The sequence below is a fragment of the Cervus canadensis genome, chromosome 28 (assembly GCF_019320065.1).
Source record: "Cervus canadensis isolate Bull #8, Minnesota chromosome 28, ASM1932006v1, whole genome shotgun sequence".
NCBI lineage: Eukaryota > Metazoa > Chordata > Mammalia > Artiodactyla > Cervidae > Cervus > Cervus canadensis.
Window position 1 is genome coordinate 39,407,783 of NC_057413.1, and position 68,809 is coordinate 39,476,591.

The 68,809-nt window shown below is 56.2% G+C and overlaps 2 protein-coding genes across 2 annotated transcripts; both read right to left on the minus strand.

Annotated features, from left to right (window-relative positions):
• Positions 1-254: 254 nt before the first annotated feature.
• Positions 255-24,326, minus strand: IP6K3 (inositol hexakisphosphate kinase 3). The gene is made up of 6 exons (XM_043450966.1): positions 24,085-24,326; positions 13,933-14,305; positions 6,930-7,137; positions 5,763-5,938; positions 4,327-4,502; positions 255-1,655 (listed from the first exon to the last, which is right to left on the minus strand). Exons 2-6 carry the CDS (start codon positions 14,117-14,119, stop codon positions 1,236-1,238), a joined length of 1,167 nt encoding a protein of 388 aa, XP_043306901.1. The 5' UTR covers positions 14,120-14,305; positions 24,085-24,326; the 3' UTR covers positions 255-1,235.
• Positions 24,327-45,411: 21,085 nt separating this feature from the next.
• Positions 45,412-61,983, minus strand: LEMD2 (LEM domain nuclear envelope protein 2). Its single transcript, XM_043449931.1, has 9 exons — positions 61,232-61,983; positions 59,544-59,584; positions 56,361-56,436; positions 53,120-53,196; positions 52,118-52,197; positions 50,329-50,474; positions 49,262-49,363; positions 49,082-49,184; positions 45,412-46,726 (listed from the first exon to the last, which is right to left on the minus strand). Exons 1-9 carry the CDS (start codon positions 61,941-61,943, stop codon positions 46,576-46,578), a joined length of 1,488 nt encoding a protein of 495 aa, XP_043305866.1. The 5' UTR covers positions 61,944-61,983; the 3' UTR covers positions 45,412-46,575.
• Positions 61,984-68,809: the final 6,826 nt, after the last annotated feature.

Sequence of the window (68,809 nt, forward strand, 5' to 3'; positions counted from 1 at the left end):
CGTGTCCGATTCTTTTCGGCCCATGAACTGTAGTCCATGGAATTCTCCAGGCCAGAACACTGTAGTGGGTAGCTGTTCCCTTCTCCAGGGGACCCTCCCAACGCAGGGATTGAAGCCAGGTCTCCCGCATTCCAGGAGGAAATCAGTGAACTGTTCTTGTGGTGGTATACTCTAGGTACTCATAAATTGAAGATGCCATACAGTATGAGGATAAGAATCAACAAACAGAAGGAGTAATAAGGCATACCAAATAATCACTGGTGACCTCAGCAATTTTATTAACAAATTTATTTCTCTAATTGGGTAACGTATCTCAGTGCTTGACTCGAGGGCATTGTAATAGGTTTCTACACTGCAGGAGAAGGAATTAATTAGAACCGTTTGCTCTCGGTTCTGTATTTATACTGTCCACCTGTCTTGTAAACATTGAACCTGGTTTCCTGGGTCCTCCAGGGGCCTCTCTTCTAACTCCCCCACCCCACCCCCACCCTCAATAAATAAATAGAAAGCGAAGAGTGTAAGTTCACATCTCTCTTCTGTGCAGTCCACCCCCACCGGAAGCTGCATTTCATGGTCAGAATCTGGCAGAATCATCACTTCCCATAGAACCTGCCCTTCCATAGGCAAAAACTGGGAAGCTGGAGTCTCGGTTTGCCAGTGCTGTGTCTGGGATTGTCCTTGTCCATTTGGTACCTGGGGTCAGAGCTGGTGAGATGGAAGCTCTGTCTCACGTCTCCCTGCCCCACCTACCACTCTGAGGAAGGTAAGAGACATTATTAGCCTCTGTCTGCCCCAGGAGCCAGCAGCCCATGCGAGCAGAAAAACCACAAACTTGGGAACACATTCTTCTAGGCTTCTTCAAGGAAGGTTTTTTTTCCCCTCACAGCTTGTGAGAGCGCAGCATGACAACAAGAAAGCGTCCTTCAGTGCAAGTGCTGCAGAATCTCGCTGTGACGCTGGCCCCTAACTCCTCTGCAGCTTTCCTTACTCCAGAAAGACACCGTTTCATCCTCACGTGCAGCCTGTGAGGGCCAGCATGAGCGCAAGATGCCAGGGTACGTGCACTACCTCCAGAGCTGGTGTCCTTAGCAGCTGTTAGTATAGCCTGTCATGTGGAGAGATGGCTTTTGAACATAGATAGAATTATTACAGACACATCTCAGGGGGGTCTAGACTACCAATAGGTCCCCTTGGAGAGTTCTTGTCTGGAAAAGTCCAGATGGGCCCAACAAGTCTCATTGTCCCTCATGAATACCTTGCAGGATCTGGATGAGGTTTTCCAGGCCAAAGATATAGCCTGGATCTGGTCCATCGTAGGTGGTGTGTTCATTCCAGGAGCCTTTGTATGTTGTGTGAGCAAAGTCGATCATCCGGACGTCAACTTTGATGACGTTGCTGCCGTGGGGCGTCTGTAGAGTCTCCTGCCCATCATAGATGATGAGAAGGGAGCTAGAGTAGAACCGGTATGAACTCTGGCTCCTAATGACCGAGAGGAGGGCCTGGAGCTGGCGCTGGATGGGCTCCAGCAGCTCCGTCCGGAAGCGGGTCCCATCGTGCAGGAACTGGTAAAGTGCTTGCCTGAAGCCCGCCACTGAGAGCTTTCTTCCATAGTACTTGTCTTTGCAGAGAAAGTGCTTCTTATCGCTTTGATAAACCTTACATTAAAAAGAAGATAGAAAAAAAAAAAGAAGATAGAAAATGTTAAGAATTGCAAACTTAAAAAAAATCACATCTGCTACAGAGGCGTCTCAAGCAAACTTAATACAGAAACACATTTCTAGAGATGCCGAGCAGGAATGGCTGCAGTGACTGGCAAGACAATCTTTCACCAAGCACCAGTGTAAATTTTACACTTAAAAATGTTTTCTGTGCAAGCCGTTAATAGAAATCCAAGGTCCAAAGATCGTTCATCCTACAGAGGTGACCCTCTGCCCATGAGGAAAAGGTTTGGATCTCCTTTCTTGTGAATTTCCAATGTCAACTGCCAAATCATGATTTAAGTCCTGGCTTCTGGCCCTCTTCAAACATTAGCAAACCCAAGCCAGAAAGCTTTAGTGGGAATCTGAAATCATAGCCAATGGCCTTGGGAAGCCAAGTAAATTAAAATTTCCCCCAACAAAGTTTATGAAGTCCTTTCTCTGCAGATTCTGAGGAAACTGTAATGGCTCCAGGGGTGGAGTGGGGTGAATTGTTTGAAGATGGAAAGAGGCTAGATCAGGTGTGCCTGGAGTTTTCAGGCGGTGGGTGATGTTGAGGGGAGACTGGATGTTGAGGGGAGCGGGCTTTGTGGGCTGGTGGCGCCTCTCCTTGGCACCAGCTCTTCCCCAGTCCTCTGTCACGTCTTGGCCACCAGAACGAAGCAGATGGAGGAGAGATGCTGATGGGGGAACAGTGGCAGCCGCCCTCATTTCATTCAGATGGCAGAGGCAGGCAGAGGCTGAACGGAGGCCAGTGGCTGGCACGGCCAGAGGGGGGACTTGGCACCGCTCCGCCTGGCACACCTGGGGAGGGCTGCCTGTACCTGGCCATGACAGTTTCCCAGGTCTTCCCTGCCTTCAGATGACATGGTATCTTTACAGAAAACACGAGTGGGAAAAAAATCAGAAAGATACTATAGACTTGGTGTTGCCTTTGGAGGGCTGAAGATCAGCTGCTAAATTGGCCCGTCCTAAACACAGGATAGGCCTCAATTTCCAAATAAATCAGACCAATTTCAGAAGGTTTGGGGTCCAGAGAGAAATTCCACTTACACCACAATGCATCACACTCCATCCTCTCTGAGAACTACATTCCAAGCTTTCCTAGGGACATCTGTGCCTCAAATTTATAGACTCGACTTCCAGTTTCAAGGGGTGGCAGTTTCAATTAAGGAAAGCGATAGTGTTTACCATCAAATCCGTGTCTGGTTTTGCTTTGAGTAGATAGATTCTAAGAGGGAACCAGTAGAGAAAGTTTATTTCCTCCTGTTCTCCTGTAGTCCCAGCCATAAGCCACATCAGAGCAGCAAAAATGAAGCGTGGAGTCCGGGCAATAAGAAGTTAGCCATTCCTTTGCTGGGCTTTGCACCTTATGACCTTACCACTTTGTTAGCTAGAACAGGTAGTAAGAAGCAGCAGAAAAGGCAGAGTAAGAAGAGAGAATGGCTAATATGGATTTGAAAAGCTGACTGCCTCCCAGCATCTGAGAAGGAGAGGGTTCAGCTTCATCATTCAAGAGAATGAGGACCCCATGGAGCACACAAGGAAGTTTTCCCTCAGTTCTCTCCCAGCCCTGCTCACACACTGTCATCAAAGGTCTGCTCTCAACATAGGTAGGACCTACATGGCCAGGCTGGAAAGTTCCAGCTACCAGAGACCCTGAGATGAGTTTAACGCTGGTGGTTTTTTAATTTTTTTAGATTAAATATTTAAAAAATTAAAAATTTATTTTTAAAATTTTTATTTGAAAAGTTATTGATCTCTTCTATATAGCAAAGTGATTCAGTTATAGATATAGATTCTTTTTCCTATTCTTTTCCCATTATGGTTTATCATAGGATGTTGAATATGCAATACAGTAGGACCTTGTTGTTTATCATCCTATATATAACAGCTTGCATCTGCTAATCCCAAACTCACAATCCTTTCTTTTCCCACTCCTACCCACCTTGGGAATCACAAGTCTGTTCTCTGTGTGAGTCCATTTCTGTTTCATAAAAGTTCACTTGTGTCATATTTTAGATTCCACATATAAGTGATATTACATAATATTCGTCTTTCTCTGTCTGACTTACTTTGCTTAGTATGATAATCTCTAGGTCCACTCATACATCTGCAAATGGCATTATTTCATTCTTTTTTATGGCTCAGTAGCATTGCATCGTATATATGTTCCACATCTTCCTTATCCATTTATCTGTCAATGGACATTTAAGTTGTTTTCATATCTTGGCTATTGTAAATAATGCTGCTAGGAACATAGCGGTGCATGCATCTTTTCAAATTACAGTTTTGTCTGGGTGCACCCCCAGGAGTGGGATTGCTGGATCATATGGCAGCTCTAGTTTTAGTTTTTGAGGAACCTCTGTACCATTTTCCATCGTGGCTACTCCAATTTACATTCCTCCCCAAACGGTGGGATTTTGACACCACTGTCCTGAACAGTGCTCTGTAAAAAAACCCAGCATGTCCTGGATCAGGATATGTGTTTCCTTGGGGAAAGAGGTGCCTGGCCACTGCCTCTGTTGCTCCCACAAAGTGAAGGCAACAGTGTCTGGTTGGGGGACACTCTTGCCTCCAGCGGACCTCCCGGGATGCCCAGTCCTGCGGTTGTCCCGCCCCCACCTACCTGCATGCCGCAGATGCGCATGCCCAGATGGGCCGAGGTGCTCTGCGCACACTTCCGCATGTGGCGGGCCTTCTTCTCCTCTGAGGCGTCGTCCCCGTGCTGCCGGGTCCCCATCTTCAGGTCTAAGATGCAGGGATGCTTGTACTGTGACACTACATTTTCCAGCAACAGGAACCCTGGTCGCGAGGCATTAAGGAAGGCTTCCTGGGACACAAAGGCCACTTCCCCGCAGGAGGTGGTCAGGGGCCTCTGAAGCCGGCTGGAGACTCCCCCCGCTGAACCCCAGCCCTTCATCCCCATTTCTTTAACTACAGATCAGCCTGTTGTCGCTGTAAAGAATTCAAGGCATTGACTTTGCAGGCTGCTCTCATAAGTCCATTTTTTAGAGAGAGTTTATTAGGATGTGAGCTTCTTTTCCTTTCCCTTTTTGCTCTGAGGTAGAAATTTAAATGCAGGCTTGAAATCCCCAGCAGGCCATGCCCAATTTACATTTTATGGCATAAAATCAGAAGGCTAAAACCTCAAGTCACTGAATGGGCCAGTACATTTTGGGAGAAGTGCCTTGATGTTAGCTTTAGAGATGAGTTGCAGGAATATTAATTTCAGCCGAATAATTATCCTGCAAAAAACTTCTTAGGGATGCAGATTGCAGATGTCTTAGTAAGTACCGCAAAACCAGCCACCAGTTCGTGGGAAGGAGCCCAGTGGTGACAAAGGGGGCCTTCCAGGCCTGAATACGCCCCCTGAGTTTGTGGCAGGCCGAGGGGGACAGGGGAGTACCTCTCCTAAGGGGCTACCCCGCAGGTCCCTCCCTAAGAGAGGGGCCGTGCTACATTCTCACCCATCGGCTCCATGATGGCTGTGGGGACGATTGGGAGCATGAAAAGGAGGTTGAGTTATGGGGACCCACCCACTCACTGAGTCCCCCTGGCCCCCCCTCAGTGCGGCAATCATGTTTCCTAACTGCCCACAGAGACCCCAGCTCTGCCCATCCTCACTGCCCAGGTGGCAGAGACATGACCAGTGACCCAACAGGGGCACTCCCTCCCCCCGCCCCATCTGCCTTCCCCAGCCTCTGACTTCTCTTTGCTTTCCTGGTGGCTCTGCAGGTCAAGAGTCTGCCTGCAATGCAGAAGACACAGGAGATGCAGGTTTGATCCCAGGGTCAGGAAGATACCCTGGAGGAGGATATATCCGTGCCTGAAAAATCCCCTGGACAGAGGAGCCTGGTGGGCTACGACCCAAAGGGTCAGGAAGAGCTGGTCACGACTGGGCAACCGCACACAGCACAGGTCTCCTCCAGGGCCCAGCCTGGGGCCCACTCTCCCTGCCATCCCTGTCTCTCCCCCGACCTGCCTCAACACGTTTGTCTCGGCCACCCCTCCTTGCCCCCGGCCTTCCCCGCAGCGCCGTGCATGGTGGGCGGGCCAGGATACGATGCCGCTGGTTCTCCGGGTACTCGGCACACAGGCGATGCAGGTGGGCCCGGTGGCAGTGGAGGCCCCACGGGTTAAAGCTGCCCTTCTCCATCAGGTTCCCGTTCGCGTCTTCCACCAGCGAGGGGACTTGGGCCTTCAGGTGGAGCTCGGACCTCAGGAGCGCCGTGGCCGGGCTGTGGGCGAGGGGCGCGCACGGCGGTCAGGACCCCGGTGGCTGGCAGGGCTCTCTCGGCTGGACCAGGCCATGGACTGCCCCTGGCTACCCTCCAGGATGCCCCCGAGGACCTTGGTGCCCCCCTGCCCCGCTCAGGCCCCAGGCCAGGCCAGGCTGCCGGCCTCAGGGGGTCTCTCTAAAGTCCATAATAACTCACGCAGCATAGAGGGGGCGACCCTGCCTGGGATCAGAAGGCTGGGGGTTAGGCTGCTCCTGTGGCCTCATCGGGGGTGAGAACCACAGACCCACGGTCCACCCTCTCTCCTGCCCTCTACATCTCGGCTCCCCGGGTCTGTAGCAGGGAGATAATACACACGGCTTCCTGATGCCAAGCCAGGAGGCTTAATTAAGATCCGCTGCGCTCCTTGGGGAAGGGAGGTACTTTCGTTGTATTAGCTCCCTTTTGTTTCCCATAAATGTTTAAAATTCCCCAGGGATGCTTTTCTTTTCAGAAAGGTCACCATCGGAGGTTCTGGAGACCTCTCCGAGGACCTCAGGTGCCCTGAGCTGCCTGCGTCTCCAGGGCCGCACTGGCACTCAGCCGCTAAGGAAGAGGATTTCTAGAGGCATTAGCCACACTTTTCCTTTATGCCAACTGTTCTGGGGCTTCTGCTCTGCACATCTCCCCCCTCCAGATGCACTCCATGGTCTCAGTGAAATAGATAATTAAACAAACACACACTGAATGCCTTCTCTGTATAGGACTCCGCACGCACATCCACTTTCGAGAGGAAACGCATTGAAATGCTCCCTCCGGAAGTGGCACCAAAGAAGATGCATTCCTTTCTTTGGTCACATGGGTTCTGCTCGACAGAGCCCTCATCTGAATTGCTCACTTTCTCGGCTCTGGTCCCAAAGGGGAGCCGTTGGCCTTGGCACGGGCGTGAACAGTGCTGGTCCCGGTTAGGGACGCGCGGCCTGGCTTCTGGCATCCTGCCACGTGGCCTCACCTCTCCGTGAGCGAGTGTACCAGCTGGGGGTGCTGCCACTGGGCGAGGGGGAGGGCGCCACCGCCAGGGCTCTGCTGGAGGGTCTGCCATATGGCCACCGCTGCCGACTCCGTGGAGACCGTGAAGGGCCCCCGGTTCTCAGTCAGGGGGCTGGCAACCAGGCTGAGACGGCCGCGGCTGTCCTTCCGGAGGTGCACGGTGATGGTGCCTGCAGAGGGGGAGGGGTGGACACGGTGCGCTGTCCTTTCGAACCACAGTTTAATGGCAGTGGTCAACCTGCCCCCTTCCCCAGCTCCTCTCTCTAGAGAGCGCTCCGGGGACTGGCCTGACACAGATCCTGCTCCAGAATGAGCCAGAGCCGTGGGGCCTGCCGGAAACGGCCTTGGGCTGATGCTGGCACGGTCCCTGCTTCGTGGCCTCTCCCTGCCCCTTCACGCTTGAAACAGGGCAGCTGCGTGCATTTATTTCATCCTCGCATTCCTGCACCTCTGGACACAGCCCACATCGCCCAGGCACCCCGTGGCACCCCATTTGGGCCCAGCCTTGGGGCATCTGAGTTGGTCCTCTGCAGAGAAGAGCCCCACCCCTAAGTGGCAGTGAGGGAAGTTGGGGTGGGGGGGGCATCTCATTCTGTCTCGTTCATCACCCTTGCCTTCCCCTCCACATAATCGTTATCTGAGCAGCTTCTTCCAGGAAGCCTTCCTCTAACAGCCTCCTGCCGCCTGGGCTGCCCCTTAACTCAGCCTTCCCACGTCCCTGGCTTTCACACTGAGACACGTGATGCACAGCCCATGAGGATTATGGACAGAATGTGGTTCTTTGATAGAAAATAGAAGGCATGTGAGATTTTTGCCAACGGTACCTCCTAACCACCAGTGTGTGTTTGTCTTTGTTTTGGCCATGTCACAAGGCCTGTGGAACCTCAGCCCCCCAATCAAGGATTTAACCTGCAGTTCCAAGTACTGGACCGCCACAGAACTCCCTAACCCCTGGGGTTTATACTCCAAGCGTGACCTCCTCCTCTGGATGCTGGCTGTGATATCAAAGGATGTGCGTACCCCCCGGGAACCCGTGCGCTAGCCGGGCTTCTCCTCTGGGACGTTGGCTAGGCCAGGTCCTAGGCTCTGGCCCCACATTGATGGCTCTGTGGTCATCCCCTGTGGACTTCTTGCTCTGATGGCAGGGTCCACGCCTCCCTCCGTGGGGCTTGGCATCCGGTGGGTGCCCAGCCTTGCCAGAGTCCTGGTGAAGATGGAAGGTACACATGGTCCTGGCCCAGGAGACTGCCACACGAGTGGTTTTATGAAAACTGGCTCTCTGTAAAGTCCTTGCTGCCCCCCTTCTCCCTGCAGCTGGTGCTCTGAGGACCCCTCTTAGCTTTCTCACCTACCAACCTGCCCTCCGTCTCTCTCCACCCTGTTTTGTGCCCGAGGGGCTGACTCTGGCATGTACCCGTGGCTTCCTTGCCTGCCAGTCAGGCCAGTGAGGGTCACCGGTGACAGATGGGGGAGAGGAGGAGAAAGGTTGGGACCTTCATCCCTCGGGTTCCCTCCCTGCTGCCCCATGGCTCACCCTGTTTCTCTGCGGCCTCCTTCTTGCCAGGTCAGCTCTACCATGCCCTCGCTTGACCTTTCAGGCCCAGGGGTGGTTGTAGCTTTCCCGTCCCGCTGGTCCCTGGCTGCCTCACCATCCCTAGTTGTTCCTCTTCACCTCTTTTTTGTTGGCCACGTGGCATGCGGGATCTTATTTCCCCAACCAGGAGCTGAACCTGTGGCCCTTGCTGTGGAAGCACAGTCTTAACAATTGGGCCATCAGGAAAGTCCCCCCAGTCGCTCCCTTCATCCTGTGTGCAGTTCTGCCGATAGATCCTTGAAGAATTCTCTTCATTTAACCCCCTGGCACGTGCCACTCATTTTCTGCTGGGACCCTGACAGGTGGGAGGGTTGCCTGCGATTGCATCCTCCCAGGTGTTTATTACCTCCCCCAGGCACTGGGTCACCTTCCCGGCCTCTAAGTGGTCATTTCTGCTGAGCCAGCCACCGAGGTGGCTGCTTTCCGCGCGCGTGGCCCTGCCTGCCCTCCTGGGCTGCTCAGCATAGACACTCCTTTTTAGGGCTGCCCTGTCATTCTGCACGTCGCTCTCCAGGCCCATCTGCGCTACTGGCTCAGCGGTCTCCCTGGGCCTGGCCTGTCATCTCGGGCTCCCAGAGCCCTGATTCTGCGGCCTGACGGTGACCTTCGTTTCCCTCCAGTTCCTTAAAAGTTCTGTTCTTCCTTAGCTCATCCCAGGCCCCAGTATCCTGTGGAGCAATCGCGATGCTAACGGTCACAGCGCCCCTGAGCGCGGCATTCTGTCCTTCACCTGGATTGCAGCCTGCCTCCCTGGATGGAGCCCACCCGTGCTGTTCTTGCTCGTGAGAGCAGGGGGCTGGTGGCGGCTGGGACACAGCACAGGAGTGATAATCGCTGCTGGGTCTTTTACACCTACTATGTGCCAGCATTATGTGCGTTTTGTTTACTGCTAACTTAGTGTCTATCGCTAAGCCTGCAAGGCGTTGACTGTGGTCGCTGAGGCTCAGAGAGACTGAATAACTTGCCTCAGGTCACCTGGTCGGTAAGGGGTGATGGCTCTGCCAGCCATGCCAGCCGTGACTGTGGGAGGAGGAACAGGCTGCCACACGAAGCCCAGGATCTCTCGGGAGAGTGGGGGTTGTCACGCTGTGTTTACCCGAGTGTGGTTGATGAGGACACTCCTGCTGTGTCCCCAATCACCTTTGGCTGGTCATTCTGTTCCGCGGGGGCAGACAGAGTGGCCACAGAGCCACCACCTCAGAAGAGGCGATCAGTGTCAAGCCCGGAAGCACCGAGAAGCCCAGGACACGGGGCTTCGTTTCCAGCCTTGAGCTTGCTGTGCTGGTCCCAGGAAGGAGGGCTGACCTGGGAACCACACACCCCGCCAGGCCCCAGAGCCCACCCTCCAGGTGCCAGGAGAGGGGGAGCCCCACGGCCTCTTTGCTGGTTCTTGGGGAGCTTGGAGCCTCCTGGCCGCTCGGGGAGGCAGGAAGGTGTGCCGGCCAAAGGCAAGGCCCTTTTGGATCTCACAAAGTTCAAGTTACCGTCTGGCGGACCCCCGGCCTTGCACATTTGTGAGGCTGAGGTGACAGGCCTGCCAGAAACCAAGTTCCTGGGGAGCCCTGGGCCCAGGGGGCCTCCCTGGAGGGACAAGAAATGTGACCTTCGCCTGCTTCTCCGGACTCTAGCTCTGGCCTGATCTCATCTGGTCTGAGTGTCAAAATAGCTGGAGGTGAGCAGAGGTGCAAATAATGCCAAACCAGTGAAACCCAAAAGTCATTTCTATTTGTCATGTCGTCGGCGCGACCCAGCCAGACTCCTGTCTCGCCTTCTCGCTCCGTCTCCCTGCGCGCCTCTACCTGGCTCCCTGCCTCTCTCTTCCTTCCCTCTCTCAGCTCAGCCCAGCCCTTCCCTCTGAAACCTGGGACCATTGCACAGAGTGTCGTCCTAGTGGCTCAGTCATGTCCAACTCTGTGCGACCCCATGGACTGTATAGCCCACCAGGCTCCTCTGTCCAAGGGATTTCCCAGGCAAGAAAACTGGAGTGGGTTGCCATACCCTTCTCCAGGGGATCTTTCCAAACCAGGGATCGAACCCAGGTCCGCTGCACTGCAGGCGGATTCTTTACCATTTAAGCCACCAGGGGAGCCCCATAGCTCATGTGACCTTGCAAACAATCTCGAGTTGCCTGTCCTTGACAAGAGCAGCCACTCAGTGGGATTCAGACTCCCTGAGGTTTGGATCGTTCCTTTGTCAAGAGCCTTGTTGGCCCCAGCCTGGCCTCCAGCTCGCCTTGGCTGTCTCAGATGCCCACAGGCTCCCAATACACTGCTGCCCCTGCCCAACCAGGTGGGTGGGAGACCCCAGCCCCATCTGCTTGCTCACCAGCACCCCCAAGCACCTCGACTGTGACCACGTCAGCCGGGCAGACGGGAGCGCTCCCTGACACACCCAGAGCATCTCAGCAATTCTGATTTGGCCGAGCAGCTTCCGTGAGTATTCTGTCATGTATTTATTTTTAAGCTCATGAGGACATTAATTCGCCGACGTCTGTAATATGAATCTGGCTCATCCATTAACCAGCTGGACCTAGGAGCGTGTCCTCGCTTGCCCGAAGCTGAGGGGAGGAGGGACAGAGTTTCAAGATGCTCTCATGTCCGAGGAGTCCAGGCACGCTCTGGGCCCAGGGAGGCTGCCCTGGGGAACGCAGTGCCTGCCCAGCACCCCAAAGCCATCAGCGTGCAGGCGTGAGATGGAAGAGAGTGGGCTCCGGGGCATGTGGCGGCCGCGTCAGCAATGGCCCCTCTTTCCAGGCTGGTCCCATCAGGATGAGAAGGGAGACCCCTGCAGCGGCCTGTGGGCACTCAACTCACTAGCTAAGTGACCCTGGGCAAGTCACTTCCCCTCCCTTGTTGGGCTGGATGGCTCCGAGCACTGGCGTCTGGGGAGTTGTCTCTGCAGGGATGGTCACTGCATCAGGGCCGGGGGCTGAGAGGCCATACTCAGGAGCCAGACTTGAATCCTGGCTCTGTTCTGCAGGCTGTGTGGCCCGAGGCAAGTTGGGTGACCTCTCTGGGCCTGTTTCTTCCTCCATAAAGTGGGGACAATGGGAGTACCTTTCCTAGAGTGTTGTCACGGTTAAACAAGTCAATCAAAGAAACAACTTCTAGGGTGTTCGGCACTGAGTCAATGCTAAAAGGTTGACCAGTAGTACTTTTCTTGATTTTTTTTTTTTTTTTTGGTGGGGGGGCTGCACTGAGCTGTCTTTGGGATCTTGGTCCCCAACTAGGGATTGAAACCGTGCCCCCTTGCAGTGGAAGTGCGGCATCTTAACCACTGGACTGCCAGGGAAGCCTTGGCATTACTTTTCCTATCGGGGAAGAACCCTGCACAGCCCCAGGCCCTTCAAGGGACCCTTTCCCATGCCCAGACCCGACCTTCTTCCCTCCTGCCCCGGGGGTCCGAGGGCACGCAGGCCCCACTTCTGGGCCTTTTTCTAGTGTCTCCTCACATGTGTGTTTCCTCGGGTGGCGCCTGCACCCTGGCACCCGGCGGCCCGTGGTATGGCAGATGAGGGGATCAGCGTTCCTCATCGTCCAAGCCTCGCGTTTGGGCATCAGGCCAGCCCGTGGGCTCCGCCTCACCCTCACCCGCAGCTGGGCTGCGTGGTCTCCCCTGATGGATGTCCTGGGCCTCCCTGATCCGACCCCTCTTGACTTGTTTGCAACCATCGTCTCCAAGTGAGGACTCAAATTAATCTACGGAGTTAGTGGGGCTCCGAGGCAGGGCGTCGGGGGCGAATACCAGGAGGGGCCCAAGCTTAGAGGGACACAAGGCAGAGGATGGGTCTGGAGAGCTGACCAGTGCCCGAGGCTCCCCAGAGTGGGGCCGTCCACGCCAACCCGGGAAGACGGGGAGCAGGGAGGGCCCTGGGGTGTGGTTGCTCTTCCACTTCCATGCTCTGCCTGGGGTGGCCCTGGGAGCCGGTCTCGGCTCCAGAGCTGTGTGGGGCCAGCAGGGAATGCTGCGGGCAGCGGGGCCCCCGTCCTGAGATCCAGCCGCCCCTTTGCTGGCCTGAGTTCGCTTGTGAAGGGACAGATGTTAACTCCAGAGGGTGCTCTGACAAGGTGGGCGGTGGCCAGCACTGGTCAGTGGCCCCAGAGGGCCCCTGAGAAGCTGTACACCAGCCTCCCACCCCATCTCTCGTGTGTCTCATCTCAGACTCTCGGGAGGTCCTGGCTGTCCACGACTGAAGCAGTGCCCAGGGCTCAAGGCCTTGGGCCCCTCTCAGTGGGTCTGAATCTGGATGCTGAATACAGATTCCTGGGCTCTGACCCAGGGATTCCGATTCACAGGTCAGGAATGGGGCCTGGGAGCCTACCTTTACACACACACACACACACACACCAGTGATTCTGGTAAAGCTGTTTGACCCCAGATCATACGTATGAGAAACACCAATGTATTGGGTTGCCCAAAGTATTCGTTTGGGTTCTTCCATAAGATGATATGGAAAAACCAGGATGACTTTTTTGGCAAACCAATAGGTGGGTCCCCTTCTTCCCAGTTTTCTCCATCTTTGAAATACAGGTAAGTTTTTAAGTGACTTGTCTGAATGTTATCATCGCTTTCACTACAGATACTTGCACAACGAGGGCAGAAGCTTGAGGTCACAGGTCTAAAATCCTTTAAAGGAGGTCTTTTCTCTGAGCATTCTTTATTTCGTGGGGTTGGCGACTGGCAGAGTCATGCCCTGAGCCCTGCAAGCCACTTTTACCAAAGGCTGGGGGTGGACAAGACAGCCTGCCCCATGGATGCCAGCGGCCGCCCGGAGTGCCCCCCGTGGAGGCCAGCAAACAGCAGCCCTGCCCACGCAGCCTTCTCTCCCCAGACCTTGTGCCCAAATCTGAAACACACACTGGGGGAGCAGCCTGCACCCTGGCCTTGCCCCTGGAGGACAGTGGGGATTCTGGTTTCCCAAACCCACTGTGAACCGGCTCCTCCATAACCTGTCCCAGACCCAAGGCTCCCACCATCCACTTGGGTCACCCAAGGAAGTGTCCTGTGTTTACCCGTCCTGTGTTTACCAACCACAGTCGCAGGACCCGGGCACGGCACACCTAAAGCACAGACCAGAATGCCCCATCAAGGTGGGGTGGGGCTGGGGAATCACCTTATCCTGTTCTCAATCCCGCAAAGACTGGTGGCTTGAGCTAATTTACAGGGGATGCCAAGTAGCATTACACTCCAGACCTGGGGGCTGGAAGAGTTCAGAGAACCTGGGGCGGTGAGGGCCAGCCGCTGTGCAGAGGGGCAGGTCTCCATGGCAACCCTACAACACACCACGGCGCTTGAGGAGGTGGTGGGGGCTTGCAGAGAGGCCGGGCCCCTTGGGGGGGCACCACCTGCAGGGGACTGCTCGGACACCCACCTTTGTACTGCGGGGTGAAGCGCTTCATGGCCAGCGGCAGGGACTCGTAGAACCTCTGTTCCTGGGAGATGAGGGGCTTGCACACCGTGTGCTCATCATACTTCATCACGCTCAGGTGCCCCCCGACCTGGTGCAGGAAGGGCTCCAGCGGCACGCCGGGGGTGTCCACGCTGTCCTGTACCACCATGCTCCAGTGTGGGAGGGCGGGGTGGCTCCCTGCAGTCCACAAGAGGAGGGGGCGTCTAGGGCTGAGGTCGCAGCTTCCGGACAGAAGGTGGGCTGTTAGCAGTCCTCAACTTTCCTTTTCTTGGCGTTTCCTGTTGGCTAGAGCACAAGAGTCTTCCTGGCTGAGGGCTCTCGGCAGTGCCGGTCCCTGGAAAACAGAGGAGAAAGGGAAGGGATATGAGGGAGACCGTGTGTGGGAGGAGGGCACCTGAAGTCCCCAGCCACACCCCCAGGTGTTAGACAAGACCGTACACAGGCGTCGATTTCTTCTGGAATCGTCTGTTACAAGCAACTGCTAACAGTTTCCACCTCGGGGGAGCAGGGCTGAGAGGGAGACTTTTCACTAAATACTTTTTACAAGTGCCTCGAAAATATTTGAATTTAAATATTAAAACATTCAAAAAACAAAAACTCCAAAAGACAGTCCCTAAGATTATAAGCTTGCCGAGTGTAGTGAGCATGTCTGAACTGCTCATGTTCCATGACTGGCCTTTCCCTTTGGGAACTTTGATCCCAGCCCCAATGAGAAGAAAGTCCTTGCTGGTGGGGACTCACTATTCTGCAGGGGCTGGAGGGGTGCAGGAATGCTTCATTTTGATATAGCATATGCATACGCTGGGCACCATCTGGGCCCCACAACATCATTGCTGTGTGACCTGGGGAAGTTACTAAACCTCTCTGGGCCTCAGTTTCCCCATCTATAGAATAAGGTAACAATGATACCCGCCTCATGGAGGTAGGGGCAGAATTGAGATATAAAGGCTACGAAAATGTTAGCCCAGTACCTGGAGCTAGGTGCTCAATAAATGTGATCTATCATGATTATTTCTAGCATTATTGCCCAGGGGATCAGATTTTCTTACCAGCCTTGGGAGGGCCAGCTTTATCATGGATGTTTGCAAATGAGAAAAGCGAAGCCTGTGATGGCTTGCTGAGCCTGCCTCAGGCCAGGAAGAGGCAGAAGTTAGGCAGGGGCTCCTGATTGGGTCCCCCACCATCTGCTTGCCCTTCACCCTCTCTGAGGTCCGGCCTGCCAGAAGACCTCAGGCAAATGCTGGAAACTCTGGCTGGAAACTTGGCCCCTAAAGACATCCTGACTTTGGGACTTTGCTGGTGATCCAAGCAATTAGGACTCTGAGCTCGCAGTGCAGGGGACCCCGGGTTCGACCCCTGGTCAGGGAACTAGATCCCACATGCTGCAACAGAGTTCACACGCTGCAACTGAAGACCCCACATGCTGCATCTAAGAGACCCAGTGCAGCCAAATAAATATATTTTAAAAATATAAAGATATCCTGACTTTGTCTCAGCAGAGAGCCAAGGAGACACTGCCAGGGGAGGCTCTTGTGGCCGCATTTGTCATGTTCGAGAGGACAGTCCCGCGGTGGCGCCGTCACCATGGAGTTATTAATACTCTCCTCTGCTGGACTCCTGGCCGAGGATGCAACCAGGCCGGGCAGTGCTGGGCATGAGCAACTCTCTAACTGACCTTCAGTCCAGACCATGGGCATGGCTGGCTGCCTCCACGCGCAGCGGTACCTGTCACTTTGTTCAACCCCCCGGCTCAGAGAAGGCCCACCATCCACTTGGACCTCCAGTGCTGGGAGGCATTGAAAGCCTCAGCCTGGCCTGTTCACGCCCCTCCACGACGATGTTCCTGAATTGGTCACTTCTTGGCAGGCCACAGAGTTCCCCTCGGAAGGGAAAGGGGGTGTCTTCTGCCTGTTCTGTGCAAATTGCTATGCCGGATGCAAGACTAAATCACAACTAGGGAGTCTGGGGGTGCTGGGGCAAGGCCTTGGGGTGGGGAGGACTGGGGCCTGATGGTGAAGGCTTTCCCCAGCCCTGCTCTGAGACCCACACCCTGCCCACCACCGCTCGAGGTGAGTCCTCCTTGGGATCTGCCCCAAGAGCTGAGAGAAGTTGGGAGGCATGTAAAGGTGAGGAGAATCAGGGATGGGTTGATACTTTCAGTCTGGTTATCGGATAAGACATCACAGTTGCTTGGCAAACCTAATCCTCCCTGCAAATTCGGCCGAGGCAGGAAGGAGGAAGGAAGAGAAAAACCAAGGCAGCCCAGTGCCTCCTCTCTCACTGGGCTCACTTGGGTGCCAGCCTTTGCCAGCTGACCTGTCCCCAGGTCAGGGAGGCAGAGGCGCTGCGGGGAGGCACAGGGACAGCCGGCTCGTGAAGTTCATTTATATCCTCTGTGGGAGCCGAGGCCCCGGCCTGCACAGTCTCCCCGGGGCCCATCGCTGGCCAGGCGCGCACTCACCTCTGCGAGCCCAGCTCTGCCGGGGGAACCCAGGTGGCGTCCCCAGCAGGCCCTTGTGCAGCCACCCAGGGCGGCCCCTCACCCTTCTCTCCCCTCACCCCCTGTCTCCTGAGGAGCCCTAAGGACACAGATGTTACCTTGCAGTGTGGTGTGGGAGGAGATGATAAGGATAAATGTAACAATAATGGTAACAGTAAATGGCAACAAACACAACACAGGCAATGTTCAGGTGTTTTAGGTGCCTTCACCCATGTGAGCCTCACAACTGCCTGATGAGGGAATTAGTAGTATCAGCCTTTCATAGGTGAGGAAAATGAGGCCCGGAGAGGTTCAGTAACTTGCCTGTGTGCACCCAGCTACTAGGGGGAGACCAGGGATTTGAACCCAGGCAACTAGCCCAGAGCATGCTCACCTGCTGTCCTGCGGAGATGCTGGGGGCTGCTGTTTCTCTACATCGAGAGTCAGGAAATTGAGTCCTAAGGAGGCTGGGACTTGGCCAAGGTCACTCACAAGTCAGGCTGTGATGACAGAGGCACTCGGGTTTTCTTGTCCCCAGGCCTGGTTTCTCCTACCCTGATACCCTCTGGCCAGCCCTCCCCCCACCTGCTACAGTGAGTGCGTGTCCCAGGGGTGTCTGGGGTCCACACGTCTGCAGAAACCAGCATGAGGGGTCAGCTGAGGCCCCCTGGAGCTGGGCCTTGGTACTGGCCTGCGTGGGGCTTTCCCGCTGAGGGGGCATCAGCTGGGTCTGAGAGGCACTGTGTTCCCAGAGCCTCCATCCGGTCACTGCCACCCCCACGGTCAGACGTTCTCAGAGGGCCTGGCCAAACTGTCTCAGGGAGCCCGGATCAGCCAGAAGTCCCTCCAAGATGGTCCACACACAGCAATGCAAACCCTCCTGCCCCCAGGCTTGGCAGCAGCTTTTTAAAAACGCTGGACTTGAAGCTGGGGGAAACTGAGGCCCTTCTGCTTAAGGGTCACCTTAGGGTGTGGCTTGGGGGAAATATGAGGGTCCTCGGGCTCCTGACGCACGCAGATTGTGGGAAGGGGCGCAGGGAGAATGGAGGAGCGTTGGGGGGGTACAGAGGGACGCCAGGGTTTCGGCGGGGGGCAGGGGGGACGGAGGGGGCGGGGGACGGAGGGGCGCCGGGGGGGACCGAGGGGCGTGGGGAGGATGGAGGGGCATGGGGAGGACGGACGGATGGACGGCAGGCACAGGGAGGACGGAGGGGAAGTGGCTTAGTCCCCCGGGCTCCTGCCTGAGCTGGACAAGTGGGTTTGCTGCCGCTCAGGGAGCCACTCTTTGGCTTCCCCCAGGCGCTGACTCTGACCTTGGATTCCCAAGGAGGCTGAGGTTTCCATCCGTTGCTGTGGGACTGAGCTAGCGAAGGCCTCCATTTCCCCCATCCCTCCTGCCAAGTCCAGGATGAATAATTCAGGCTGACAGAGTTTTCTCAGCCCAGACCTGCCTTTCGCCACCGGCAGGCACTTGAGTCAGTGGCCAGAGCCTCGGCCCTGAGCAGTGCCTCTGGGCCGGGGAGCGTGGGGCAGCAGTCCAGTGCCCGGGTCTGCTCCAGGCCCCCTACCAGCTAGCTGAGACCCCTGGGGTGAACCGAGCCTTGGTTTACCGCCCACTGCCACGACCTTCGCAGGGCGCGGATGCCGGAGCGCACAGCCCCCTTAGGAAAGCCCGTTTCCCGGGCATCCTCAGCGCTCGGGCTTTGCCGGCGCGTGGGTGGTGCCCAGGACTGACCTCTGTGACTCGGCCTAGGTGCTGGGAGGGCGGGCGAGGTGCTCGCCCGGGCAGGACCTCACAGCCCCTCTGACACCCGCCGGGCTCCCTTTAGTGCTTTGAGGGGAGACGCAGGGCCCTCTCCCCAGCCCAGGCCTCCTCGCAGACCACAGCCCAGGCCTCCGGCCCAGAGTCAGTCCTGAGTGCTCCCTGGGGAGGGGGCAGCTGAGGGAAGATGGAGGAGGGCGAGGCGCCCCGCCCTGGGAACAGCGGACAGACGGCCTCAGATCCCTGTGTCCTCCTGCCCCGTCGCTGGGTCACATCCTGAATGAAATGACTCCAGGACTCACTCCAGGAGGACTCAAGGGGTTAACTTCTCTAGTGGGGCCCGGCCATGGAGCTGGGTGTCAAACGAGGCCCTGGACCAGCTGTGGCGCTACAGAGGCCTGAGCGGCGGCCAGCCCGTGCTGGGTGGCTAGACGCTTCCTGGTCTGGAAGGAGGGTCACGGACAGCATTTGGCTCCCAGGGTGGGGACAGAGGACAGCAGCGGTGAAGCCAGGCACAAGGACAGAGGCCACCCATCGAGCTGAGGTGGAAGAGGGCGTCGTGGCTCAGGGCTCGTCACCACAGGTCAGCACATGTCAGTTCCTCTTCCTGGGAGCCTTGGTGGGTATCTGAGTTTCCCCACAGCCTTCCCAGGTGGCGCTAGTGGTAAGGAACCCGCCTGCCAAGGCAAGAGACATGAGAGACGTGGGTTTGATCCCTGGGTCGGAAAGAACCCCTGGAGGAGGGCATGGCAACCCACTCCAGGATTCTTGCCTGGAGAATCCCATGGACAGAGGAGCCTGGCGGGCTACAGTCCACGGGGTCACAAAGAGTCAGACACGACTGAAGTGACTTAGCGCACACGCACACAACCTCTCCCCATAGGCTGAACTGGAGTTCATTAAAAATTACAGAAGGTACACCTCGCTGAAAACTTGTCTCTCCCTTTTTAGGGAAGATGGCAGGTGAAACCACAAACTAAACTTGTAAGGGTTCAACTTGGATTAAATGAGTCACGAACTCTGTCTTTTCAGAGGCTGTCAGCTCCTTGTATCTGGAAACTAGTTGGTTGACTGTGGTTATTGTCCAAACTGTTTACACATATCCTGTTTTTTCTTTTTTTTTCCCCCTGCAGGAACGCGGTATGACTGCACTTCCCTTGTCTTCTGAAGGTACGTCGGCTAAAGCATGATGTGGATGGGAGTGACGGATGCCACTTCCGGGAGGAGCATTTAGAGTAAGCAGTGCCCCGCATATTCTTTGCCTGGCCAGGGTGATTTGGGAAGCAGAGTCACTTCCTGAGTGACTGTTCATGACAGAGAAAGCAATCCAGGTTATATTAGGCACTGAGGTTTGGGGGTGTTTTTGCCACTCAGCACAACCTAGTCCATCCTGACTAATTCACCAACTCACAGCCAGATACCCAGTATGGAGCAACCTCAGGCTTGAATACATCCTCTGTGTTGTAGCCACTCCTGTGAAGCATCCATGGCAGACCAATGGCCTTACAACGTCCCCCTCTGCTTCTCAGAATAATTTTCAGATGGAGACAAGTAGAAGAGCTTTCCCAGGGTCCAGAGAGTGAGCACCGGTGCTGGAATTCAGCCACAGTGAATCTGCCTCCTTCCAAAGCTGATGGCCTTCTGCCCCACCGTGTGGTCTCCCTTCTAAGGGAGGGGGACCATCCTGGCTTCCTCTGAGAGTCCTGAGACCTGGGTGGGGCCCAGGCTCCTATCCAAGACCATCTCTGTGCTGTGAGCCTCAGCTGCCCACATCAGCAGTGGGAGCCTGCTGGGAGTTCGCACTTGGCAGGGTGGTGGGGGTGCCATCCCCAGGGGCAGGGTTCCACGAGGAGCTGGGCAGTGTGGATTCACAGTGCCACGGGTGGAGGACTCCCATCCGTGGGCCACTCAAGCCCTGACCCAAAGCCACACCATCAGCGCCAGCAGCATGATCTGCAGACTAGAAAAGCAATATCCACAGCTTGTGATCATTTCTCAAATGTATCTAAATGCTTCAGTGTTTACCAAAATACAAATTCATTTAAAGGCATTATTAAGTTCCTAGTAGTTTTTATCATTGTCTATTTTCTCAATCAACAGATACTGAAAGTCTAATGAATATCTCAGAGGGACTCCTAGGGAACAAATTAGGTTGAAAAATGAGTCCTAGTTAGAAAGGTTAGAAGAGTTACTGCTGAGGGACCCGGGCAGGAGTGTGAGACCAGGGAGATGGAGTCTGGGCCTGGGGGAGCTTGAGGAAGGCCTGTTTCAGGGCGTGTGTGTGCAGGGAGCAGCAAGGAGGGGAAGGACAGGCAGCGAGATGGGACCAGAGGGAGGGCTGAGCGGGGAGGCAGAGGTGGGTGCTACTGGGGTCTGAGCAGAGGAGGTGTGACCCCCCATCAATCTAGGCAGGAGGGGGTTGCCTGAGAGCGCCAAGGTATGAATGCTTTCAGGACTGCGTCTCAGTAGATCCAAGGGGGAGATGTGTGTTCTGGGGAGAAGATAATTAAGAAACAGCTTGCAGCAAAAGTAGACTGCAAAATAAAACGTGTCGGCCAGCAGACTCAGAAGCAGCATGGTTTATGGCCTGCCCTCTCACCTCTGAAGCTCTAAGGTACATTTCACAGGCCCCTCAGAGCCAGAGGTTTGGTACAAGTACCACTCAATGTCTCTGTGATGCCCAAGGGAGCATTTTTTAATCTATTAGAGATGAGAGGACCAGAAAACCATTTAAAACCACTTAGCTTGGAATGGGCAGGAGAATTTTGGAGTTGCTCACAAGGCAGAGGGCTGTGTATCATCTGGGGCCATCCAGGCTTGGAAGGCACAAAATTATTTTCTGGGATGAAAAAGAAATCAAGTTTTTAAATCCATCCTAGAAACGACTCAAGGGCTGTGGGATGGCAAGCCCCATGTTCCGCATGGTCCTAGTCCGGTGGGATCAATACCGAATGCTGGGGACGTCACACATCACCTTCTCAGTTGTGGCTGAAAGATGTGGCTTTGGAGAGCATCTATTTCCCGGGGAAGGCTTGATTTCCAGAGTCACAGAGCAATACTTCATTTTCCTGACTTATTTCTGAGCCGATGTTATCCTTTGAGGGAAGATATTCTTCCCCATCTCCTTTTCTCTTAACATTTAAAATCTCCCAACGTTCCTCCAGCTTGAGGACCTAATGCGATTTTAATACAGCTATTATTAGTTTAGAAGCCCTTCAGCCCCTAACAAATGTCCGTAGCAGCAGCGACGATGTTCTGAGCTTGCTGTCAGGGCGGGAGACACATGGGGCAAAGATGACTCAAGAGCCCAGCGCTCCTGGAAGGGCTGCTGGGGCCAGCGGGGGTGGGGAGGGGTGGGGTGGGGAGGGGCAGGAGGGTTTCTGTCTTTCCAGCCGCAGTGGAGCCGGACCTCATGACAGCACCTTGGGACCTCGGCCCCTCCATTCCCGGGCACGCTGGGCACCTTGCCTACAGCCCCTCCCAGGCAGGCTTGTCTCCTGGGGACCTCTCTCCCTGGAAGCTTGGATATTGGACCCTCCTCCCAGGGTCTTGGATATTACTAGACATCAAGACCACATTTTCCAGCCTCTGACACCCTTCCCCACACCTTCCTCTAAGTCACATGACCAGCCACCTGCTTTACGAACCAGAGATAGACGGTCTTGTTGGTGGTTACTATGGAATCTTTAGGACTCTAACAAGAGATACGTTTTTTAAGGTCAAAACACAACAGTGGGGGTGGAACAAGCCAATGGTATGTGCGTGTGTGGTCACTGTCCTTCAGGCTGTGGAGCTGAGCTGGGCGAGTGTGAAGGGTGAGGCTTTGCCCAGCAGAGGGCAGCAGCAGACGGGCCAGAACCACCCAGAGAGGAGGCACTCGGACCAGCAAGCTCCTTGGCCCAGCGACTAGGGGCCCTTCTCCAACGGCTCAGAGCTGGGACAGTGGCTGAAAGGCCAGTGAGGCGCACTGCTGAGGAACGGGGTGCCCAGCTCAATTCACAGGGGAAGGACCTCAAAACCAGAAACGGGGGCCAGCTGAGGAGGTCGGGTGGGGGTGCTGGAGGGTCTAGCTGAGCAGAGTGGAAGCGTCTTCAGCATCTACACCCCACTGGCTCCTTCCCCTGGGATGGGCGGACCCCATGCCCCCTTCGTCTGCCAGCCGGGCCGGCCTCCCCCACCTGCTCCCTGAACAAGCTGGTGCCTGATGCTCATAAAGTTGATTGCTCTTCCCTGGTGGCTGCTGATGAAAAAGACAGCAACCACGTGGGGAGGACGTCTTAGGCGCTGTGCTTGGAGCTGGAGGATGCAGGAGCAGGCTGTCGACCACAGGGGGTGTGGGGGGGCTCAGCCTGGCCTGCCGCCCCCAGGAGGTCCTGGGGCAGAGCACTGGGAGGACCCCCAGGGGCTGCAGCCCCTTTGCAGAAGAGGGGTTCCTCAGATCCCCGATAAGAAGCTGACTTTGTGGGGGCACGAGGGGGTGAAGGTGCCTGGACATGGCACAGTGGGACCCGGAGCCCTGGGTCTGCCTAGACTGCCCGCCCCTTCCCCTCTGGGCCTCAGTCTCCCTCACTGGACTGAGCTGCTGAGCCAGCCCTGTTCTTACCCTCCTGTGGGCAGCCGGTGTTCAGTTCAGCTGGTCACTTTTGGGGGGGGGTGTGGAACAGGGGCAGGGAGGGTGGGGGCTGGCTGAGATGTTACCAGACTGAAAGCGGGGTCCTCCCCCTGCCCCCAGCCCCACTGGATCCTTGTCTAAACAAAACATTGAACACTATTTAGGAACAACTGGGAAAACTGGAATGCGGCCTGGACGCAGCCGTCCATGGGGAGCCAATAATATCGTCAGTGGGGTAAAGCGCTGGGGTTACATAAGGACCTGAACTGAGGTGCTTTGACGGGAAATGCTGTGACGTCCACAGATTACTTCAAAATACCTTAGCCTTAGTGAATACAATGAAGCAAATGTGGCAAAATTCAGACAAATGGTAAATCCAGCCGCAGAACATGCAAATGTTCATCGTGTCTTTCCTTCTATTTTTTTCTTGTAGGCTTAAAGTTTTTCATAGCAAAAAGGCTAAAAAATAAACCAGTAGCTCTTAAAAACCGTTAGAAGCCTGACTCTTGCCTGGTGGGATCCAAATCTCCTGGGAGGGACCCGCCCTGGATGTTTGCAAGGGCCCCAGAGAGCCTGAGGACCAAGGCAGGCTCAGGTTCAAGTCTCAAGTTCCCTGGGGGTGGCCCCAGGAGAGCCCAGGGGGAAGGGGCCCCTAAAGACTGCCCCTGCCCGGGGTGGAGGCACCCTGGCCGTGATACACCTCTGTGGCCGTGTCCACACCCGTGCCCGCTCCACAGAGGCCCTCGCCACGGCTCCGGCCCCGGCCCCGGCTGATGTCATCCGGTCCCAGGGCCCCTCCCAGCTGCTGGGACGATACGTGCCGTTCGTTCCCGGGGCCCTTGCTGCCCAAAGCTCCTGGGACAGCTGCCCAGCATGAAGGGTTAAACCCAGCGAGGGCTGGGAGACTGGCTCCAGCCCCCCGCGCCTGCCCTCACAGCGTCCCTGAAGCCCCGCCCTGCCACCTTCAAGCAGGAGCCCAGATTCCAGAACAACATGGGGGGGAGGGTGACTCCTGGGGGAGGGGAGGGCAAGCGGAGAGGAGCCAGTGACAGGATTTCTATGCTGCTGAGCTGTGCCAACAGCCCCCAGGCCCCCAACACGGACGCACACGGACACACTGGTGGCCCCACGGGGTGAGTGGGGCTGACCTCTAGTCGGGGGGTCCACCTCTGAGTCCCACGGTGTGAACAGGCCTCTCTCCCGGCCCTGGCACCATCGGGGCCCTCCCTGCCCACGCTTATTCCCCATGGCAGCACTCACTGGAGCCGCACTCCGGGTGGGAGAGAGGGGTCCAGCGGAGAGCAGTCTTCCTGGTCAGTGACCACCAACCGTCGCACTGGGCAAAGGCCCTTCCCAGTGCCCCAGTAAGGAGAAGCCAGCGTCCACAATAGCACTGGTGGCGAGGTCTGCCCAGACGCAGGTCTGCCCGCAGGGCTGGACTGCAGAGGCCTGGGGCGGGGGGTCACCTGACCCTCGGGGAGGGCCAGCGGGCGTTGGCTGGCGCGGGCAGCTGTCAGCTGGTGTCGGGCTGCTCTGGGGCAGGGCCAGAGGGCCTGGGAGGGAGGGGAGGAAGGGGAGGAGGGGTCTGGAGGGATGTCAGGCCCTGGGCACCGAGGGCCAAGTGCCTCAGGCCCCTGGTTAGCTTTTGGTCCCCTGTTTACAGGGTCAGGCTGGCGTGGGGGTCGTGTTCTCCCTCCCCCGGTCTCCCCGCCTCCACCCCACTCCCGACAGCGTCACTGCCAGTTTGCCCCGAGCAGTGGCTGCCAGAGAGAAGGACAGTCTTGGGCAAGACATTCAATCAATAGTCAGCTTGAGGACAAGCAGTGCTTCCGGTGTTTTCGAGGCCCTCATGGGTCCTGGGTACTCAGCTAGGCTGAGCCAGGAACCCGCCAGGACAGGGCCTGTTGTCAGGGGATTAGTCAGGGGTTCGGTGAGTCATAGGGCAGTTCCAGGGAGGGTGTTTGGGGAGAGGACGGGGGCGTGGTGTGTGTGTGTGTTGGGGGGGAGGTGCATGCGTGCTGTCACCAGGCTGGGGGAAGCAGGGAAGGTATCCTGGAGGAGGTGACCTGGAGGAGGAGGAGGGTCATCAGGTTTGGTGTGGGGGAGCATGGCGAGGGGAGTGCTCAGAGGGGCGGGCGTGGGGGTGGGGAGGGATGCCCTACGGTCCTCTGTCCTCAGTGTCTCCAGAGGCTCCCAAGGGCGTCCTGCAGGAGAGAGCCGGGCGCCGCTGTGTGTGCGGAGGGCTCGCTCTGGGGGGGCCTGGGTCGCAGGCGGATAGGCGGTGCTGAGCCGCAGCTGCTGTCCTCCAAGCGTGTCCTGGCCTGGCAGGGAGAGCGGGCGCAGGGTGGAAGCAGCAGGCGGGTTCCTTAGATGTTGAGGAGGCAGGCTGGACAAGGTCTGCGTGGAGGGTGAGCAAAGGACAGAGACTCAGCAAGGGGCAGACTGCAGGCCCGAGTGACGCTGGACCAGGTATCAGGCAGGCCTGAAGTCCGCCCTTCAGGTGCCTGCAGCTAGCCTGCACTCCTGGCCGCGGCGCCTCTGGGTGCCAAGCGGTCCACTGCCCTGACCCAGCCGGTCCCTCCTCGGTGTGTGAGCGCTTGGTCTGCTGAGCTCTGCCCAGTCCCCTCTGCCATTTTCCCTCTTGGCGGTCCTGCCTCTCTCTCACTCTGGGCCACATCCCCCGTGTCCTGGTTCCCAGAGCCCCCTCCCCGCCTCCTGGTCTGACAAGCCCCCCGCCCCACTGCCCCTCGCAGAGCTCTCGCTGCAGCACCAGATGCCTGGCTTTCCCCCACGCCCCTCCTGCGTTTCCCTGTGTCCATGGAGCCCCCTCCCAGACAGTCTCCGTCACTGCTCACTCAGAGCAGGGGAGCTGGGGGATGAGCAGGGCTAGAACCCGGGTCTCCTGATCCTTCTCCCAGAGGCTTCCTCGGTCCCTGTCCACTCAGGGCCTGCCGCAGCCACTCTGGGGCCTGGCACAGAACGTGCTGCTGGACAGATGTGTTACTGGCAGAAAGAGGAGGCTGGGGGCCCCCTGCCCACCAGCCCAGCCCAGCCCAGCTGCCCTTCCTGCCGATGAACTCTTTTCCAGGTCCCCGCCGCGGGTCCTCCCCTTCCCCAGACAGGGCTTCCTGGGGCGCCCTGAGGCCTGGTTTAAAGTGGAGTGAGGATCCCAGGCACCCCCGCCCTTTGCTCCCCAGCCCCAGCTGGCAAATTGCATTTCAGCAGGGAAAGCAGGTCCAGCTAAAAGGCTGGGGTCTGGTTACCTGGCTGTGACCTTCCTTCCAAACCGCCCTCCCTCATCCCCCTTTCCTTCTTGGCTGGGCTCAGATCCCTGTTTGGGAACCTCACAGCCAACACAGGCTGAGCAGGGGGGCCCCTAGTGGGGAGGGCCCACCATGGCCCTGAGGGGCGGATTCCGGGGGAACCCAGGGCCTCAGGAGGGTCAGTTCACCTTCCAGTGGTTTCTGTCTTTGCTTTGTTGTTGTAAAGAGCAAGATGCCACACTGACTTCTCATTCACTCATGAATTGAACAACATTTTTGAGCACCTAGGATGTGATCTGAGACACAGCAGTAAGCAAAAGCACCCATGATGTGGTCCTTTCTGTTACGCAATCAGAGGCCGCTCTATTTCAGTTTCCTGGCTGCAGCCAAGTTCTCTCCGTGGTCACTTTCCCGAAGCTTGGCCTCGCCTGCAAGATGCCTGCTCCCCGCCTCTTTCCCCAGCCACGTCCGGGACCCTGTGACGCTGGGCCTGGTTGCTGTCTCTCCTCCAGGAAATCGGCCCTGACCAGCACCGGGCTCTTCTGTGCACCCAACATTCCAGACTAGCTCTCAGCGGCCACCATGTGGAGGCAGAGAGTGCCCGGGCTCATAAGCACGCTCCGGGCTTCCTGGTGGCTCAGGTGGTAAAAAGTCTCCCTGTAATGCAGGAGATCCGGATTCGATCCCTGGGTCATGAAGGTCCCCTGGAGAAGGGAAATACTCCATATTCTCCCCCCCTGGAGAATCCCATGGACAGAGGAGCCCGGCAGGCTACAGTCCCTGGGATGGCAAAGAGTCAGACACAACTGAACGACTAACACTACTGCCATAGGCACACTCCAACTGTCTGGGGCCCACCCTCGTCAAAGGGGTGGGCTGGTCCCACCCTGGCTTGCTCCCCCTTCGCCCGTCTGCCCACAGCCTCCCCTGACCTTTTCAGGACGCCCCTCCCCTGTCTTTTCCCTGCTGCCTGGCCCAGCATTTCATCCAGCTCCACGTCTTGTGGATTGCACGTCCCAGGCTGGTCCCCTCTGCTCCATCTCCACAGCCAATACCCTGCTGCTTCCCACATGATGTTCTATAGCTCCTCGTGCTGTCCTCCCTCCAGCCATCCTCCCCAGACTGACAATTTAGAACAGTTTGGGTCATGTCACTTACCTGCTTAATACTCTTCCGTGACTCCTGGTCCTAAGAACAAAGTCCAAATGTCTCCCCGGGGCCCGGCTCCCCGGCCCCAGTTCAACTCTGTGGTCCAGCCACACCTTGCGTGGGGCCTTGGCACCAGCTGTTCCTTCTGCCTGGGATGCCCTTCCCTCATCTCTCTGCCTAGTTAACTCCTCTTTACCCTTCAGAGACCAGCTCAAACATCACCTCCACCAAGGAGCCCTCCCTGACTTCTCTGGGCTGCCACCCAGTACCTTTTGTACCTGTGTGATTATTTGCTCCTGCATGTTCTCCTTCCTCGAGGACGGTGACTTGGCTCATTTTGTTTGGCAGTATGTCCCCAGCATGTAGCTCAGTGCCAGTTTCCCAGTATACATGTTTGATGAATGAGTGAATGGGTGAACTCATTCTGGGTCTCTGGCTTCCCCTCCTAGCCTCTTCCTCTCTCAGCTCTGGCTCACAGCTGGGGGTGTGTGGAGTCATGAGCCTTCAGGGATTCCCTCTCCTTTTCCTGGCCCTGGGGACGGGGTCCTCAGCCTGGTCATTGTGACAGCCCTCCTTAGCAGCTCCCCCCATGACCCAGTTTTCTTGCTCTGGAGACAACAACCCTTGGTGTTCCAGGACGCGTCATCACCCCTCCCACGGGGTAAACATCACAGTGCCACGGATCCTGCCAACCTGCCCAGTTTCCGGAAAAATCCCCTCCGCCCCTCCTTCACAGGCCCCAGCTGGGTATCCCACCCTCTGCTTCCTTCCCTTCCCCCTCCCCGGTGGTGTGGGGTCCTCCAGGACAAGTGTGCAGGCCGCGTCCTCCAACACTCCCCCTCTGTGTGAGGAGCCCCATTTTACAGGCAGGAACATCGAGGCCCAGAGAGGAAGCACCCTCGGTCCTGTGAGCTCCTCCACAGTCTCTCTTGTCTCCCTCTTTCTCTTCCTGTCAGTTAGGGCCTGGGCTGTCTTAGCTTTTGATTCACTCCCTTGTTTTTTTTTTTTCTTTGCTGTGCTGTGGGCTTGCAGGATCTTAGTTCCCCGACCAGGGATTGAACCCGGGCCCTGCAGTGAAAGGGTGGAGTCCTAGCTCCCGGACCATGAGGGAATTCCCAGTCTTAGCTCTTTCTGTCTCAGGTTTTTCTTTTTTCCCTCACATTCCCTCGTTCCCTTTTCTGTTTCTGCTGACACTTCTTGTTCTCATTCTGCTGTGTTCGGCCATATGTGGGTTTACATGTGTGTGTGTGTGTGTGTGTGTGTGTGCGTGTATCTGTGTGTATGTGTGAGTACAAGGGTGTGAATGTGCATGTTGACGGGAGCAGGTGTGACCCAGGTGTGGGTGTGTGAGCAAGTTGAGTGGGGGGCAGTCTGGGCTCAACAGGAACGTCCTGATTAGTGGGCCTTTGGCATCAGGTTCTCTGCGGAGGCAGGGGAATGGATTTTGCCCAGAGACTTGGGCTCCAAGGGACCCCACAGAGGCCCCGGGTGCCCCAAAGAGAACCACAGAGGAAGGCCCCGGGCACAGCGGCCCTTTGAGGCTAGCTTCCTTTGAGGCTGGTGTGTGGCTCTTGGTCGCCCGCCCCCCCCAGGTCTCCCAGACTCTCCCCGAGCCGCCCAAGCCCTCTGGTATTTGGCCGTCTTGGCCATCAGCTGCCGCCCCCTCCCTAGAAAGCCTAGGATGGACCGTGTGCCAAAAGATGGCGCTGGTTGCTGGCAGCTTCTCACAGTCTTGGGAAGCTGGGCAGCTGGCAACTGCCCCCGAATTGGGTCTGCACTGGCCTGACCGCCTCGCCTCCCACCCTGACCCCACCTGGGAGGGAACTTGTAGCCTGGATCCATCACGGGCGGCCTGGGCTTCGCTGGGATCCCAAACGGCTGACAAGCTATGACCTCCGGGGCTGCAGGGGCCATGACTGACCTTCCTCAGCCTCCACCCACCCCCCCCACCCAGGGAACCTGAAACTTTGAGGAGACTGCATTCAGCAGGGCAGGGGCCAAACCCTCTGTCAGCCGGCCGGGCTCCATTGACAAGGACGCTGCAGGGATGTCGCCCACCAGCCCTGGGAGGAGCATCAGGGGGAGGCGAGAGCACGGGGTCAGGGGCGGGGGAGATGCTAGGGAGCCCCCAGCGTGGCCACCCCCCAGCAGCAAGCTGTCGGGGGCACCTGCTGTTCACACGCATACATTCCCTCATCTGACCCTCACATCCAGGGCAGGGTTGGGGTCATTATACCCTTGGTCACAGCTGAGAAACAGAGGCCCAGAGAGGCTGCGTGAGCTGGTAGAGCTGGGGTTTGCACATGGGGCCCCGCTGTCAGCCACTAGCTTATTCACCAGTCAGCCCCACGGTCATATCCGGTGGGCAAGGATACCCCCCATCGAGGAGGGGCCAGATGCCCAAGTGACCCCCCCACTCCCCCAGGCCAGCCTGGGGCCGGGTCGGGCTGGGGAGGAGGCAGGAGGGAGGTGTGGCTGGGTCCCCACATGGGGACACAGGCAGGGCACGCGGCACGGGGCTGGTTTCTGAAGGAGTCTTTTGGGCCTAGAAAAGAGAACAACAGTCTCAAAGGCCCCTTGCTGAATCATCTAACTTCGGAGAAAACAAAACAGAACTTTAGTTCCACCCTGATGCACCAGGCTGGTTTCATCTATCTGGGACTTATCAACCCCTGTCCAGAAACCTTCCACCCCCTACACCTGCCCAGAAGACTTATCACCCCCTGCCCAACTACAAATGTCATCTCAACAGAAGAATACTCAAAATATCCCGGCTGATTAACGTTTCCCTTATTGCTTCCACAAACCTCCCTATAAGTATGAAGCCTCCCTGATCCCTCTCGGCACTCAGACTGGTCATTAGGCCGACCGTGGCCCCTCCTTGCCTGAATAAAGGTAACCTACTTCTGTTGAGGTCGTCTTTCCTTTTCTGCCTCGCTGGAACTATGCCTTACAGTTTCGTCCCCAGCTCACGTCTGGCCAGGCCTCAGCGAGGACTGCTTCCCCAGACAGCACTCAGGAGGGAGGATGCTCATGGGCTGTTAATCCAAGAAAGAGCCAGTGTGTGACGAGGACTGAGATTCCAGTTACATGTCAGGACTCTGGGCTCTGACTCCTCTGGCCTTAACTTGCCTGAGGTCTCCCCAGAGGCCAACATCACAGGGCTCCAGAGGAAGGCGCCTGCCCTGCCCTGAGCCCCGGAGACTCTGCCGCTGTTCCTAGCATGGAGGGTGGCCCTTCTGGAGGGCACAGGCTGCCGCCAGCCTTCTGGGCATGAGAGGAGGGGCGTGGGGAGGGGCTGCCCCGGAGCAGCCCCCCAGAGGGTGAACCCACCATTTGTGCCTTTAGGTTTCACAACTTCGTTGGTTCTGCTGGTCAGAGCAACGCTTTCCAGAAAGAAGTGAACTCTCAGAACATCCGAGCTGGAGGGGACCCTCAGAGGCCACCAGCTATAGTCTTTTCATTTTACAGTGGAGGAGAGACAAAGCAAGGCTGCAAAGAGATGAAAGGTCTTGCCCAGAGTCACATAACAGTCAGTGGAAGAGCCAGACTTGAACCTGTGGCCTGTGCTGCAGGGGATGGGGGGCTGGTGAAGAGTGTGGATGGTGAGGTGCACACACCTGGGTTTGAGTCTTAGCTCTGCCATTTCCTGGTGATGTGACCTGGGATGAGCATCTCAACCTCACCGAGGCTCAGTTTTTGCATCTTTGAAGTGGGCATAATTTTCTTAGGGCTATTGTGACGTTTTGATGACGTTGTACAAATAAAAAACGTTTAACGCAGTGTTTGACACAAGGTACCCCAGAGGTTGACTGTTATTATTATATATGCCAGCAAGGCCTCAACGTGCATGAGCCTCTGTCGGGGAGGGGAAGCACAGTGACCACATTTTCCAACTCTGAGTTCAGCTTCATACCCTGAAATGGTTCTACGGGGACAGCAGCCCAGAATATTTGAATCTGAGCCTGTCCCCCCAATGCAGGACACGTGGGTACCACTGAGGCATGTGTGAAGTGCTGGGGAGCGTTAAGGAGGGCGAGGTTAATTGGCTTGCCATGGGGTGAGCTTCGAGGCATCCAAGCTGGACCTTGAAGGGCACATAGGAGTCCTGGGCAGAGAAGAGAATGGAGGGAACAGCAAGGGGAAGAGGATCCATGGAAGTCCAGAGGCCTCAGAGAGCATGGAGTTCCCAGAAACCTTCGGAGTGGCTGGAGTGGCGTGCGTGGGGACAGTGGAGAGAGGACCCCCCGTCCCTCCCCCCACTTTGAGAGGTGCTGCATTTCGACTATGAAGCCAGGGCCACAGTTCCTGGCAAGGGCCACCCTGCAGAGCTAACATAATTTTTCTGTCATTTCACAGGTGAGGAACTAGAGACCTGCAGAGGGGTGGCCTCCTGGGGACTCCAGCTGAGTGGGTAGAGGCAGGTGATGGCCCACTCTCAGGCCAGCTGTGGGTGGTGGGAGCAGAGGACTGACTTGGGGAACTGGGGCTCACGGGGCGATGGTCTGGTGCTGGCAGGAGGGGCCGGCCTGGGCCTGTAAGAGTGATGGGCGGGGGGACAGCCGGGGGCGGCTGAGGCACATTATTTATGGCTGTTTCTCCACGAGTCCTTCAGGGCCGTGAAGGTAATTGAATAAGTGAGTGTGAGCAAACGTGGGCGATCGTTTAATTGTGGCAGAAAATGAAGTTGGTTGCAGCTGGGGGCCGCCAGCCCATTACCGTCGGCCGTGGTTTCTGCTGAGCTGAGCACTTGGGGCTGGGCGGCCATCCATCCTTGGCCCGCCCCCGCCCCGGCCCCGGGCGGCCCACCCCAGGCCAGCAGGGCCCCAGCAAGCTGGTGATCGGGGAGTCTGTTCTTCGGGTAGCTGCTCCCCAGGCCCCTTTCTCTGCCCCAGGAAGGCCCTGGAGGCTGCTACAGGCGGCGAGGGGCCTGGGAGGACCCGGGAGGGCAGGGGCGAGGCCTGGGCCTGGTGGCGAGAACGGGGTGGGGGGTTTAAATCATGACATTTGGCACAGAATGTCAGCAGACACCGATAAAGCCCCTGTCAAGCGCCGGGCACTGTTCTAACTACTAGTTGTTATCAACTTGGGTTAATCTTCTGATCACCTGTGAGGGAAGTGTTCTTCTTGTGCCCGGATTTCACAGATAAGGAAGCTGAGGCTCTGGCTGCTGACTCCTTGCCCTGGGTTGAGAGGCTCTGAGATTCCGGGGCAGGGGTCCCGATGTGTGAGGGCGGCTGCAGCAGCGATAAAGGGAAATGCAGTGAGGGCCTGATCATGATGGTCCCTCGAGCCTCTGCAGGTGTTCTCTTCCTCACCACTTGCCCTGTTTTAGCCTGGCTGGCCACCTGCTGCCTGCCCCTCTGAGCAAGATCAGGGCAAGCCTGGACCCCAAGTTCCGAGGCGGGGGGAGGCCCTTGTAGGCCTGGCCAGCTCACCTCCAGAGCTCTGGCCCTCTGGCTTTTGCTGCTCTGGTGACCTTTCCAGCCCTCCTAAGGGAGCAGAGAAAATCAGGCTTGGGGACTTCCCTGGTGGTTCAGTGGCCCAGACACCACGCTCCCTGTGCAGGAGCCCTGGGTTCAATCCCTGGCCAGGGAACTAGATCCCACATGCCACAAGTAAGACACAGCAAAGCCAAACAAATAAATAAAAATAAATATTAAAGAAGAAAGAAAGAAAATTAGGCCTGAGATGTGAGTAGCCAGTTCACCCTCCCCAGCGGTGGGGCAGCCACAATGGCTGCAGGGTGATCCACGCCAGGAAGGGCGGTCCAGCTGCCTGGGGGGCCAGGGCAGGGCAGGGGGCTGGGTCTAGACCTCAGGGGGTCCTGGGCTTCCTGCATTTTATCCGACACTCCCACTCTGGCACGCTCACCTCTCACGTGGAGGGGACCCCATCCTCTCCGGGCACCAGGCTGCGGTAGGGCCCAGCCGTGGGGCAGGGCCGGACTGCCGGCCTGAGTTGGACCTGCCTCTGCCTGGAGCTTGGCTGCCCCGCATGGCTTTGGGCGGCCACTCCCTCCAGCCTCTTGTCACGGCGCCTCTGTCCTCCCCGCTGGGGCCGGGCCGCCCCGAATTTCCATGGCCTGTGGGCTGCACGATCTGCCCCACTCTGAGCTCAGAGGCACGAATCTGTCTATCGGCGTCCTCCTCCCTCCAACCTGCATCCTCTGCCCAACTGTGCTGTGAGGTTTTTGAGGGCAGAGGATCCTGTCTTTTTGCCTTTCACTCATTCATTTATCCAGGCGGCACCTGCCACATACCAGCATTGTGCTGGGTTTTGGGACTTTACAAAAATGAGTCAATAATGCCCTTGCAGTTGGTCCACACAGTAGAGTGAACACTGGGTCCACAATCCCCCCTAAATGATGGAAAAGGGGGCAAAAAGAGGCGCTATGGGGACAGAGAATGAGCCAGGAGAGGACTGCAGGGGAGACTCAGCTTTGGGAGATGCAACTAACATCTAGCTATCCTCACTTTGGGGAGGGCCCGTCGTCAAGGGATTCAACAAGGAAGAAGTTGGGAGGCCTCTGAAACGAGGCAGCTTGTCCTCCTGATGCAGGAGGATGGACTGAAAGCTGAAGAGTGGCCAGGCTCCGGGGGCTGGTGACGCCCTGCTTCTAGACCCAGGCACTGTCTGCAGGGCTGGGGCTCCCAAGGACAGAACAAGAGAGGGGGTGCCGGGAGGCCCTGTCTCAAGGCCAAGCCTGGAAAGGCGATCTTAAAGGATGACTTCCACCAAAGTGAGGCTAGAAACCAAGAAAGAAGGCAACCCTGGACCCGGCAAGCAGGGGTCTGGAGTTGGAAGGTGGTGCAGGGGAGGCCTAGGACCCCAAGATTCTGTAGGGAGAGTCCCGTAGGACTGGTCTGATTACCAAAAGGATGTGACCACCTCGAGAGGAGGGCTTTTGCTGCTGTTTTTGCTGTGATGCTCTGTTGGCGAGTTCTTAGTTCTCTGACCAGGGATTGAACCCAGGCCCCGGCAGGGAAAGCGCTGAGTCCTAACCGCTGGACCTTCAGGGCATTTCCCCAGGAGAAGGTTGAAAGTCTGGTCAGAGGCTCTGGCGTAGATTGATGACGGGAACAAATAAACAAAAAACCTCACAAGGCAACTTGATTAAATTTGGGAAACAAAGTTTTCTAGGAGAGAAAATCTAATCCTGAGACACTATGATTCAGATTCAGTCATATTGACATGCTGTAGCAGGAATGTACACCAGAGACGCTGATTTCATAGAGATGGTAGTAGACGGTTAGAGGTTGGGAGGGGGAGGGGAAATGGGTGCTGGAGTACTTGAATCTTAATGGGAAGTAAAATTCTAATCAACAGTAAGAAATCAATAGATACAATCTAAAATAGAAAAATCATGAATTTGTAGTATCTGCACCTCAGGTAGAAGAGAGACACCCAAGAGCAGGAGAAAATGACCAGGGGAGGTGAAAGTTGGCCTGGGGGTCGGGCAGGGGCAGGTTTCTGCATCAGCCTTGAAATACTGTTTGATTCTTAAAATTGTGTCCACTGATTCTTAAAATTATGTCCACGTGTGACTATAAACGTTAAACTTACTTAAAAAGGAGGGGAGGACGTTTTGCCACAATTTAAAAAGAGGAAAGGGAAGGAAGAGGCCCCCAACATAAAGACCTAATGCACCAAGGCGGCCCCCCACCCCCACCCCCGCCCCCCGCCTCAGGCTCAGCTGAAGCTGAGGTGGACCCAGGCAGGTGGGCGGCTGTGGAAGCAGAGGGCCAGCTCACGGGAGGCCCCAGGCAGGTGTCAGTGTGAGAAGCTAATCCTCGCTAATGGGTTAGTTGCTCCACCTCTCCGATGTCACAAGGGCCCTTCAGCAGCTTTGGCAGATTCTCCAAAAATATTCACTGGCTGGAAGCAGTGACCCTAAATCAGAAAAGCAACTCCTGGGGGACGCAGCTCCAGGCACACCCCTGGGGAGGTATGGGGAGGCGGTGGAGGCCCAGAGTCTTCCCCGTTCTGGATTCCATGTCACGTGCAGGAGCCGGAGGGTGAGTGTGGTGGTGTGTGTGTGTGTTGGGGAGGGACATGTGTGCACGAAGCATGCACAGGTGTGTACATAGGCGTGCACATGAGCCCGCGGGTGTGTGTGCATGCGCATGTGTGCATGGCGTCTGCTTGGAGGGCTGTGGTCTGTCCCGTCCAGTCTCACGCCCCGAACCCGGGGGCCGCCCTGGGAGACTCGCCTCCCTCCCAGGCAGGTGTCTGTGGAGCCGGGGAAGGAAATGCCAGAAACCCGCTCCCGCTCGGCTCTCTGCCTCGGCCTCCTCATGTGTTTCTTCTCCAGGGCTCGGAGTGTTCTCTCCCTTCCTTGGATAAACCTACTTGGAGGTGAGGCTCTGATGGGCTTGTATGTTTAAAAAGGGCAAAGTGTTAAGCTAAAGGAATGAATTTTTAATGGTGGGATTTCAGGCCTTTTTCTCTCAGGAGAGATTCTGTTTGTCTTGGCTTCGATTTGGTTTTGTCCGAGTTTCTCCACGTCCCTGGAGCCACTCTGAAGCCCCAGGCTCCCTCCTGGACGCTGTCGGCCGGGGCCCTCCCCCAGCCGGTGCCAGAGCGCTCCCTTGGGTGGGCGTGTGGGGGGTCATCAGCTTCCTCTGGCTCCAGAATGGGCCCCAGGCAGGGAGGGTTAGGGTTAGGGTTAGGGTGGGTGCACGGACTCTCTGCTCTGCCTTCAGCCCGCCCAGCCCTGGCACACCCTCCCCAGAGGGAGGTGGGGGCATCCCGGGGAGCCAGGAGTGAACTGCGTGCCCTCCCAAGCGGTGGGGGTCGGGCAGAGGGCAGCACAACCACCCTGAGTCTGGGCCGGCTCCCCACGCCCCGTCGGGGACGGCAAGCGCCCTCTCTGCGGGGGAGGCCTCAGAGGGGGCAAAGGAGGGATGAACCCCTCGTCCACCCTCAGCCCCCAGGGGCCCACCCAGGGGCTCTGTGTGCCTGCTCAGCTGCAGCGGCTGTATCGGCACCCACCTCGGTACTGACTCAGCGCAGCACAATCGCCTGCCCCCTCGTCCGTCCTGGAGGACAGGAAGGGAGAAGGAGCACCTCTGGGGCCACGGCTGAGTCCCTGCCCATCCCTAGACCTGCTCTCCTCCTCCTCAGGCTCCTGGCCCAGGGAGGCCCCCAGCAGAGCTGAGGAGGGCCCAGCACCAGGGGTGTGGGGGATGCCAGGCCCTCTTGGAGATCAGAACCGCTGGTCGGGTCAGCTGACCCCATCTCTGGCCACCTGAGTGAGCCTCCTGGGGGGCTGGACCTGGAGCTTGGGCTCCTGGGGTGCCAGCATCACTGCTCTGGTCTCCCCAGTCTGCCCAGAGCCCCCTAAAGCCCACTGTGTTCAGCCACGGGACTCTTCATCTGAAGCCTCTGAGCCCTCCTTTTCCCATCCCCCACACTACCCGGCCCGCTGGTACCAGGACTGCCCTGGAGGACAAGCCTCAAGCCGGGCCAGAGGCAAGGCCGCCTGACTCTGCAGCCCCTGCTGTCCCCACAGCCGGCAGGGAGGTTGCAGGTGTCTCCCCTCCCCCTTGCTGTGCTGCTGACCCCTGCTGGCCACCCTCACACGCCCCTGAAGGCCTACACTCCCTGCCCAGGCATCAAGTCATAGGGCTTGAATACTTCCCAGGACAGGGAGCTCATCACCCCCAGGCAGCAGCCTGCTCCAGGCAGAAACGCTTTGGCTTCTGAGGCAAGTCCCTTGTGATGAGCTGACATCTGAACACCGGTTAATTCCATCTGTTTACACGTTTTCATCATCCTCATCATTATTAATACTGTCTACGTACCAGCATGTTGCAGTATGTCAGCGAAAACTTCAGCGCTTGTGGAGTTGGTGCCTATGTCACCTCCATTATATACTGATAGACGGGAAACCTGAGGGCCATAGGAAGTGTGTCACACGGCCAGGAAGTCACAGAACCTGGGCTTCAGATCCAGAGCCCAGGCCCTTGCCAGCTAGGGGTGTGCCCATCCCAGTTCCACCATCTGCTTATCTCCCCTCTCCGGCATGTTCTTACTTCTCTGCCAGGGGCCACTACCCCACAAAGCTCACATCTTCTCCCCCAGACCCTGCAGATGGATCAACTCCTCCTCCAGGAAGTCCTCCTGAGACAGCCAAGGGGTATGGAAGGAACCCTCTTCCCCAGGTATCTTCTAAGAGTGAGAGGAAGAGAGGGGTTAAGGGGTGGGAAAGAGGTGCCTTATTCAGGGTTCTCATGGGTCAAAAATCTTGGTTAAGCTTTAACCAAGAGCTTGCCTAAAACAAACAAACAAAACAAAATGAAAAAAAAAAAAACTAAAAAAAAAAAGAGCTTGCTTAGTGTCATGCCATCTCAGTAAAGGGCAAGACCTTCAAACTCATCTAGTTCCATCCATTTATTCCATGCTAGCATATCTGTTGTGTGCCCATGTATCCTCTGCTTACATACCTCCAGTGATGGGAGATTCATTATCTACCAAGGCAGTTCAAGGCTCAAAATATTGAGGGCCTTCCTTCTCCTACAGAGCCAAGGTTTGTCTCCTTGAGGTTTCTGCTCACAGGCCCAGCCCTGCCCCTCATGGGTCATCAGAACTAGCCTAACCCTTCCCTTATGATGTTTGGAGCAAGGGACCATATTCCTGCTGAGCCTTCTCTCAGCAAGACCCAAGAGAGGGGGCCAGTAAGAGATCCCTCAGAGAAAATGAGAGGTGCCCACCAGACGGGAGTGTGACATCCCACTCCCAGTCCTCAGCTGAGCTGCCAGAACTCTGGGCCGGACTGTGTTAGCTTTGGAGTGGAGGGCGGAGAGAGTTCTTGGAGTAATCCACCCACGTGTGCAGCCCCCCACCACTTTGGGAAGTCCCAAGCCTGACTCTTGCTGGGATGTATTTAAAGGGAGAGGCTGCCTGGGGTGCGCTGGCCCCAGGAAAGCAGAGATGGGCACGGGGACCTGATTACCAGGTGGACAGAGAAGAGGGCAATCAGGCTTGAGCTGCCTAAAAGGTACCTGCCCAACAGGACGGCCTGACCGAACAGGCTTCAGACTCACGTGCCCTGACTCCCAGTCCCGCTAACCTCCAACCTGAGTGGTACACCTTTATTGATGCAACCACAATCGACTTCTCCATTGCCTCCCATAGACCTGAGCATTAGCCCGTGGTCCCAAACCCCTGCTGGAACTTAGCCCCGGCCCCCTCTGCGTCCCCAGTTCTGTGCAGTCAGGCCTGTGGCCCCCAGGGCTGGCATCTCATTGCCTTCCTCCTGCGAGTTGCTATTCCTTGCCCATTCCTCTGCACATGAAGGCAGGGCACAAATAAATCAATAAAACAAAAATAAACACGTTTGTCCCTGTTAAGTTTCATCTTGTTAGATCCACCCCATCGCTCCGGCCTGTCAACTTCCCTTTAGATCCTAGTTTTTTCATCTGGCATATTTGCCATCATCCCCCCAACAGTGTGGCATCTGCAAATTTGACAAAGTCCATGGAGCGTGTGTGTCTCAGACGAAGCCCCCTCCCCCAGCTGGGTGGCTGGAGCACAGTCGTGCACAATTGTGTGTCCATACACACATGTGCACACACACACTTTTCTCTTGGTCTGGGCCCCATCAGCCACCTTCAAGATCCTGGGAGGGGGAAATCCTTGGGTACCTGAGCCCCCACCAAGAACCTGGCACTTGGCAGATGTTGCTGTGTGGGGGGGGCGTTGGGACACTCGGGGGGCCTCTGCACCTTCTAACCTCCCCTGGCCATTTTTCCATCAACCTCTGACCTGCCTATGCCCTGCCAGCCTCTTCCACCAAGGTCTTGGGTCTCCTGGACGGCCGTGCGGCCCTCCCTGCCCCTTGCTAAACATGCAGCGCCCCCTCCTCCAGGTTGTGACGATGGCTGCCAGCGTGGAGCCAGCCTGACTGCCTGGGGTGAGGACTCCTTCTCCCCCGCACCTGCTGGGCACCAGCCCTCTGATCCTTCTCTTCAGGGGACCCCAGACTTCGTCTTTGCAGTAAATGCATAGCAGGGGTAGCCAGCTCAGAAAGATCCAGATCCTCACTGCAGAGGCCTGCTGGACACTGCGTTGACAGAATGAGAAAAAACCCCAGGGCCTAGACTGACCTTCCAGAATCTTCTAGTCCATTCCCAGCCTCCAGGCACTGGATGTCGGATTGGCGGGGTAGAGGGGTCAGGCAGTGTCCTCCTCCTGTTCTACAGTGACACCAGCTTCTTGTTATTCCCTCCAGGAAGGTGGCGAAAGTTAGTTACGTGAATTCTTCAGCTGATGCTAGTAACAAACACCCCCCTGAATCCTGGTAGCTGGCGCCAACACACAGAGATTTCTTACACCATCGCACAGCGGGTCTGCCCGAGATCCAGCGGAGGCTGCTGTTTCTCCAGAACTCAGGGTTCCGCAGCAGCATTGAACCAGCTCCTGAAGCCCCTGCCTCCCAGAGCCATTACCACTTTCATGTCATCGGCTAAGGCAAGTTACATGAAAGTGAACGTCGCTCAGTCATGTCCGACTCTTTGTGACCCCATGGCTTATACAGTCCCTGGAATTCTCCAGGCCAGAATACTGGAGTGGGTAGCCTTTCCCTTCTCCAGGGGATCTTCCCAACCCAGGGATCGAATGCAGGTCTCCTGAGCTGCAGGAGGATTCTTTACCAGCTGAGCCGCAAGGGAAGCCCATGGTCAGGCCCAATTTTCAAAGAGAGTAGGGAAGAGTGATCTTTTCTTCGGGCGGGAATTTTGGCAAATGGCCTCAGTGATTCTTCTGCCCACTAGCCGATCCTGTCTCCCAGAGGGGCCTGAGTTCCCACCTCACCACTTGCATGCTGGCTCTCTGAGTCCAGCGTGGGCTGTTCTTACCCTTTCCCCCCTACCGTCTGTGTGCCCAGGGTGTGGCCCTCATCTCTCGCATTTCTGCTCTGCGGTGCATGTCTTGTCTTTTCTCTTCTGGTCTCCATGTGCCACCCCTTCCTCCGAGAGGTCTCCCTCCCACCTCCTGCCTGAAGAATCCCGAGGACAGAGGAGCCTGGCAGGCAGGGTTGCAAAGAGTTGGACACGACTGAGCAAGTGAGCACACACCTCCCGCCTCCTATCGCCAGTGCTGCACGTGGGGGTGCACTCTGGCCCAGGGGCGGCCCGGAGCTCCATCCCCAGTGGCTGGCCAGGAGGTGGGCCCCACTCCCGTCTGTCTCAGCCCTCCCCATCCCTCCCTCCCTCCGGTGTCTCAGCAGCCAGGTGAGGGAGCCCTCCGAGAACATGTGGCCGCAGCCAGGCCCCCAGTGCCCGCCCTGAGCCTGATGGAGCTCGGAGGCCCCCTCACCCTTGCCTCTCCAGGGACTGGCTTCTGTGAGCTTGTGCGCACACCTGGTGCCCAAATTTGTCTGAGCTTGTTTTTGTCACTTCCAGCTATAACACACACTCCTGGGGACCTTGTCCATACCTGTATCTGTTCTATCATAAGCAACAGACCACCCAAAATGTAGTGGTTTTGTGTGATAAAATTTCATAGAAACACACACACAGCATGTCAGACTGGTGAGACCTAAATAAGGTCCGTATCTGGGTGAGTAGTTACCCTCTCAAGGTCAGTTTCCTAGTTTGTACAGGGAACACGATGCTGTGGGGTTGCTGGAGGAGGTGGGTTGAAGGGTACAGCAGAAATAGCAGTGCTAGTTTTGTAACTGTGAGTCAAGCTATTTCAAATGAAAACGTTATAATAATAACACGGGGACTCTCCTGGCGGTCCAGGGGTTGAGACTCCACCATTCTGCTGTAAGGGGTGCAGATTTGATCTTTGGTTGGGAACTAAGATCCCCATAGGCTGCATGGCACAGCCAAAAAATTAAAAAAGCGAAAACAATAGACTTAGTAGCTTAAGACAACACCAGGCGTTTACTCCTGATCCTGCGATTTGGGCACTGCTGGATGGGGACGGCTGATCTCTGCTCACCTGGGGCTGGGGCACCAGCTGGGATGCTGCACCAGCTGGGGCTGGCGGGCATCTGTCTCCCCACAAGGTCTCTCCAGCAAGGCAGCTGCGCCTCTTTACGTGGTGGCTCCAGGTCCAAGAGGGTGAAAACAGAAGTGATAAGGCCTCCAACGCCTCTGGCCAAAATTAGCCTGTGTCCCTCTGGCCACGTTCCATTGGTCAAAGCTGACCCAGGGCCAACCCAGATTCAAGAAGAAATACCACTTGGAGGCATGTTTTCTGGGCCCAGCGAGGAATGTTCCTCCATGAGATGGAGGAAGTGGCACAGAACCTGTGGCATCTTTAACGCATGGCCATCACTGATGCGTCAGGAGCTTCTGAATTTGCCCCTGGGGGTCTGGTCCAGCCTCCTCACTGGGGATGCGGGGATGGAGGCTGGAGAGTGGAGAGGGGGTCAGCCACACAGAGGGGCGTGGGTTTAGGAGCAGGGCTGGACCGCTAACCCAGCTCACCCCACATCACCCCAGGGACGCCCCAGTTTCACACAGTGGAGCTTCACCAGCCTGGCATCACTGCTTGGGATTCTGTTTTGCACGTGCTGGTGTTTGCAATCAAAAAGTTCAGCGGCCCTTCCAGTGTGCTTAAATTAGTCCCCACGGAAACCAAATCATTTCATTTGCAGAGAAGGGCTTAATTGCAAGGGGAACGAGGCAAAGGGAATTCTGTTGCCTGTTTTCATTGAAGAAAATTACTGTACTTTCCCCTGTCTTCCTTACTAAACAGAAGCAGCTTAGAAATTGGGTTGTAATCACCAGTGATACCTCTCCTACCCTTTCTTCTCAGAGCCTGCTCAGCAATTCCCGGCTCCCGAGACCTTACTCCAGGCCGTTTCTGCCTGCCCATCTGGCAGGGCAGCCTGATCCCAAGTCTTGGCGCTGGGCAGCATCTCCCTGGTTTGGCTAGAGTCTCTCCTCACCCCTGTGATGTTGAGAGGATTGTCTGCAATGTTACTGGGGCCTCAGCCGGGGACTGGCCCACACACTTGGCAGGAAGAAACATCTCAACTCTTTCTTCAGAAAACACGTGAAGTGGTCTTCTCTGGCAGTCCAGTGGTTAAGACTCCATGTTTCCAATGCAGGGGGCGTGAGTTCGAGCCCTGGTTGGGTAATTAAGATCCCATATGCCACAGAGTGGGGCGGGAAAAAAAAAAAGAAAACACATGAAATCTGCTCCAAGCTCCTACTCACCAGGGCTGCAGAGAAGTTTCATTTTGAACGAAGGGCGTCCCCATGAGCATCTTATGCAAATCCTAGGGCTGGTCATGTATGGATGTGAGAGTTGGACTATAAACAAAGCTGAGTGCCAAAGAATGGATGCTTTTGAACTGTGGTGTTGGAGAAGACTCTTGAGAGTCCCTTGGACCGCAAGGAGATCCAACCAGTCCATCCTAAAGGAGATCAGTCCTGAATATTCTTTGTAAGGACTGATGCTGAAGCTGAAACTCCGATACTTTGGCCACCTCATGCGAAGAAGTGACTCATTGGAGAAGACCCTGATGCTGGGAAAGATTGAAGGCAGGAGGAGAAGGGGAAGACAGAGGATGAGACGGTTGGATGGCATCACCGGCTCAACGGACATGAGTTTGAGTAAACTCTGGGAGTTGGTGATGGACAGGGAGGCCTGGCGTGCTGTGGTCCCTGGGGTCGCAAAGAGTCGGACACGACTGAGCGGCTGAACTGAACTGAGGGCTGGTCTGCTTTAGTGCCTGGCAGAAGGTAGGGAGCCTGGGCCATCTGCACCTTCTGCTGTGGGCTGGCAGGTCCTTGGGGCTCGGTCTCAGAGGAGGAAATCCAGCAAACAGACCCCCTCCTGCCTGGGGAAGCTGGTTCCCTCTCTGCGTCTCTGCCCGAGAGCCCCACCCTGGCTCTGAGACTCCAGCCCGGTTCCCTCCGTGGCCAGTGTTTCCCCAGGGAGGCGCTACGGGCCCTTTCGGGAGCCAGGAAGCAGGCTGGTAGCCTGCAGCAGGGAGGTGCGTGAGGAAGCCAAGTGTGTAGCACTGCTGGTGTTGAGCCCACAGAGTGTGCAGGGTGGGGTGCAGCCACAGCTCCCCGTGGGGGTGGCGGTCTGGAGGAGATCAGGGTTGGGAGAGGCAAGCGCAGAGGCTCAGGGGCAGCGGGGGGCCTGGGGAGGGCCGCAAGGGGTGTGGCCTGAGTGGAGGGAGGAGCCTCCAGGGTCTCCGTGAGGTCCCGGTTGTTTGTCTGGAACAAGGTGGTTCCATTCCGTTCTGGCAAACCCTCAGCAACACAACAGTCCCTTCTTTGGAGAGGAAAAGAGGCAGGCCGTCTAGGTTCACACCCTGGCTCCGCTACCTTCCTGACCTCTCCGAGCCTCAGTGCCCCCCCAGGAGGGGGTAACAACAGCACCCGCCGCCTGGGGGCATCAGGAGCGCATCACGAAGCTATCATATGCTGACTAATTTTATCATGTCTTTTAAAAGAACTTCCTCTGCTACAGGGACGTGCTGATTAGCCCGAGTTGGTCCTGAGAAGGCTGGGTGCCCACCTCTACCCCCTGGAAACAGCACCAGGCGGCATGCTGCCCCTCACTCACCGCCTCCCCCCAACCCTTCCCGGGGACCCTCTGCTCAGATCCTTTTCTCTCAAGCTTGCTCCGGGACGGGCGTGCAGAGCTGACCCGGCTGCCCAAGAGGTGCTGCTTGGAGACGTTGGGCTGACTTCTGAGTCAGGCTCTCGTGATCCCCGCCTTTGGGGGAGGCCGACAGGATAATGGATTTGAGTCCACACACCTGTCTCAACAAAAGGGTTTTTTTTTTTGAGGCTCAAAGTCAATGGTGTATTAATTAAGGGGGAACAGCTTCTACCGCAGTTCTTATGATAAGTCAGTGACAAATGGCTGTGTTTACCTTTTTCCCAAGCAGAGACTCTGGAAGGTGGCCTGGAGCTCCTGGGTGGATGTCCACGGGTGAGATTTGTGGGGTGCACCTCTCCCTCCCTCAGCCATCAAGCTTCTTTACTGGTGCCCCCCAAGCCCGAGAGGGCCGTTCGTCACCGAGGAGGACAGGGCTGTGGCCTGGGGAGCCGGGGAAGGGGCCAGCGGAAACTTCTCAACAGCGGGCCCCCCCAATAGATGCCCTCAGAGCCCTTCGTCAGGCAAACCCCACCACCTCATGCTGTTCCTGGTGAAATGAGAGCTGCTAAAAGGGGGGGGCTTGGCCCTTCAAAGCTGAGAAAGCCTGCAGGGCTGAGTGGGGCTGCCTGCAGGACTGAGGATGTTGCTCGCCCGCCTGGGGCCTTTGTGCCAAGCGCTCTCCACCATAAAGGAAGGGGCTGGGCGGCGGGGGCCTTTTGTTATTTCTTTTATTTTGATCTTGCTCCTGCTCTCCAAACAGCTTCACAGAAATAGAACCTTGTGTTAGCTCCCTTCTCAACTTAAGACAAAACATGGCAGTGGGGAAAATCTTGCACTGAAAACCAGAAAAGGGAAGATGGGTTTGTTTTTTCCTGGGTTGTATTGCTGGGTCCTTGACTATCAATTTACCCACCGAGTTTCCAGCTGATGGGAGGATGGCAGGATGGTGCTAACCTGCCAGTCGCACCCATTGGCCGGGCAGTGGGGCGGCCTTCCGCCCAGGCTGACACGAAGGCCCACTGCACGTGGCACTGACCCCCACTGCTAGCAGCTCACCCGCTGTGCCCCAGGGTATAGCCAATGCTGGTAGAGAGCGGTAAGACCCCCAAAGCCCTCCCAGCAACCCTCTGACTCCACTGGGGGCACTCCCACACATCCCCTGAGCTGTGTTCTGCCCCAAAAAGATAAGTTTGCCATCAACGCAACTTCCTGCCTCTCCGGGAGTCACCATCAGTGGCCGAGACACCCTGTCCAACCTCACCCAGCTCTTTCTCCCCCTCCTACGGCAGGCGCTCAGCACCTCTGGGAGCCTCTGGGGCCTCGAGGGAGGCAGAAATGGGGCAGGAGAAAGCGGCCCCCACTCCTTACTACCCAGAGCCCAGGCACACATCTTTTGAGTTCAGCCTGCAGGGCAGCGTCATCACACCGTGTTATAAAGTGGAAACTGAGGGTCCAAGGTGTGTGGTTTGCCCGAGGCCGCTCCCGCCTTCTCCTGTAGACCATGTCTCCCTGGCCAGCGCTTAATAACTCTGTACGTTGCCTCTCCTTACACATTGCTTTGAGGGGAGAGGAAAGAACCACGGACGAGAACCACATCCACTTTTAATAAGTATTTATTTATCCAACAGTTTCAGCCCTGATAGTGAAGCCTGCTGCAGTTTCTTCTGGCTGGAGCCTGCTTATGAGACCTGCTTTGCCACGGGGCAGGCGCTGGGATTCCAGGCCCGCCCATCACCCCAGACATCAGAGGAAATGAGAGAGTATTGCTCAAATGAGGGAGACTGGTGCTTTATTAAGGAAACAAAAAAGACCAGTAAGACCAGAGAGAGCTGCTTAACGCCTTTTGGAGGCAGCTGTTCCATCTCCTAGGCTCACCCCCTCCACGGCCTGCCGCGGACGAGAGCCTGTGGGGATGCAGCTCAGCCGGAGGGGCTCCCGGCCCTGAGCTCATCAGGCCCCTGCGAGGGTTTGGGGGTGCTCCGCGGCAGGGAGGGCGGGGTGCTGGGTCGGCCTCACCCCTACCTGGAGCCCAGCAGCAGAGGTTCCAGCAAATCGCCCTGGGGCGGGGAGGCGGGGTGGTCACCGTCAACTCAGCGATCCTCACCCACTGGGAGTTCCAGGCTCCCTGGGGCCGCCCAGCTGGCGGCAGCCGGACTGGCCTCTCCGCAGGGTTCCTTCCGGGAGGTCACCCCACCTGCTCAGGCCCCCAGCCAGAGCTGTGTCTAAACAGTTCTCCTAGAGTACTTAGTTCTAACTTCCAGCCCCTTCCCCTCGGGATCACAGGCCCCACCCAGCTCAAGGAGGCTTTCTCCCTCACTCCTGGGATCCCCAGGAACACCTCGCGAAGGCACATGACCAAGCTGCTCCCCACGCCCTGCCGCCCCAGCCTGCCACCCCAAACCACCTCCCGCAGGTGTGGTGGGCCCACCAGGTGCACACTTGCTCTGCAGGGGCTCATGGCCCCAGCGCTTTTATTTCTTCGTGAAAAACCAACCCCTCTCCTCTTTCTGCCAGCAACACTGGGCAGAGCGGATCGGCCAGATGCAGAGGCAGCTGCCCCCTGTCTCCTCCCCTTGCCCTCTGAGGACGCTCACATTTTCCACAGAGCGCGTCTCTGCAGAGTCTCACACCTTTGAACCAAGGTCAGGAGGCGGGTGAGTCAAGGCAAGTGTGAATCAGCACCAGCAGGGCGTGGCCCTCTCGTGTCCTGGAGTGGACTGGCCTGGGACAGGCTGATTAGGTACCGGCCCCCGCCCAGCGTTTATCGCTCTGAGTCAGAGAAGGAAGAGGGCTTAGTCCATCTCCACACCAGCATATCTTCCCCGGCCACGCGGTGGGACTCTGTCTGGATCCGGGATTCGTTGGAGGCCAGGAACTCCACCGCCCGGTCCCACACCCGCTTCATGCGCCTCCTGCGGAGAGGGGGAGGGGAGGGTCAGGAGGCCAGCCGGCCCAGGGCTGCCAAGGGAGCTGGGCTGTGGATGCCCTCTGTACCAAAGCTGGGAGCGCACCCCGAATTTATCTATCTGCAGGAAGAGTGGTCAGGTGCTAACAGGACTCTTGCAGAGGAGAGAAATTTCATGAGCCCAGAGAAAAGCTTCCTCAACCATCTCTGCTCCAAAAGCTTTCAATTAAAGGGAGCTGAAAGGGGCTGCAGCCCCCCCACCCCAGGTGTCCAAGTGGGAAGACTCTTGCTAGGACTTGATACTGCGGCAGGCCCACTGCCCGCCTCCAGTGCGGGCTGCATTTTAATGTCTCGCGTGGGCTAATTAGAGAGTGACCACTGGGCTGTTGAGTCCAGACTTCACAGCACTTCAGGGGATGGGGCTGAACTAAGCCTGCAGCGGGGGAGGCCTGAACATTGGAGCTGCCTGTGGAGACAGAGCCCCCAGATTGGGCCGTCTTTGCAGTGACCAGAGCCCCTGCTCTTTGGGGTCCCCGGGGCCCTGCACCCCCTCAGACAGCCCCCTATTTCCTCTTTGCTCCTCTAGACCAGACGGGAAGATCCCAGGGTGGTGGGGGAGGGCTGCTGACATCTACCCTTTGGTGAGACCCAGCCTCATGTCTGACTGCAGACCACTCCCCAGCACCCCAAGCATGCAGTGAAATGTGGGGGTGTGTGGAGCAGGGTGTTCAGCAGGGAGCGCAGATGGAGGGAAGCTCTGGAGGTGGCCCCTGACTCAGGAGGCAGAGCGGGGTCTCGGGGCTTTCTTCCAGGGGGGTCAGGTCCAAACTCCTGGGCTGTTAGCAGTCCTCACTTGGCTGGTCTGGCCCTGGCCACAGCGCCCCTCACTCAGCCCCTTCCCGGGCCGCCCATTACCAGGTGATGAACAAGCTCTTCAGATCTCCCTCACCGCCCACAAGCAGGCCCTCTCCGCAGGGCAGCGTGCCCACGCAGGGCTGACTGCCTGTGTCCCCATGAGCCAAGGGCTCGGCTGCCCTGACCGAGTGGCCACCAGCGGCCTCCCTGAGAGCTGGAGGGCTGCGGGGGTCTCGTGTGGGGGCCCAATGGCTAGGATAACTGGTCACCCTACACCGTGTCGGTCTGCGGGAGGCTCCTGGGGCGGGGCGGACGTGAGGGCCTCAGCATCCTCACGTCGGAAATGGGCCTGTGCAAGCTCTGCTTCTCCAGCTCCTCCTGGACGGACAACCAGAGCCCGGCACTGGGAGCAGAAAGGCACCAGCCCGCGGCCTCCGAGCAGGTTCCTTGCCGTCCTCGTGCCTCAGGGTTCTCAGCTGTAAAGTGGGGTCCTCGCTGTTCCCCCACCCAGGACCACGCTGAGGGTGCAGCGCGAGAGCTGCACCCATGGAGGGCTCAGAGCAGCGCCCAGCCCGCGGCAAGCACCCAGCGAGGGGGACTGCTTAGCACCACCCAAGAGGGCGGCCTCTGGCTGGAGAACTGGGCAGAGTCTGAGCCCACACTGCAGTGGGCCCTCCCTGCTGGCCGCCTCCTGGGACTCTCCCCTGATTCTAGCCCACCCCTGGTTTTGTCAGGGATCCATCCAGCATCTGCAGCCCACAAGGACAGAGGTCCCGGAGTCGTGCATGACAGTGGCCGGCCAACTCCTCCCACGAGCCGTGAGCCCATTCACTGCTGCGAAACGCTGTTTCCAAGTACAGGCGTGTGCATTTGTGTATGGGAACTGGACTGTGCTAGCTTAGGTAAGACGTGTTTCTGACTGTGCATCATGGCTAAAGTTGTATGAAAAACAACCTCCTCTTCCTCGCCAGTAACTGATTCAAGGAGAGATGAGTCCCTGGCCAGTGGAACCTCAGAGCTGTGTCCCTAGCGGCTTCTGGGGATGCTTTCCCTTGCTCAGGAGAGGGGCAGGGGGCCCACCTCCCCTCTGCCGGCTACACGGCCGGCGCTGCTCTGCCTGTCGGCCACCACTCTGCGCCCACGTGGACCTCCCGCCAGCTGACAGCATCCAGAGGGCAGGAGCAGGAGAGTCCCAGAGCGGTGGACCCAGAGGCCTGACCGTTCTGTCCCTGACCTCCATTCGTGGAGCCCCATCAGGCCCTTCCCCGCAGAGCCACTCAGGGAGGAGAGGAGACCGAGGACGCGCGCGGTGCAGAGAGGCAACGCTCACAGCGCTGCCGTCTCCAGAGCAGGGGGACCACGCCTCTGCACCGCGCGCCCGCATTCTGCCCTAACGAGCGATGGCAGGGGGCAGAGGTGGGACGGAGCCTCACGCTGGGACCCCGGGGCTGACGGCCCCCGCCCTGCAGACTCCCGCGCGCTCAGCGAGGTCTGGCCGGGGACTCACCGGCTCTGCGGCGGGATCAGGGTGTCGCGCACGTGCAGGATGCCCACGTAGGGGTAGCGCTCCATGTCCTGCTCCCAGTCCACGTAGTGGTCCTGGACCACGTCTGCGGGACAGAGGGTGCTGTTCAGGGCGAGGCCCCTCGGTGGGGGGGCCAGCAGCCCTCTCCCGGGGGCCACGCACCTATGATCTTCTTCACCATCTCATACATGGCCTGTTCCTCCTCTTCCAACTTCCGCCACCGGTACTTCAGGAGGATCAGAAGCCCCCACAGGAACGCCAAGCCTGGGAGGGGACACGGCGTGGTTAATCCCGCCCGTCCCTGTCCCCGGCCAGGAGCCCACTGGCTCTCACGGGGCAGGTGGCTGTGCTGGAGGCCGAGGGGGTGGCGTTCCTACTGTGTCAGACCCGGGCTAGCAAGCAGGAAACGGAAGATGGGAAATGCGGGGTCGGGGAGGAGACAAGCTATTAAGTGGTCATCTTCCTCCTGCCGGCTGTCACCAGAGCGGCGTGCTAGTCCTCCTCCCAGCCTCGTCCTGGGCTTTCATCTTCTCCCTTGTGAACCAGAACTCGCATTCATACATATATACATGCCAGGCCCTTTGTATTCGAGATGCTGCTGCCGATAATGATGTCTGTGCCTGCCTGCGTGGGGAAGGGAGCCGTGCACACGCCCAGATGGCCTGTGATTTCTAAGCCGGCTCTCTTTGCAGAGTCAGGCAGCTTCTGTGACATGGGCTTTTGCCTTCAGAGACACCCCGAGGTCTCCGCTCAAAGGCAGCCCCTGATGTCGGGAGACTCCCCTTTGCTGCTCAGCGCCCTGGGCCTGGCTCGCTTTCATCAGGCGTCTGCAGCTCCCCAGCAGGTGCTTACATTGTTCAGGGAGTAAAATCAGGCCAAGCTCCAGCTGCGTCTTCCCCGCCATGTGGCCTGCACTCTGGAGCCCCAGGAAGGACAGTGCCCAACTCCAGCCCAGGCCGGGTGCCCCTTTGGGATGCTGATGGCCCCCACCCCACATCAAGATTTTCTAGTTAATCTTTGTGCGCCAGCTGTCGGGTCTCCAAAGGAAAGCCGACCAGGACAGTGGTGGACTGGATCATTTCCGTTTCACTAAACAGACCTCAGGTTCACTGGGCAGAAATGAACTCTGTGGGCCTGGGTTTCTAGACCTTGTCTCCCGTGCCCCAAAGTGTTGCTGAGCCCCGGGAGGCGCCGGGGGCGGGGCAGGGGGACAGGGCGGCAGGACTTACACCAGAAGAAGATGAGCACGTTGGTGACAGCTGTGAGCAGGGCGCGGCTCAGGCGGCAGCCAACACCCATGCGGGGCCGCGAGGACTCCAGGCAGACCACCTTGTCCACCGTGGTCACCAGCTCAGACGGGTCCTCCCCTTTCAACCTGAGACAGGACACAGGGCTGTAAACAGGCTCAAAAGCCCCGAGGAGCCACCGGAGAGGCCTCCCTTTCAGCAGAAAGAGGAGGAAGGAGGGGCTGGGAAGCCTCCACTTGCTGATAAATAGACTTGGTACCCTGGCTGCACTCCTTCCAGAAATTTCCCACGTTGGCTACTTAGAAAGAATAAAGCTTTAAAGACGGCAGCAGGCTTGAACCCCTGCCGCTAAAGTGACGCCCCCCCTCTGTTGGGTCGTTGACAACCCCTCTCAGCGTGTGGAAGATTAAACTGTAAATTGGATTCCCACCTCCCAGCACAGAGAAATGGAAATGTTTACGGAATTGCTGGCTTTGCGAGGCATGGGGAGGGACTGAAACAGTCTGGGAGCGGATGCTTCTCCTTGGCGATGAGGAGGCTCATCAGCTGTTTAAGTGCAGAGGCCACAGGGCGCCACAAGGCCCGGCACGAAGGGGCCCGGCTCCCAGAGGCCAGACCCCAGCCCCAGCGAGGGGGACAGAGGGACGCTGGGAGACGCCACCAACCCCCGTCCTTCTAGGAGGTGACAAGTCCCTGCTCTGGACGGCACAGTGAACGGCTGGTGCTTGAACTGTCGGGATTTCTCATGACCGACTTCTTTTTAAAAAAAATATTTTACGTTGAAGTATATTGATTTACAATGTCACGTCAATTACTACTGTAGAGCAAAGCCCCGCGACCTACTTCTAATGCTTGTCGTGGGGGCCGGGCTCAAGCCAGGCTGCCCCCTCCAACGGGAAAAGGCGGTGTCATCATTCCTGGGTTGGCAGCCTCAGTGTGTACTGCCGAGGATAAAAATCCGTGTTCTTTGCCTTTCTAGCACTCGGGAAAATCGCTCAGCCACTCAGGGAAGCTTTATTATTTTTTTTAAAGCCAATGAATTCTAATGCCATGCATCCAGTTATCAAGCTTCAGGCTCAGCTGCCCGAGGGGCTTCTGCTGGCTGCACTGCTGATGGAATTAGTAATTTGAGTGGATTAGAGAGGAAGAGAACAAAACCCCAGAGTGTGCTTTAGTATCAGCAGCTGTAACCTGAACAGAGACCTGACGAACCCTGAGGAGCGGGGGGTGACGAGGCAGGGTCTCCCCAGTAGGGGACTCCCGAGTCTGCAAGTGGCTGGTGCCCCCACCCCTGGGCTGAGGAGCCGGTTGGGGGCCTTGCAGGAGGGTGAAGAGGGCACCGTTTCTGCGAATCGTGCTCGCCAGGGACCCAACAGGCCAAACCGCCCAGCTGGAGTAAAACCCGGTCTCTCCATTTACAGTTTCCATACTGAGTGAAACCAACATACAGAATTGCCTCATCTGCAAATGAAAACTAACACCAAGGAAAGACAGAGCAGAAAAATGCCTTCTCCAGCAAACCACAGGGGCCAGCGATGGGAGGGCCCAGCCTGGGTTACTTCAAACAGGTGTAGCTGGACTGCCAGGCAGTCACCCTGACACCTGGATTTTCGCGTCTTATCCTAAACTGCTCCTCCCGTGGCATTGCTGACCCTTCTCTCTACGCTGCCCAGCTTCAGGCCCGGCCCTTGACGACTCAGCTGGGAGACCTGGCTTCCACCTCTGGGCCCCAGACGCCAGAGCTGCCAGGCAAGGACAGGGTCTCACTCACCAGATGCCCACGTCCTTGTTACTGCTCAGTATCCAGGTCAGCGCGGCTTCAAACTTGGTGGAGGAGCTGCTGGTCACGTTCTGTGGGAGGGGGCGGGGAGATTAGCGCTCCATCTGGGCAAAGCAGCGGGAATGCGACGGTCCTGCTGGGTTGCGGAAGCCCCCTCCGTGTCCTCCGCGTGCCCCAAAGCCCCGCTCCGCTAAACGCAGAGCAAACTGGCGGGATGGCGATCTGGGGCAGATGATCCCAGAGAAGAAGCTGTTGGAGGAGGTGATGCGGAAGTGTGCACGGGAAAACGGGGCAGGTCTGCGGCAGCCGGAGGAATGCAATTTCCTCAAGGACGGCGGCGCCAGGCCAGAGAGCTGGCAGCTCATCTGGAGGGACACGGAAGAAAACGTGGGGGTGGGGGCCCTCCCTGCGGCCACAGCTGGCCGTGTGGCCTTGGGCAAAGGCCCTCCCCTCTCCGGGCCCCAGGTGCCTCATCTGTGAAACGAAAGCTGGACGAGGTGACCCCTTGGGTTTCTGCCAGTTCCAGAAACCTACAATTCTGTCATCCTGAGGCCACATCGAAAATCAAATGGACCCGAAGCAACCCGCACGGTGATCCTGAGGGGAAGTGGAATGGCAGGTGACATGTGCTAAACAAGCTGCTGCGAGAGGAAAATGAGCCAGAAGAGTGAGCCCAGGGCCACTCCGGGAAGGGGCAGAGCAGCGGCCCGGCCAGCTGGAGGGGGCAGCAGGTCAGGAGCGAGCTGCCTGCAGGCCGGCCCGGGCTCTCAGCTCACCCTGGGCCCAGTCACCCCACTGCTGCCTTAACTTCAGGGAGCTGAGCACTCAACTGCGTTAAAAAAAAAAGTTTCTTTTTTTTAAACAGGAAAGCAAACAAGCCAAAAAGCAAACACAAAATGAGGAAAATAAAACAAAACAAAACACAGGGCTTGAAAGATCAATACAGAAGCACCAGGACCTCCGGGGAATGGACGCACACGCCAGCCTACTTACTGCTATATATTCCTGGGCTTCCATGACAGGAATGCACTTGCTCTTTAGCTTCTCTGGATTTCCACATTCAAAATTACCTAGGAGGGGGAAAAACACACATTCAAACACAAAGAGGTGAAAAAAATGTACCTGGCAACCGACTGCACACGGCAGCAAGAATCAAGCCATCAGCTCTGACGGGGAGCGTGTGGCCCGCTGGCCCTGACAGCTGTGGGGCATCTTCACTGTGCAGCAAGATCAAAAGCCACTTAGCTTGGATCGAGGCCAGATCATTAAAACCTGACCTGCAAAGCAGTGCAGCGATTTGCATTAAATGACTAAAAAGCTGCCCAATACCAAGGTCTGTTTGCAATTGATCCCTAAAAGGATCAGACAGACAGCTCTGGAAGGTACTGGGATAGGACTATAAATAGACGCAGTCTGGGAAAAAGAAAGGCAGGGAGGCCACTGCACTGCAGGGTTTCTGACTCACGGCACAGGCTGGTGACCTAGAATGCCAGGTTTTGAGGGGCCCTGGGGAGCGATGGCCAAGGAAGAAGAGGTGTCCATGTGCTGGGACCCCGGCCCAGCGCTCCAAAGCTCTCTGCTGAGCACCCTGGGCAGCCGGCTCTCACTCAGGGTGGAGCTGGGAGCCTCTCCCTTCGTCTGGCCCAGGCTTCCAGGCCCGGCCCATGGACCAGCCCCTCTGAAAACACCCCAGCCATGGGGGCCTCGTTTAGCCAGATTGGCTGGCCCTGGGGCCCCGCCACAGCCCTTAGCTCCCGATCGCCCGCTGTGGCTCACCCGCCAGCAGCTGCTTTGCCACGAGACCCCGCGGGAGCAGGGACTGTGCGACGCTGGGCCTTAACCCCTCACCGGCCTGACTGTCCTCAGCCTGGCACAGCCTGGGCCCCGGAGGGCCAGTCTGTATGTGTCTGTGTGCTGAGGAGAGAGTGGCTGAAGATAACATTGCAAAATCCTGAGAATGGGGATGGGGAGGGAGGTGGGAAGGGGGATGGGGATGGGGAACACATGTAAATTCATGGCTGATTCATGTCAATGTATGGCAAAAACCACTACAATATTGTAAAGTAATTAGCCTCCAACTAATTAAAATTTTAAAAAAAATTACAAAAATCCTGAGAATTAACCAAAGCCTGCTCCTCGTCCCCCAGCAGCCAGATCTTCCTACTTCAAAGCTGGCCTCGTCCTTCCAGGCCCCCCGAGACCCAGCTGGCTTCTCGCGTGCTCCCGCCCGACCCCAGACTGCTCTGCCCTGCTCAGGCCGCTGGGACCACTGCCAAGGTCTCCTGGTCTCCTCCTCTCCCCTTTCTCATCCATGTTTGGTCAACAAAGCTTTAAAATGATCCTGCTTAGACGACACTCTTCCACTCAAAGCGCTGCCTTCCTGCACCTGGCTCCCTGTCAATCCCCTGCTCCAAGCCTCCCTGGCCCTCCCTGCCTGCAGGATGGAGCCGCAATGGCCTGGCAACCATGGCTGACTGGGTGAGACTCACTCACACTCCCTGTTTCTCCTTCCTCATGCAGCTAACTGCTTCCATCCCCGACTCTGCCTCTTTGGCCCTGCCTCTCCCCAACAAATACGTATCTAGTGCCACCTGGGCTTGAAGGCCTGGCACAGAAGCCCCCTCTCCTGTGAGACTTTCCTGACCGTTCCAGCTAAAAGACACTATGCCTCCCGTAACTTCTAGCCTCTTGGTTCCCATCCACCAGCATTTTATATCACCCCGTGGTGAGCAGGGTGGGTGGCCTGTCTCTTCTACTGGACCACAGGCAGTCTGTGGACAGGATCCTTGAGTCACCTTGCATCTGGCAAAGGCCAGCTCAGTGCCCTGTCCATAGCTGACCTCCAACAGGAGGTAGGGGATGGAGTACGGCCAGAGAGGCTGCACTCCTCTGCAGCCTGTCTCAGTGAGAGGCAAACACTCAGAAGACAGCGGGTACCAGGCCCCCTGATGACAAGAGCCAGGAGCACATACGGAGGATGGGAGGGGGGAGAACTGCCTACTAGGATCCATAGTTTAAGAGCGGAGCTCCTCAACGTTACCTCCTGGGGGCCTCAGTAAACCTCAGACTTTGATGCAATAGGTTTGAGATGAGCCCGAGATGCTGCATTTCCGATAAGCTCCTGGGTGACACTGACGCTGCTGTCCTCAGACCACAACTGAATCACAAAGGTTTCAAACACGCCCTCCGGCCAGAATTTACACGCCGAGCACCTGGGCTGTAACTGACTATGATGCTCTGAGCCCCAACCCTGCCTCTCCTCCAGGGAGCTCACAGAGGCCCCCGAGACCAGCCCGGTCCCCCACAGTCAGGAGGGAGGAGGTGCGGAGCTGAGGCCCACAGGCTTGGCCCCGAGGGCCGAGTACCAGTCCACTCAACCTTGACCTCCCGGCAACAATCTTAGACGAGGACTGGCCCTGCAGGTGAGTGGCGCCCCTCGAACCTCCCGCAGACTGACGTCTGGTTTTTGTGATGAGGACCCTTAACACAGGCACATGCCCTGAGCGGACCCACGTCATCAGTGGTTCTGAGAGCTTCCTGGATACCAGGAGAGACACAGTATAACGGTGCCACCTCGGGCCTCAAGGAACACGTTTACCAATGGAAACAGCGGCAGAGATTCCGGATGGCGGCGTTTCCAGGGGGTGTCTTGGGAGGGGGTTGAGAAGGCCCTCCTCTAGGGAGCAGCACTTGGTTTTCATTTAGTTACGAAAACAGACCTAAGATCGCTCAGTCAAATGGGGAGACTGAGGCCCTGAGATGTCAGGGACTGGTCCAGCATCCCACAGCCAGGGGGGACAGTGGGATCCATGACACCAGGACCCTAGAGGGCGGGACGGGACTGAAGGTGCTCGGTCCACCACCCAGACCACGTGCTGCCTACAGAAGCCTCTGCGCCTGAGCAGGCTGACCTGGGACAGGGAGGCCCTCCAGGTCAGGAGTCCTAGACTCTGAGACGGCCTGGGGCCAGGTCCCTTCCAACGCAGCACGGACCCCCAGAACACCAGGTGGAGGGCGTCCCAGAGAATGGGGCGACCTGCTCAAAGGCCTATGCGTGCACCCGGACCCCCAGGGCCTTCAGGAATCTGCGTTTTGCTCGGCTGCAAGGCTTACACGGGATGTGCCTGTGGGGGACGTGGGGAAGGTGAGGCGTGTCTCCCGGGAGACACCCACGGCTCCTCGGCCTGGGCCTGCAGCCTGTTGAGAAGGCGCGTGCCTAGGGAAACGTACTCACCCGCCTGGATGGCCAGGAAGTTGTAGAGCTCGTGCAGCAGCTCCAGCAGGGCCGCCTTCTGCTTGGCCTGACAGAACTGGAAGGGCACAGGACACGCGGTCAGCAAGGCGCGTGGGCGAGGGGCCTGGCTGCCTGCCGTCATCTCCTCAGCCACCCTGTCGAGAGCTAGGCCGCAAGGACAGCCTCACACCCAAAACCACGACAGCAAGTGCTGCCAAGAGGTGGGCCCAGGAGTCGGGTCGACAAACACCAGGTTGACTGACTGCAAAGAACGCCGTGAACGCACAGGCAGACTGATGGCAGGCACGGTGACAGCTGAGGGCCCGACATTCTGCAGGCTCCCTAGCCCCGGCCCCGGTGCCCGCCGGGATAAAGCCCATCAGCCTTGGGGGGCAGGCGGCACCCGTCTCCTCGGAGGGCAAAGCCAACGCCGCACGATGCAGTCTGGTCTCCCCCGGGGCCGCTCCCGTCACGTTTTTGGAGAGTCAAGTATCTACAGTCTGCCTGTGGCTTGTCTACTTTCTGTATTGCCTGCTGCAAATGTTTAATCTTAGACTCTTCTAGAAATGGAAAATTTAGAGGAATCTAAGCTGTCGGGAGGAAAATGTCACCTGTGGGAAGAGGCACACCTGCGCACCCACTCCCGCAGCGACACCGTTCAGCTAGACTCGCTGCATTTGGAACATTTAAAACGGCTGCTTTTCTTTGCGCGTGGATGACAGGCTGGGTGCTGTGCGGAGTGGTCTCTATGTGAACCCTGAATCCTTACCACAACCCTCCCTGTACCCCGATTTCTCAGGTGAGTGGCCCAAAGTTTAGAGACGAGCAGTGGCCACTAAGATCCCATAGCTCGTAGGTGGAGGAGCCGCATGGGAGTGTCGCCAGTGGACTCCGAGCGCACTCCCCTGCTCCAGACCGTCACTGGGCACAGCCCTGGACCAGAAGTCAGAGGTCTGGGCTCTAGACCCAGCTCTGCAGCTAGACAAGAAACCAAGATCGTTTTCCTTCTCGGGGCTCATGTGCTGCCCTGATCTAATTTGGTTTTGAATAGTCTCAGGGGCCGAGCTTTGTCCCTTCATGTGGCCTAAAGGCCCTGATGACTTAACAAGGTACCAAACGATGTAACCAAGATTTACGCACGAGACAATGAATGTCCAAAACAACTCACATGTCTACTAGCAGAGTCAGAAACCCCAACTACTTTTTAAAGACGATTTAATGATATTGACAAAGCTGATAATTGTCAAATATAACTAAATATACAGAGATCCCAATTCTATAAATACATACATACACAGAGAGAGAAGGTAGGAGGAGAAGCTCCCCAAACATTAATGGTGATTATCTCTAGGTGTCAGACCCAAGGGTGATTCTTGTCCTATTTTTCGAACTTGCAACACATCACTGTCACAATCGGGAAAATAAGCAGGAGCAATTATACTGTTCCGAACTCAGACATTTAGGCAAAGCAAGGTCGAAAGGACAGGAGGTACCAGACCATGTGACAGCCTGATTAAGATAACACACCCACTGCCAGCCCATCCCCAGGGTTTCCACAAGACAAAAGCAGAAAGCATGACAAGACTTGCAGAGAGCTGAGACAGGGGGAAAAACACCTGTCTCTAAGACCCAAATGCCCCTCTGGGTTTTGGGTGAGCGTGAGCCACAGAAAGTGTGAAGCTTTCAACAAGAAACTCACTCAAGTTGAAAAGTGCCCCCTGAGCCGCCTGCTCCCATGCGCATCCTCCCCAAAGGCTGAGTGTGCCCCACGGCTCAGCACAGCAGAACCCAGCACTGAGCCCGCAGGGAGCCTGCATGTCCTGGGCGGGGACCCGCCTGGCCAGGCTGGGCACATCTTCAGCGAGGAGCTGGATGGTGCGTGATGGCTCACGCGCTGGGGATGAGCGCATCCCGCCACCGAGGATGACCCCGGAGGGAATCTGCCCTCCGTCATGGGTCTGACACACTCACAGGTGTGCGGGACCAAGAACAGAAACCAGGGAACCCGTTTCTAAACAGAAGACAAACGAAACTAGTATCGCCAGAGAAGTCTCGCAGAAACGAAATTTTTGTTCCCGTTTGTTTTCTGTCTTGAAAAGTCTAGTTTCCCCTTCTGGCCATGTTTCTGGGCCACTTCCTTTAATCACCAACTGCAGTTTTTACGATAGAAGGCAGATTATGCTTATTATGAGTCTGTTTTTATAAAACAGTAGGGAAGCAAAGATATCTGGTGGATGAAAGCAATAAATACGTGTAATAAAAACACCCCCAAATATGACACAGCAGAAGCCGAAGAGAAATAAAACCGCTTGTCTGCATCAGGATGCCACTTCATTAACGTGGGTAACATGGGCCTGGGGATGAGTGTGTGTGACTCCTTTCCCGGCCTTCTCCCCCTGCCCCCAACTGCCAGAGATGTGCCCTGAGGGCTGGGGGAGGCCTGGAGTTGCACACTTAATAATTAGACTACTAAGTCATGCCCTCTGGCAGCACAAGGCTCTGCCTGGCAGGATTTATGACTTGAAAATTTACAGCCTCTATCTTCCCCAGACTACTACCTATACTGGTGGCCTCCCAGCTCCTTGCTAATGCCATTTTCATGACTCGTAAATGGACAGGACGGCTCACCTTCCCCAAGTATTATTTGTAGGGAACATTAAAGTGTCACAAAACCAATCTATAGACTAAGAGAACTAACTCCACTTCAGATGTGTTTAAAACAACCCCTTGATGACGTTTCAAATCACAACAGCATCTTCAGAGCCAGAGAGGAACGACCTGAGAATGTGGAATTGAGAACCTGGCCTCCTGGCGCTTAAAAAGCTGCCCGCCCTCCCTCCCAAAGCCAGGGAGCTTGAGAGGTCCCTCAACCACCACCCACCACATCCCCCCAGACAGACTTCGGCAGAAGATCAAAGCCCTTGATGCTGCGATTGATGGGAGAGCTCCTATAACAAGTCAGGGGTTGGATCTTGGGAGCTCAAATTCTGTTTCAAGTACTCCTTCACTGCTGCCACAATTGAGTCTGACACGTACATCACAGAAGACGATATGGTTCTGGTACATTGCAGGAAGCACTCCTGAAAATGATCCTTTTATGATCTTTTTCTGGGCAAGTTTACCTCCCAATGGAGGCTAACGTCCTTGGGAGGAATAGTGAAAGCTAGAAAAACTCAAACTCACCTCATCTGTTTTTGTCTCACAGTCCACTGGCAGTAATTTCACTGAGACCAAGAAAAGAAATAGAGGAAATTAAAAGTGTGGGTTTTGGAAAAGGGTACAAAAAGGGATCATTCTCAAAATTCAGAGGAAGTAAAACATTACCAACAAAAAGGTGGGGATTAGAAGGATATCCTCTAAATGAAGCATTTTAAAAATGTAGGCAGTAAAATGTAAAGGGGTTCTCAGTCCTGGATTAAGAATTAGGACACCTGTTTTCTAATCTCAGGGAAAAATGATTAGCCACAGGATATCAGGTAACTACTCACTTAACCACTCTGAACCTCTGGTTTCTTCATCATAACATGGGATCACTAAAGCCTTCCTAGCTTAATTTAGACTCATTGTCAAACAAGACAACATATGTGGTGGTTCTGTAAACTGTAAACAATGTTATGTTAAACATGATTAACACCATCATGGGAGGCGAATTCCAGGTAAATTCCCAGTATGTATCCAAGAGCTGTTGTCTTAAAGCATCTCAGCAATGACAGTATACTGTTTTTAACATCACCAATGTAGTTACAGTTAGAACCAGTACAGTACCATGACACTCCTGGGTCTATTTAATTTCTCCAGCAAGTGGACAACCTGCTCTCACAGTCAAGAAATTATCTAAGTGTGTGCATAAGTCTGGGATCCCCGTGCCCACAGACTTCCTCATATACCCAAATATCCATCTGCTGCAACAGCTAAGACATAATTTAGCTTTTCCCTGCATTTTGTCTGTTCATGCTAGGCATGGAAAAATGTGGCCTGGGCTCAAGGCTAGGAGTAGTATTAATCACATTCGTTCTTTGTAAAGAATATTAAAAGCTGGTAAACTAAAGGGTCACTTTATACTTAAATTTATAAAGAAATGATCGCTCTGCTGTTTCCTATTAGCCTAGAGAATTCTGGAAGAAGCAAATTTCCCTTTTAGAAAACACACAGATCCTTAACTATTCGTTAACATACTGTATCTGGCAGATCACATTCTGCCATGTCTCATCACAGAACTAACTGGACAGAGGCATGGCTGGGAATATCCTTGAGTCACAGGACCCTCTCTTAACACATTTCATGAAGGTGCTGGAAACAGTGATAAATGCCACCATTTACATCAGTTTAAACTCTTTAAAGGCTCTTGCACGCCTGTCTGGGGCAGGATTCATATAATCTCCTTTTGACATCCAGTGGGTCCCCTGGGCCAAAGAAGAGGAGGATGTGGTCTTTTTGGTGCTGCGAAGCTGGGACCCCAATCAGAACCTATCTCTGAGTGGGTGACCTGGGGTACTGGCATGTGAATGAGCAAGAAATCAAAGGGGAGGGCAGAGCTCAAAAGGAGTGGGGATGGGCCTTTAGAAGGCCGTGCTATAGGGCTTTCTCTAGAGAGGGAAAAGTAAAAGTGACTGCGGAAAGACTGCTTCCCGCACGTGGTGGAAAGGGAGGGCTAGGGCCTAAAGTAAGAACAGGAAGGAGTGAAAACAGAAATGATTGCAGATGCAGGAATCCCACAGCTGGAGGAAGGAAAGTCTTAAGTCTGGAGGGAAGAAGGTGGCCAGAGGTATTTAACATGCCCGGGACGTGCCGCCTGGCGCTGAGAGGCCCGGGGGTCGTTTCGGGGACACCCGCGCGCCCAGCGCCCTCCCCTGCGCCGGCCCGGGACGTACTGTTGTCCTCCGCCTCCTGCGGCGCCGAGGGCTTGCCCATCTTCACCCAGAGGATGCCCAGGAAGACGAGCAGCAGCCCCAGGCTGGCCCAGAGCAGGAGCCGTGACAGGCAGCGCTCCAGCCGCCGCCCCGCTTCGGGCCGAGCGCGCGCCGAGGCCGCCGGGCCGGCTCTCGTCGCCCGCAGGCCCGGGCGAGGGTCGGGGCCAAGGAGGGCGGAGGGCGGCCGCGCCGAGGCCTGAGGCGCGGCCCACCAGCGCCGGAGCCCGGGGCTGGCGCCTGGCGCGGTCCTGCCGAACGGCCGGCCGTCCTCGTCCTCCTCGGAGCTGCCCCGGGCCGAGGCGCGGCGTCTAAGCGGCGCGGGGCGGGCGAGGCCGCGGGTCCCGGACCAGGAGGCCGCGGGGGCTCCGAAGTCGCCGTAGGCCCCGGGCGTCGCGTAGGCCGGGTCCGAGACCGGCGGGGAGAGCCAGGGCTCCGCCCGCGGGGAGGCCGCGGCGGGCCGGGCGCGCAGCGGCGCCTCCTCGCGCAGCCGGGCCTCCTCGCCCCGCGCCCGGGCCGCCTCCCGCGGCCGCTCCTCGCCGCGCAGCCGGGCCTCGCCGCGCAGGCGGCGCAGCTTGTTGCGGTAGACGTCCCGGGTGGTGTCGGTGATGGGGCCCGGCTGGAAGCCCAGGGCCTGCAGCTCCCGCCGCAGCTCCAGGTCCGACAGGCCGGCCATGGCCAGGACACCGCCCCCGGCGCGCGCCGCACCCGGAACTGCTCCCGCCCGCGGCCGCGGCGGAGCGGGCGGGGCTCCGCGCCATGACGGGAAGGTCAGTGGTGGCCGCCATGTTAGGACGTCTGTGACGGCCGACGTGTGGCCATGATGGTGAGGTCAGACTCGGCCTCCCAGGGCCACCATGTTGGGGAGGTCTGAGGGCTTTTTTGGCGGGTTTTGTTTTTGGTTTTCTTTTCTCTTTCCCATCTTGCTCACTCCTTCTCCCTGTAAGACCAAGTGTTCTTTCTCTCTGAATCCTCCACCCTTTGGTTGGGTGGAGGCATGGTGGTGGTAGTGTTAGGGAAGTAGTAGTTAGAATAGGGAAAAGGAGTCCGACGAGACAAAACCTGATGTCAGGTGAGTGTAAGCTCCTCTGTTTTTGTCTGGTCGAAGATTTGGAGTGACGGACATTAAAGCCCCCTCGGCGTGTTACAGCTCTCGGGTCTTGGATAGACCGTGTTATACCTCTCAGGTCTCCAACAGACCGTGTTATAGCTCTTAGGTAAATCAGTGTTACAGCTCTATTTTGTTTAGATAATAGCAGGACAATCCATATTCGAGGCGTGAGGGCACGGAGATCCAAAGATGCGAAGACAAGAGCGCCCCACGGCGCGCGCGCGAGAGAAGAGAGCTTTGGCTCCTCTTTTTAATATGTTTCTCTCTCCCTGGGCCTGTCCTATGTAAACTGGGCCAGGCAGGAGTGCTGTTTGTTTTACCTGAGGTTCTCATTCCGGTCCTCGGACCTTCCTTTGTTCTATTTTCGTGGGCTTTTCCCTTCCAGGTCTTTTAACCACTGCCATCCTGGGCTCCTTTTCCCTATTCTAACTACCTAACAGTAGTTTAGTAGCTAAGTCGTGTCCAATTCTTGCAACCCCCATGGACTGTAGCTTCTCAGGCTCCTCTGTCCATGGGATTCTCCAGGCAAAAATACTGAACTGAATTGCCATTTCCTTCTCCAGGGGATCTTCCTGACCCAGGAATCGAACCCAGGTCTCCTGCATTGCAGGCAGATTCTTTACCGACTGAACTAAGAGGGAAGCCCTTTGAGGGAGGCATGGTAGGTGCGCAATAAAGTCATGTTGAGTTGCTTAATGGTGACAAAACATTACCTGCCATATCAGTAAACGAAGGATCTAGCCACCACCTTACAGCCAGCCCCATTGGTGAACCCTAAGGGAACAAACTCAGGGTAGAAACAAAGAATGCCCACCATCTAGCAGTCATCAAAGTGCAGCCACCCTCAAGGTGCAGCTTGAGGAAACTTTGGATGAGAAAACACAGGATACTAGCTCCAGATAACTGCGGTACATACCAAAGGAATAATTTCAGTGAGCTTAGCTTCTCGTATCTTCCCAAACATAGAAAAGTGCTAAATCTCTTAATTTGAGATATCTGATTTTCTTTTATTGACAGTAATCTTTTGTCATGACTTCCTGGTATTGTTGCAAAAACTCATATCATGGCTTCCTCTTCTGAACAGTTTTCTCAGGGTTAACTGAGAGGCTGTCTCCTGGGCTTACAGTCCTAAGAACGTCCACCAAATAAAACATGATTTTCAACCTTTAGGTTATGCATTTTTTTTAGTCAATAATGGTGAAAAGAGGAACCCTGCCAAAAATGAGGAGACAGAAACCTCTGCCTCTCTCCGAGCTTGGGGAGGGCTTTGTTTGGGTCGTGGAGTAGACCCCAGGGATGCTCTGGGACCCAGTACAACCTAAGGTCACGGTTGGCTGGCCTCTGTGTTTTCCTGGCTTTTCACTCACTGACATTGAGCCCCAAGTGGGTGCAGACCCTGCTCTCGACCAGATGTTAGCCCAAAAGGAGCTCCTGCCATCCCACGACAACACCGCATCCCATCATGAGGGCAGAAAGCCACATGCCCCTGGGCTCTGAGGGGCAGTTCAGGCCAGCGGGAGGAGGCTGTGTGGTCAGATAGTGGGATTTTTATAAGGTGCGATGGGTAGGGGGAGGGGCTTCCCTGGTGGTTCCAATGGTAGAGAATCCGCCTGCAATGCAAAAGACCTGGGTTCGATCCCTGGGTCAGGAAGATCCCCTGGAGAAGGGAATGGCTACCCACCCAGTATTCTTGCCTGGAGAATTCCATGGAGAGAGTCCATGGGGTCCCAAAGAGTTGGATATGACTGAGCAACTAACACTTTAACTTGGGTAGGGGAAGACTCCAGAGATGTAGTTTTGTGTCGCCTGTGGATTTAGGTAGGGGGTTCTCAAGTCCCAACTCCATCACTAGATGTGCGATCATATCCAATTAACATTTCTAGCCTGTTGGCTAGTAAACCTCATAGGGTCACTGTGAGGATTGGAAGAGGCAATTTGTATAAGGTGCTCAAGACACTGGGCTTCCCAGGTGGTTCTAGTGGTAAAGAACCGAGGTTGGGAAGATCCCCTGGAGGAGTGCATAACAACCCACTCCAGTATTCTTGCCTAGACAATCTCATGGACAGAGGAGCCTGATGGGCTCAGTCCATGGGGTCACAAAGAGTCGGACAGGACTGAAGCAACTTAGCATGCACACTGAGGCACGTGTGTTATAGTGTTTGTACATAACCCATTTGTCTGCAGCATCCGTGCTGTATGGAAGCTCCCACCTGGCAAGCTGTTTGATTATATGAAGCTCTTAGCAGAGAAACCCCGAAGGGAAGCATGGGGAGTAGCGACAACTGGCAGTAACACTGTGGTTCGTGGTCTTCTTTGAGTCTCCCTCTCTGTATGCCTTCCACATGGCTCATCAGCTACCTTTTCCTAACGCTTATTGCCAGCCTCATAAGTTCCATTCCCTGTCTATGCCTCCAGTTCAGTTCTCCCCTTCCCCCAGTCTCCCATTGCCCACCCCCACCTTGTCCCCACCCTGGGTCCCAGTGTTTGCATTCCCACCACTTGCTTTATCACGGGGCATTTATCACTGGTCACACTGGGAGGGACGTGACAGCCCCAACTTGGTCAGGCGGCTGAGTCAGCCTCGCCCCCCCCCCCAACCCCCACTTAGCTGCTCCCCTGTGGTGTGGTTTCTTTCACCGAGTGTTGTTTTCCTTTCCTCTGCCTGTGTTTGCACGGAATGCCATGAATTTGATATAGTGATTGCCTAACACACATACCACATAATAGTATTTTCTTTCTTTCTGAAGCACTGTTTGCATGACAAATGAGTTGGTAACATTTGTGCCTCTCCTTGCAGCTGTGCAGTTCAATATATAAAGAATGAGCCTTTCAGCATCAATACTGGCCCTGTGTATTCTAAGAGGGCTTGAAACTGATGCTTAAACAAACTTAATGTTACAGCGTTTTGCAGAGTTACAGTCTATCTCCACACAGTGGATCTTGGGGAGATTTAAAAAGATACTGAAATGGAGCTATGCCCAGGGGTGGTCCCCAGTATGGGCTCTGTCATCCTTCCTTGTGTTTGGGGTCCTGGCTGCTGCTACTTACACCCAGGGCCAAGTGACCCACAGCCCTCCTCTAACCCCACCCCAGCCCTGTCTTCCCTCCAGCCTAGAACCCAGCATGTTTGCAGCAGTTCCCCTACTCCCACCCCCACACTGGTCCACCTCTGCCCCCCTGGGTCTAACAGGACTTTGGGGGTCATGTGCCAACACTTAGAGCATATTTGCTAATCATGCTTCCCTCCCTCCCATCCCCAAGAAGAAGCCTCACAATCTGAATGAAAAATTCAATCAGGAAAAAAAAAACCTCGTGAAAAAAGAAGTAAAAACCTTAAGGGTCAACATTCCTCCAAGCCTTGGGCCTCTGCATTCTCCTCCTGAACTCCCCACTCCAGTCCTCCCCCGCCCTTGATTGATAACCCTTCAGGGTCCTTCATTACCGGCTTCAGTGGAGTCAGCGTGGTCTGCCTCCTCCCAGCGGCATCCCTGCTTCCATCACTTGGTCTTAGCGCACTTTTGGCACCACTGCCCTGGTCGTGTCTCGGGCCGCCCTTGAGGCCCCTCCAGGCCTTCTTGGATCCGCCTTTCTATGTCTCTCCTGGTTCTGCTGCTGGGCCTGTATGGGAACACACATTTCCAAGAACAGGGCAATACTGCAAAGTCAACAGCTGTCCTCCGTGCCCTCCTTTCTCATCACTTTGTTGTGGGTTTTTTTTTAAATAAGGCGAGCAGCTCGAGCAGCTCAGGCTGTGGTTCGTCTTCTTGATTTATTAAAGGCAAAAGTGGGAAAACAAGCTCCAATGTCTAAATCTACTTTGTAACCACATCCACACATTTAGTGGAGATGAGGGGCCGCTCTGAGGACGCTCTGAATTCCCGGGGGGCTGCCACAATGCTTGCCGTTCTGCTGACCTCTCTCTGCCTTGGCAGAGCCTTGTAATAATAACAGCCATGAATCTTTTAGTGGGTTCCTTTCTCCTTCTCCTCCTGCAAAAAGCCCTACACACATTTATCAGGTCCTTAAAGATGTGCTGGGACCATGGACTTGCCCTTGATCCACCTTGTCCCCAGCCCCAGGATCCCTCTTGGCTATTCTGGGCTTCCTTTGAACCACAGCATGGGTGGCGTCACACTGCGGGGCGGGGGCCTGGGAGAGTACGGCTGGAAACAGACAATGTGGGTGTGATTTTCGTCTCAGATTTGGTCTGGGATGGCCCCTGGTCCGTCCAACATCTTGCTGCCTTATCTCAGTTTTCTGACCTATCTCTCTAGGTCAGTGAAGGGGCAAATAGAGTCACAGAGAAGTGTCAGAAAGGGGTCAGTGAGCAGTTATGTCACCTGCTTTTCAGCATCGGCTGAAAATTAAACAAAACTCACTCTTCTGGCCACTTTTACACTTTGATATCTGTGAGTAAGAGTTCCTTTAGCGCCATGAAATACATTCTCCGATGTCAATAATGAATTGTGTATGAAGAAAAATGTAATGCTTTCAGAACATTTTCTTTTGGGCTTTGTCCATGATTAGATTATACTAAATTATAGAGTACAGATATCAAGCAATTACTCTTTGCTTTTAACTATTCAATTTCATGGCAGATCCATGTAGTGCAGTAATTATAAAATCACACCGATGTGGTTACTGAGAAAATGCCTCATCATCTCTGTCTTGTGAGTCTAGGCTCAGGTCGCCCTATGAATTACCCATGGTCCTAAGTGTAAAAGTACATTTCAGATGAAAACGGGTAATCTGTAACTCTCTGTAATTGCCAGGTAACTGGAGAGATTCTTGCAGGTTTTGCTGGATAAGCCTCACCAGGATGCGGGGAGAAGGGGCATCTTTGCCCTCCTGGTTCCTCTGGGCACTTCCCCTGTCTGATGCTGCTAGGTCCTGCTCTAGGCATCCTCTAGCTTTAACCAGGAGTGTGTCTCTCTTTACTTCTGTTTTGTGAAAACATGATCCTTTTGTCCTTGACTCAGCTCAGAACCTCCCCAAGCTACCACTCTATCCTCCAGTTTTAATTCCTTCCACGACTGTGTCTGTCCTGTAAGCAATTGAGTCCGATCTCCTGGAAATGGAGGCGCTTAGAAAAAAAAAAGAATTATTTGAGCCGATGGTGAGAAATCGAACACTGGCAGGAGGAGGAAAACCCAAGGAGAAAGGCGCCGACACTTCTAAAGAGGCGGTCAGGGCGCCGTGCATACAGAAGCAGGTGGCTGAGCCCCCGTTCTGGCTCATTACCGGGAAGCACAGCAAAGGCCGCCGGGTGAGGCTGGGGGACAAGCCGGCTGCGGCGCGGAGCTTCCAGCGGGGCTGTCCAGTGGAACGGACAGCACCTTTGCGCTTCCCAGGTGCTGTGCTTGCTGAAGCAATTCCCACTGAAAAAGATGCAGACCGGGACTTCTCTGGCCGTCGCAGGGAGGGGGGTTGAGACTTCACGCCCCCAATGCAGGGGGCGCGGGCTCCAACCCTGGCGGTGAAATTAAATCCCGCATGCCCCGCTGCAAAAAAAAAAAAAAAAAGGATGCAGACCATCTGGGGTGAAATCTCCCAGGAGTCTGATTTCCCTCCGTGGCATACGTTTCAATACTGCTGTGCAACCCTCAGGAGCTTTGAGAAAATCCCCCCGAGGGAGCAGGGACCCTGGCCCCAGAAATGGGCGCCCCCTGCTGGTGACGGGGCAAGGTGGGCTCACTGGCGGGGCGGTCCCCAGCAGAGGGCGAGGGGAAGGCGCGAAACGGACCGAGAGAAAGAGAGCCTTTCGTTTTTCTGCTTCTCGGATTGCGTTACTGACAGACGGAGGAACTTAAGGGGGCTGGGAAGGGCGAGGAGGGGTCCTGAACCAGTTCCTGCAACCCCAAGCTTTAGAACGAGATTCCTGTCTTTTCCTCCGCACCCTCCGACGTGCCCTGCTGCAGCCCTCTCTCCCTATTTATTAGCGGCTGTCTTGGCAGTATTTCCCGGGATCTCGCAGCTGTGCTTGGGTTGATCAGTACGTGCATCGAAAACTATGTGAGCGTGCACAGTGCAGGCTCTGGGTCCTATGTAAGGTTGGGGGGACAGCGTGCAGAGCACCCCAAACGAGGATCCTTTTTAGGGCTGGAGTCGTGTCTTCTTAGACAACTAATCCAGGGCTAAGCCCTTAAAGTGGCTGGGGCGGGTGAAAATTCGATGTGGGCACTGTTAATTGCTGGTAACCTATGGATGGAAGGAGCTGTGCTTCCTATATGACCCCAGTTTATAAATAAATGAACATCCATTAACGTAAAATTAAATTACTGTGAAATTTCCCATACAGTTTTGTTTAGAAGGCAGAAATAAGTGGGTTGGCGGTGTAATTCTGCCGCAGATGCTGGAGCATGTAGTCACACGGTAATAATAGTAATTTGCTTTTTCCTGGTGTCCCCGACCCCCAGATCTCAAGGCAGATA

Coding starts and splice junctions, on each gene's coding strand:
- LEMD2 (XM_043449931.1), bottom strand. CDS start 61,943: ATGGCCGGCCTGTCGGACCTGGAGCTGCGGCGGGAGCTGCAGGCCCTG. Junction 52,198..53,119: donor AAGCCCAGGAATATATAGCA/GTAAGTAGGCTG, acceptor CCCCTCCCACAG/AACGTGACCAGCAGCTCCTC. Junction 49,185..49,261: donor GATGGTGAAGAAGATCATAG/GTGCGTGGCCCC, acceptor TCTGTCCCGCAG/ACGTGGTCCAGGACCACTAC.
- IP6K3 (XM_043450966.1), bottom strand. CDS start 14,119: ATGGTGGTACAGGACAGCGTGGACACCCCCGGCGTGCCGCTGGAGCCC. Junction 7,138..13,932: donor CTTCACCCCGCAGTACAAAG/GTGGGTGTCCGA, acceptor CCCCCTCTGCAG/GCACCATCACCGTGCACCTC. Junction 1,656..4,326: donor TGCGCATCTGCGGCATGCAG/GTAGGTGGGGGC, acceptor TTTTAATGTAAG/GTTTATCAAAGCGATAAGAA.